We start from the raw sequence: 71956 nt of genomic DNA on the forward strand, positions 1-71956 counted from the left end.
CTGAGTTCTTTTGGTAGCTTGTTATGGGTTGAGAAACAGAAATACAAGAGATAGTTCCTCTTGTACTAGAAAGGCCTGAAAACCTGCATTTCTCCTCATCTCAAAGATCCTATGACACTTGCACATTCATACTAACCTGCCCATCACATACCTCTCGTAGGCTAACAACAAGCTGGTAGGGTCAGTGGGACCCTAGAATATTGCAGATAATGGAATGGGTCAAACCATACCCTGAAGGCTTTGTGTCTTCCACACAGACCACCTTTTTCAAATAAGTACTGATTCTGCCCCCAAACTCTCTATGCCCAGCACTACCACCTCTTTAGTAGCAAAAAGCTTCCTGATAGGGTGCCTGGGTGGCTAAGTGAGTTGAGTGGCCAACTCTTTGCTTCAGCTCAGGTCATGGTGTCAGGGTTGTGGGACTGAGCTCCCCATCAGGCTTCACGCTTAGTTCAGAGTTTGCTTCAGATTCCTCTCCCACCCCCTTTCCCTCAAGCTCACAGTCTCACTCTCAAATAAAAAATAAAATCTTTCTTTTTTTAAAAGATTTTATTTATTTATTTGACAGACAGAAATCACAAGTAGGCAGAGAAGCAGGCAGAGAGAGAGAGGGAGAAGCAGGGTCCCCGCTGAGCAGAGAGTCTGATGCAGGGCTCGATCTCAGAACCCTGGGATCATGATCTGAGCCAACGGCAGAGGCTTTAACCCACTGAGCTGCCCAAATGCCCCAAATAAAATCTTTTAAAAAATATTTCCTAGAGTAGCCTGAGAGTGTTTAAGAAAATGTAAATGTACTCTTTTTTACACAGTAGAACAGGGAATGTGCCAGCAAAGAATCTCAGATGGTAGATGATACACAAGAAATCCTTGTACCTGCTAAATATTGAAGGACTGTGACCTTGAGTCTTTCAATTTAATACCCATAATCAGCCTTATGATTTTGCAGTTTGCAACTCTAACCACCATCCTGTATTATTTTTGTCCACCTGTTCTTACCACTTTCTGCTCCATCTGTCCAGTTAAAACTCTGTTCTATACATTTCTCAGATCCCAGAATCTAACATGGGTGACCTGAATATATTGTCAAAGGCCCTCTGGACCCTTGCCAAAGTCATGTTCAGCCTTAGGCCTTAGAAGTCAGAATGTATGGGATGGGGCATGACTCTGAAATTTGGTGCTCTGACCCCTAAAACCTGGGATAAATCTGAAGGATCATTCTGGGAATGAGTGTCTCCATCATAACTGACTCCGTAGAAAAGACTCAGTCCTCTCATAAGCCCTAAGATAGACACATCAGATCTAAAAGAGACAACAATATCTGTTTCAAGTAAATCTACCTTTTTTTTTTTTTTTTTTTTTTTAAGATACAGCTTCCAGTTCCAGGTTTAGATGTTGATTCTGGTTCCTGCGTGATGATATATTTGGCTTCTTCTCTCTATCCTACTGAACTCAGCCTTCTGACTGAAAGTTGTGCTTCTCTCCACCCCCAGGGAAAATGTTCCTTTGGTCACAACCTAAGGCAGACTTTGTACATCATGCCAACCCTACGAAGTACTAGGTGTATTGGATATTTTGAATGCTCTTACTCAATAATCTCCACTCTTCTCTCTCTCTCTCTCTCTCTCTCATAATCTGGTCATCCATCCATCCAACCATCCATCCACTCATCTAATCCCCCATTCAAAATTTTTAAGAATTACTATGTGCCAAAGGCTGTTAGACTCTTGGAATAAGACAGGGTCTACATCATCAAGTCTACAATATAGCGGTAGAGAACAGCTTCTAAAAAAAGAAAACCGCCTAAGATGTGGTGTGTACTATAATAAGAAGTCAGAACAGCATGGTGTGGGAGCTTGCTGGTGACTAGCTGCCTTCCTTCCCACCTCCTTCAGTTCTGTGGATCCTCTGATCCGGCACATCATTCTCCCCCAACTGGTCTTCAGCACCTGAGCCAGCTGTTTGCCCCACCACCGACATGCCTCCCTTTTTTCACCCATCTCGTCTCTCTTTTCCTTGCGTATGAAGTGAGACCCCAGAAGAGATCTATTAAAATGTGTTAGTCATTCCATGGGAGGGACTTGAAACTGGATTTGGAGAGGCTGAATCTCAGGGTGGAAAATGTGTGTCAGGATAATGAGTTGTCTGTGTACGTTTAATATCTATTCTAGAAAAGCAGATGACGTGAAATGCCTGCTGAAACCGGTCTCTTTGGGGAATGATATGGGAGACAGGACTCTATTGACTCTATTGACTCTATAGACCCAGCACCACGAGTTTAAAAATGTTTGTGTGAAAGTACCAAAAAGGGATACATGCTACACTGCCACACACGTATAAGGAAGATTTGAACCAAAGTGCTGGAGACGGTAACCAAAAGCAAAGAAATTTGTCTGCATCCCCTGAGCCATAGAATATGAATGTTCAGGCCTGGGTCAGAGTCCCTGGCCAAACCAAGCAGGCTCAGAGTCTTTCACCTTGGAGTGTCCTGGCACTTGGTGGCTGCATGACCCTCCCTCACAGAGACTGAGGCAGGTTGTTGGGAAGAGCTCATCAGAAATTCTTTTATTTGTTTATTCATTTACTCATGAAGCAAATATTCATGAAGGGCCTCCTGTATGCCAGGCATGGTGCTGGGCTGGTGATGCGGGTGTGAACTGGAAGGGAGTGATATGCACCCTCTTGGAGCTTATATTCTAATAGCTACTAAGGATAGCCAGAAGCAGGCAAAACTCCAAGGAATAGGATGTAATCATAGCAGCTCTAACGTTTAACTTCTGTGTGCCAGTGCTAAGAGCCTTCCTTCTATTCTTTCATTAAATACTCATCACCACCCTATGGTTAAGGTTATTATCCTCATCTTTTTGATTTTTATTAAATGTATGATACTCATAACAAAGGAAACCGAAGTTCAAAGACATGGAACAACTTGCTCCAGATCATAGAGTTAGTAAGTGGCTGTCTTTGCCATGTCTGTGTGCTGAGCCCTTGTGCTCTATATAAAGTTCCATGGCAAGAAAGCTGCAACCCATGACCCAGAAAAAGCAAAGCACATCTCTGCCTCCCCTTCTAAGGCCAAGGAAGGAATAGGCGAGTAAGGAGTGGAAGGAATGGTGCATGGTCCAACTTCAGCCCCATGACTAGGCAGCCCATAAAAATGGGCATCACACCCCTGCTTCTTCCTCCCAGTGACTTTCCCTCATCCACCTCTTGTACCACATGTTCCACTTTCCACTCTGTTCCTCATCTTCCTTGCTTTAAACCTCAGGTCTCCTTTCCCCTCTATGCATTTGCCTTGGCCTCAGGCTTAATACTACTGCTGTATCTGTATGTAAGAATCCAACTCTCATCTGGACCTCTTCTGGTATTACTCTCCACAGCTCTAGGCAAATGCTCTATCTAAGGTAGTGCAACCCACAACTCTTCAAGTTCACCTGGCACTTGGGTAGGACAAGAACACAAAGCCTCCCATGGGTGTCCGTATATAACGGTCTTATAGATGGATGCACTATTGGATGTGTCTGAAGCTCCAAGGAAAACAAACATTTTGATCTTTGATTCTTCCCTTTCACTATAATCTAAATCAATAAGGCGATTGAAGATAATGTAGAGTGGTACCATGAAATACTTTTTCACTCTGTATTGAGTTTGGCTTACGGAGAAGTAACAGCAACTGTTGGTTTTTGTTGTTGTTGTTGTTTTGTTTTTTTCTTTTTCTGCCTTTGTTAGCAGCTAGAATCAGAAAGACTTATTTATTTCTCCTGGTTTCATTTAGAGATTCGAAAACTTCTGGTTCTCTGCAAAATTCATTGTATCTTTGGGGAGAAAGTCTCTGTCCTGCCTTACAACCTTCTCCTATTCATAGGAAGCTAACATGGAATAAAGTTCCAGGAGAAAAGCCATCACCTTTGTCACTTGACAAGAGCTAAAATGTGAGGCTTTGACAGATGACAAATGGATTGTGATTGAGGGAACTATTTATGCCATGAAGGCCAAATCTGAAGGGTAAGAATTTTTTTATTTACAGGTCTAAAGCTAAAATAAACCTACAAATTTCTCGACAGCCATATTTTCCATTGCTTCTCAGAACTCATCTCTTTTTCTCCCAACCCAGAGAAGTAATATTCTACAGAAATGACATTCTTACCATTTTTTAGTTAATGGAGTGCTATTCAAAAAGATCTGTGGAATGTTAGAACTGAGCCAGAAGGAAACTGAAGTCACTCCACGCAAAGAACTCATTGTCCCCTTGGAGAAACCGAGGTCCAGAGAGGGGACCTGCTGGGCAGAAATTAATGAAAGAGCCAAATGGCACCCTGTGCCCAGAGTCTCTCTCAGTCAATTATCTTCCCTTCTGTTGCCTTTCTGCTGGTTCCACATAATTCCTAGACATGTAGCAGTGGGCAGTTGCCTCCAACCAGCTGCACCCAGAGCTTTGTGTGAGTGTGTTGAAGGAGGAGGATTGCTCGTAAGAAACACTTAAAATAATTGAATTATTAGTGGTAAAGATGAGATCCAGCAGCTGCTGCTGCTCCTGACGGCTCATCATTCTCGCATCCTTAGTGACATCTCATTTATCAAACAGCATGATAGGATAATAACTTCACAGAATGAAAAATGCTGACTTTATTTTACAGGGTCTTAAAAAAGTGACTTTTTCTTTTGGGGAAAAAAAAAAAAGCCAAAATGAAATACATGTTTTCAAAAAGTAAAGTTTCACTTCTCCCTTTAAAATTATTTTCTCTTCTTTTCATATTACATAAAATATGGAAGAGTCTACTATACACTCACCATTGGGAACCTACATACCTGTTCTCATAGATCTCCATACATTTCTTGAGGACTTCCTGAAATAATTTTGGTTGGAAGGATATTAGAAGAGGAAGGAGAAACTATGCTTATTTTCCAACTAAAAATTAATTTAAAAGATAGTTGTAACCATGATTGCTTTTTAATTAGGCATATAAATTTTTAATAAAATTAATAAATAGCAACTGCAGAGCAACATTACCCAAAAGTGGTCCGTTGTCTAGTACTCCCATAAGGCAATCTGTTAAAAATTCTGTGGTCAAATGAAATTGAAAAATGCAAATAATATAGTCCCTTGAAAATTTACAATCCATATTAACTTTTTATGGCTCTGAGATGTCCTGCTGTCAAGACAAATGCATTCCTAAGCTATTTTAAGACAGAGTCTTTTTAATTTTTCATGGAACACATTTTGGAAAACAATGCCATAGATAATACACTTTAAAAGATCAATAATAAGTATTGAAAAATATAAATACATTTGAAACAATAGAGTAAAGGCAAGAAATAACTTTATTTGGTACTGATAGTGATAGGCTTCTACTTTGATCAGATACAAAAGTGAACATAATACCGGAAGTAACTGTTTTCAGACACTGGATAATAGGCAGCTCATAGTGTGACACTTATGAGAAGAAAAACTCTTTAAGTGAGCCCCAGGGCTGACTGTCCTTTAACCTGGGGCTGTTGCCAGATAGGGTGCAGAGAGGGGAACCCAAATGGAGCAACTTCACTGAGCTGAGGAGCAGAGATCAGACTTGGGGATGAGGCAGCTGGGACTGTGTGGGAGGGTACCAGAAAGAGGGGTCGCAAGGAGAAGGAACTCCAGCAATCTACCCAGAGGTCGGTCCTCTTGTTTTTGGCCAAATACAACATTTATGTAAAGGGGACCTCAGTGCCAACCTGGCAGAAAACAGCTACGGGGTGCCTGGGGTGGTGGTGAGCCTCTGGGAGGTCTAGGACTTCTCACAGTGCTGAGTGAGGAGACCCTGCTGCATGCGTGGGCTCTCCATTGAGCACCAGCGGGACTTACTCTCGACTAAGGGCTGCACTAAATCTCACCTAACAAAGCTTACAAACAAGCCTCTAAAGAATCCATCCAATCTGCCACTCAATCACTTCCATAACAAAATTCAGTAGTCCTTCCAGAAGGAAAAATATCCAGACTCTCAAAATTAAAGCATTTCCAATGGTGAACATATGATAATAAATAAATAAATAAATTCATATATCCATTGTCATATATTTATATAATATGATATTTATATGTATTTATATCTCTCTATATAAAATATATCTAAATATATAATTATATATCTTTTTCTTTAAAATATATCATATTGTATATCTATATGATATAATATCTAAAGATCTATATTTATATTTACACATACACATATATATATTTATATATATGTACATATATCTTTTTCTTTAAAAGATCAAAGGATGTAACACATAACAGGAGGTGGTGGGTGGTGGGGGAAACAATAGGAACAGACCCAGAGATGGTCAAGGTGCTGGAATTAGCAAATAAGAACTTAAACCAGCTATAAAAAATACATATGTTTATAGATTTAAAGAAACATAGACATAGTAAGTGAACAATGGAATTAAACTGAAAAATACAATCCCTGACATAAAACCAAGAAACCCAAGTAAGCATGCAAATATACATTATTCTTTTCAATGACTACTTTAAAAACAGCTAATTACTAATTACTTTCTATAAGAAAGTTTACAGTTTTATGCTTAGGTTTTGTACTTGGATTTTGCAGATTCTGAGGGTTTGAAATAAAACCTAGAGCAGTGAAAAAATCCTATAAGTCCTATAAATGTGACTGGAAAAGACATAGAAATTATATGTAGATATAAAAATTAGAACTTGGCTGTTAACGGCAAGTTATAAATGATTCATTAGCTTGTTCAACCACAGAAAGTCAGAAAGAATAGTTTCTTTAGTGAGAAGCAAAGAGAAAATATTTCAAAACTAAAATATGAAGCAAGAGCAAGTCATAAAGATGGTCACCCACATGAAAGGAGTTTTATATAATTTTGTCTTCAATCAAAGCAAATTCTTCACATTTCCAGGAGACATTTGCCTCCTTAGGTTTAATCTTTCCATATTATACTAAGTCAGCCTGGCAAAGCTTTGGGTTTCCTAGATCAGCTTCTATCTGAAATCTTGTAAGATCCACTAGGTCTTGGGTTAGAAGGGCAAACAGGTATTGCTAAATGGGGTGTGTGTGTGTGTGTGTGTGTGTGTGTGTGTCTGTCTGTAGCAGTTGTATCCTTAGCCTGTGGATTCTTCTTGCAGGAGGAAGTTCTATCTTTATTCTTGAACAGAGACAGACATAACAAGGGGGAAGCAGGGGAGAGCTGTGGTCCATCCTGAAAGGGGTAGTGTCTTACCACCAACATGGTTTACAAACATTAGCACATCGTAGTAGTAAAAATAGATTGACTTCTGGTTGGTTTGAATATTGTTCTACAATTCTTCCACTGGCCACATATACCACAGGCATACATCATTTGTCACTCCCTGAATATCTTGCTTGTTACTTTTAGAGGCCATCCTCAATTTAATCAGGCATCAAACAGTCAATTTGCAATAGTGCTGTTACACTCTTACGTCTAGAGCAGATACCATTAAGGGTCTGACCTCACCCCCAGGGCTTTAATCTATATTATGTAAACCTATTTTTAATCGTTCTCAACAGAGAAAATGTTCTCATGCATTTTCCTTTCATTTCACTTAAATCTCTTAGTCTTCTTGTACCCTTATAGACACAGATGGATATTTTAATTGTTACTTGACATATGATGAAACTAAGGTCCAGAAAGTGATTGTCTAAAGTCACAAAGTTTGTTGCTGACCATAACTCTACTTGGCTCTCCTATTGTCCAGCTCTGGTTTTGTTTGCTTTTGTTTTTGTTTCTAACCAAATCATGCTACACCATTTAATGTCTATTCAACCTAATTACTTTTTAATAAAGACTATCAAGAAAGGTATTTGCAAATCTAGATTTTTATATTTAATATTCCCATTTAGCCAATAAGAAAGCCAAAATTCAGGAATGTTAACCAGTTTGAGGGGATGATTGGTTCAATGAAGCCACAGGGACTAGAACACAGGGCCCATACTTTGTTCACTGCACCATAGCCAACCTGGGCTCTAATAGGATTGCTGATTTCCATAAGTCTTAGTGACAGAGAATTTTACACCCAGGAATAACAGTCATACAATAAGCATTATGTAAAATAATTCAATCTTCTGGTCTTTCCTCTGGTGCTTTAAATGTTTTAGATCAAACTGTGGTGAATTTCCCGAGGGCAGGAAGTAAAAATCTACACCAAAACAAAGGTTTACCAACTAATTCAGGAGTGTCTCTTGTATGGATGAAAATTTTGGCCCACCAAGAATGTCCAGACTTGTGGCAAGAGTGGGAAGGCAGGGGAATGTGACCTGAAGGAAAGTCTGCTCTTCCCAGGCCAGAAGGATGGTGGGGAAAGGAAGGTATCAGGGCACAGAGACAGTCAGCGGTAGTGAAGAGGTCAAAGCATTCTGACTTCTCATCTCTGGGCTTTATGCTATAGATAGGAGGTGCATTAAGATAAGTAGGCATTTACCCCAAAGATATAGACATAGTGAAAAAAAGGGTCACATGCACCCCAACGTTCATAGCACCAATGTCCACAATAGCCAAACTGTGGAAAGAGCCAAGATGCCCTTGAACAGACGAATGGATAAAGAAGTTGTGGTCCATAGATACAATGGAATGTTACTCAGCCATCAGAAATGATGAATATCCACCATTTGCATCAACATGGTTGGAACTGGAGGGAATTATGTTAAGTGAAGTAAGTCAAACAGAGAAAGACAAGTATCATACGGTTTTACTCACATGTGGAACATAAGCAATAGCAGAGAGGACCATAGGGAAAGGGAGGGAAATCCCGAGGGGGAGAAATCAGGGAAGGAATTGAACCATGAGACCTATGGTCCCTGAGAAACAATCTAGGGGTTTCAGAGGGCAGGAAGGTAAGAGGAGGGAGTAACAGGGTGATGGGTATTGAGGCGGGCACATGCTATGATGAGCACTGGGGGTTATACCTAAGTAATGAATCAATGAACACTGAATCAAGGACTAATTATGAACTATACAGTGGCTAACTGAACATAATAATAATAATAAAAAAAAAAAAGCTAAGCAAGGCAAGCATTGTCCTACTGTCATTTAAGACTCTGGAAAGAGATCTTTGGTGGGCTGAATTCACCATACAACCATATCAAAATAAATTTTGCAACATGATTGGGTAGGAAGAGGCCTTGATATTTGTTTTCCCTAAATAGCCCTAAATTTCCTAAATAGCTCTAGAACATACCACGTTTATTTTACCTAAATGCTAAGCACTTTTAGATGATCTAAAGAAGATTTTGAGGGCAAGTGCCCATACAGATACAGACCTGCATTACCTCTTAGAGAGATATCTCAGTAATGGCTGATTCTCAAGGCAGATGATGCATAGCAAGGGGAGGTAAAACTCCACAGTAGAGACTGCACGGCTTGTGGCAGAGGCCAGAGAGAAGCCACAGCAGAGATCCAGAACAGTCTGAAATGCTAATGAGAGCTAAAATAGGGTAGAAACAGCCAGGGAGCATCACTAGGCTGAAGCAAGCCCAGGGAGAGACCAGATGACAATAGGCATTAACTGCAACCAGTGACCAGAGACAGTGCCTCAGAGATCAGTGAAGATGGTCCAAGGAAGCCTTGTGGATATGGTTCCTCTCCCAATCAGGATGTTCCATAATCTGGTGCCCTCTATTCACATAAGTACTTCAAACTTAGAGAAGCACAAGGGAAAGGCAGACAGGGTATTTTGTCTATTTTTGACATTCTTAAATATCATGTGAAGGGACTATCTAAATCATTGCATCAGATTAGGAATTTTGTTCTTTAATTTTGAAATAATCTGAAATTTGTAGAGGCATTTCACGTATAGTACAAAAACTCCCCCTTCAAACTGTATGAGGAGTTGTTGACATGATACCTTTTAACCTTCAAATACTTGAACATGTCGTATTTCCAAGAAAAAAAGAAAATTCTCCCCCATGATCACAGCACCAACATTAAAATCAGGAGATTTACATCATCAATACGGGGCTTCTATTTCACCCTCCAGCTCCATTCAGATCCATCAACTGACACAATAATGTCCTTTGTAACAAGAAGATACCGTTCAGAATCACACAGGGCTCACGTCCTTAATTATTTCTATTTGGAATGCTACTGTGGCCTTGAAGACTCAAGAGTGTACTTAGTTATTTGGTAGAATATCCCTGGAGTTAGGTTTTCTGATGTTTCCTCACAATTAGATCTAGGTTACTCATCTCTGGCGGGAAGATCACAGAAGTCATGCTGTGCTCTTCTCATTGCTTCTGATCAGGTGGCATATTTTTCAATTTGCATCACTGATGATGCTCACTTTAATCACTCAATTAAAGTCTATAAAGTTACTCTCCCCCGGCCTTTTTTTAAATTAACCAGTATTTTGTGGGGGAGTTACTTTGAAACTACATAAATATCCTGTTCTTCCCCACACCTTCAATGTATTCATTGATTCATAAATTCCCATTTTTTTTTCCAGTGGGCTATAATCCTTTACTATCATTGCTTATTTTGATACTCTGTGCCCCTATTATCATTATTTTGACGCTCACTGTCTTTTTGATATGATTGTGCCTTGAGCACTGAGCTTTCTGGTACAACCAGACGCTCCAGGCTCTGCGACCTGTTTTGCTCAGGACCGAAACGTTCAAGACAGGAAGGGGGAGAGCTGACTAAGTTTCCAGCTGAAGCAGACAAGTTGACTTCTATCTTCCCTACCTCTATCCAGTGTGTGGGAGACAGGATCAATTGCTTCCCCTCTGCTGATATGAGTGGCGGTGTGAGGGAGTTAAAACCTCACCATATGTTTATTATCAAGGAGAGTTGGGTTTACACCTACCTGAGACTTTGTCAGTTCCTGGGTTAATTACTTATGTTACACCTTTTTTTCCTTCCTCTATAGTGCTTAGCAACAGATTTGTAAAACAAAGCAGTAACATGCATCTGTTTTAGGAACTTCTATAATGAAAGAACTGGTGACATTTTAACTCTTTCCTAATGTGTTAGGGAGATGGGCACACACAAAAAAGGTAGCCTAGAGAAGTCACCTGAAAGGTAAACAAACTTCCAATTTTGGAAATGGGGAAAATTGATGATGAGCAAACCAAATCTTGTCCAGGACTAAAAGGAGCTCTGGGTTTAAGAAGCTTCAGAAGCTTCTCTCAGATAACAGCACATCACAACTTCTCATTATGTCCTACAGATTATGGGGCAGGTGACAAAACATAGCACTTCAAGCTCCCAAAGGAGCTGCTTTTTTATGTGAAGATGCAACCTGGGTGTAAAAAATTTGTAACGATGTTTTGTTTTGTTTTGTTTTTTCCAGTGCAGAGTGGTACTTTGAAAGATAATCATTTTCTAGGTTTTTGCATTTCTGATATGTTGGATTTTACTAAATATGCATTATTTTATAATCAGAAAAAATCGCAGACATGTAAGAAATAACAATAGTAAAATAATGGATGAGTACACAGTTTCATTAAAACACTGATTTTTTTTTTTCTGAAGCATAATGTTACACTGAGTACAATTTATAAATCTTAAGTGTAGTACTTGGGTAAGGTTCTATACATCCCAGCAATCACCATTCAGATCAGGATAGAGAATATTTCTGTCACCTAAGATAGTTTCCTTGTCCCTCTCCCCAGCTAATCCCTCACAAAGGTAAGGACTTGTATCACATAGATTAGGATCAGGAAGCAAGCTCCTGTTCTGACTTGATCATTTATATACAGTGCCTAACTGTACAAATCTCTCTTCCTCTGCATGTCTTGGGAAATAGACTAAATGACCTTTATGGACGCTTTCAGTCCTCCTATTCCAGGAAAGAAATGATAAGTAAGGTATTTTCCTCAAGGGTCCTAATAAATGAGCAGTAAGAATTATCTCCCAACTTCCAAGCCTAACTCCAGCTACTAAGCCACAGGGTTTTTGTATAATTAGTTCCTAAAGTTGTAGCAAATAGAGTATATCCAAATGAGAAGGCAATAGTTAATTCTGAAGTATTAGATTAATGCTTCATTTATTCACTTTTTACTATTTACTACATGCTAAACATGCCTTTAGCAGGCAATAATAGTCACAGCAATGCCTGCTCCTTGGTCTAGTGGAAGAATAAAAACACCAGTCCAGTCTCACCATATGTGGAATCTAAAAAAAAAAAAAAAAACCCAAACCACAAATGTGAAGAATAGATTGATGGTTGCCAGAGGAAGGGGGTGGAGGATGGACAAAATGGATGAAGGTGGTCAAAATGTACAAACTTTCAGTTTTAAGTGTTGTGGATGTCATGTATGGCATGGCGAGTATAGTTAAGAATACTGTATTGCATATTTTTGAAAGTTGTTAGAAGAATACATCTTAATGGAACTAGAGGGTATTATGCTGAGTGAAGTAAGTTAATAAGAGTAAGACAATTATCATATGATCTCCCTGATATGAGGAAGTTGAGAGGCAACGTGGGGGGCTTGGGGGATAGGAAAGGAATAAATGTAACAAGATGGGATTGGGAGGGAGACAAACCATAAGAGCCTCTTAATCTCACAAAACAAACTGAGGGTTGCCGGGGGGAGCAGGGTGTGGAGGGGGTGGTTGGGTTATGGACATTGGGGAGGGTATGTGCTATAGTGATTGCTGCTGTGAAGTGTGTAAACCTGGCGATTCATAGACCTATACCTCTGGGGCTAATAATACATTATATGTTAATTTAAAAAAAAAAAAAAGAAAGAAAAAGAATACAGCTTAAAAGTTCTCATCAGAAGAAAGAGTTATAAATTTATGAGGTGATAGATGTTAACTAGAGTTACTGTGGCATCATTTCATACTACATATAAATATCTAATCATTATGTTATACACCTTAAGTTAATATGATGTTCGTGTCCATTATATCTCAATAAAACTGGAAGGAATAAAGGAAATGCAGGTCCAAGTATCTGTAATAGAAGGAAGGAATTCTCAAAGACACAAGAAAGAAACAGTTGTCTCTAAGAGGAGAGACAACTTCAGCTGGGAGATTACGGCAGGCAGGATTCATGGAAGGGTTGACCAGAGAGACAGACCTTGAATGACCAGTAATAATTGGATACACAGAAATGGACTTTATTCCAAAAGTGTGCTATTCATACATGAGAATGGCAGTCTCCATCCACAGAGTATGGTTGGAGTTTTCTTTCTCAGCATGATGAATCGTTGTACAGGTCCTCACAGATTCCACCTTATTCATATCTGCAGGTAAGCAGATCATCTTTGGGAAAACTATGTCTTTGTAACAAATTGATATGAAGAAACATTTCACAGTCATATTAAGAAATCAAGATATATATATGTGTTTGATATATATATATATATATATATATATATATATATATATATATCCATGGAACCACTGTCAATTAGTGATTCTGCTCACAACATTCTGGGCTGTGTTGTGTCCACCTGAAGGGCTCTCAAGTTTTCTGGTTGGTCTGGACGGTAGACGTCTTTCACCAGTGCCAAAGGAGTACCTCTTCTCCTGGAGGAACAGCACATCATAAGTATGGTTTCTTCCTTGTACAGCTGGTGTGAGAGCTTCCTTTTTGATATGACACTTGTATTAGTGACTCTGAAGGCAAGTGACCCAAAACCTCACTTTCTCACCAATGTCCATGTGGATAACCATCCTGAGATCATTTGGGGTGCTCTTCTGTGTGAAGAAAATCCCTTAATGAAGGCAAGGTACTGAAAACCACATTGCTGAGCTCTCAAGGGAAGATTGAGAAAGAACAAGTCACAGTTATTGACTTGACTACATCCACTTATTTATTTTAAATAATATATTTTTAAATAATTTAATCTAGATTACCCACAGTTTGAATTGCATTGTCTTAATCTCTTTATTACTACCAAAAAGAAATCATTTCCTTTTCATAAACATGTTCTAAGTTCCACTCATATGCTAGGAGTTGATACTATATGAAAATTAAAAAGGCAGAAGATCAGTTTGTCAATATCATGTGTCATAATTCTCAGAACAGTCATCAAGCGTGAACCAGATACAAACATTTTTCTAGGTGCTGGGGAAGAGGACTGGTAGGAGACCTGTGGGTTTATTTCTTATCATTCTTCTGCTTTTTGTATGAAGAAATTACAGTCAGAGGGGTTATGTGATTTAACCAAGGTCACCTGGTTAGTTAAACTGTAGAGTCCAGACAAAAACATCCTCTCCAGGATTAGGAGGTTTCCATTACAAATTTTTAAAAAGTTTCCTACCTTTTTTATAGGAATAAAAGAAAACTGACATACATTTTCTCAAAATAGACCTATATTTTGATAGGCTAGGATTTGTTGACTAAGGAAATTATATTATCTCTTCTTCTCAATAAAGCAAGGTAGATTATACTAGATACATCCAGAGTTTTCTTACTGATGTGTGTTCACAGAGCCAACTTGCCTAGGTTGGAGGGGGGAGTTTACTAAGCCTGTTCAGTTCTTTAAGAAAGAATACATACAGATGAGAGCAAGACATGATGCTGTGGGCTTTAATCTGCTAAAAATTTATAACAAGTGAAAACTAAAAGTAAAAACTAAAAAACTAAAAAAACTTATAACAAGTAAAAACTAAAAAGAATATAATTTCCTCCTAAAAGGAGCAATTGCTACCCATAGTGTAGTGATGATTGCTATAGGTCAGCTACATAACTGGGACAAGAAATAGTTTGGAGTTAATATGCATTTTTTGTTCTATTTTTTTTCTACTCCATCTCCACCAGTTGAAATATGACTGTTGCTATCATTTATGCTCTCTGTTTATTTTCTACTTTCTCCAGTTTGTGTCTGATTTGAAAAAGGAGACTAGCCCTCTTTCTTCATACAACAGCTTACAGATGCATAGAACCATATACTACTTTTCCAAACCTTGCTTTCAATGTTATTTATTTGTTGATTCATAAATTTATTTATCAAACCCTAGTTGAGCATCCACTATGTGGAAAGGCACTGGGTTTGCTACTGGGGTTATGACAGTCCTCAGAGAAAAGCAAGCAAGTTCTTTGTAACAAATGTCACCATAAACATAACCTCAGAGTGCTCAGGGAGAACTTAGGAAGACCCTCTAACCCACACCTGGAAGTGAGGGAAATGACTTCTCTGTCCTTCTGATTCTACAACAAAACTCTAAGACACCTTTGACCTTCCCTTATTGCATAGAAGAAGAAACTGGGTTTCATAGAATTCAAGAGACCTCTTTTTCAGTCATTCACATAGCAACAAAAATGTGATGGCCTGTTCAGTATCAGGCACTGTTCTTGGCATAGAAAATAGAGTCATGAGGAAGAAAGATAAAATTCCTGTGCTCAGTGATATTACATTTTATTGAGAGAGGAAAGGTTCAAACAAATGCATCTATAACATATAGGATGTTAATTGGCGCTAAAGAGGAAGCTAAAACAAGTGAAGATGTATATAGAATAATCTCAGTTACCGGCAGGGAGCAGCGGTGGCTATCTTATGAAGACTAGTCATGGAAGGTCTTTCTAATAAGATGACTGAGATTAATTAGAACTGAGAGGAAGTGAGGCAATTAGTCTTCTAGAGGAATAGGGTTTTCCAATTATGCTTAATGTGTTTGAAGAACGGCAATGTGATTGTTAGGACTAACATAAGGAAAGAAGTAAGAAATAGATCAGATTGGGCCCTACAGAGCATGGGTCAGATTTTGGATCTGACACTAAGTATAGCTGAAGCTTTAAGCAGAGCCCTGATTTCTTTTTTACTTAGGTTTTGAAAGGATCGTTCTGGCTGTGCTGATAAGACAGTGAGCAGCAAGGAAAAGGGTGTGTGTGTGGGGGGGGGGGGGTTTCATTCAGAAGGCTATTTAACAGATATGACTGTGAAGGTCATGGACTTGGACAGAGTAGAGGGATGGGGGAGGTAAGAAATGACCTGATTCCGGATTCAGTTTGATGGTGAAGTCAATAGGATTTGCTGATGGATTGAATATGAGATATGGAAGAAAGAGAGGGGTCAGATGTCTCTTAGAATGATGAGCAGAACAGACAGGGGCCTGACCTCAGGGAGCTTATCTACTGTTGGGATAGGCAGCCAATAAACTAGCAAACAAATACATGTGATTACAGTTTGTGATAAGTACTAAAAAGGAAACAACAGAATGCTATGCTATGAAATAAGCAGGGCTCTCTGCCTGTGAGGGATCGTCTCTCTGAGGAGGTGATATTTAAGCTAAAGACAAAATGAGAAGGGATCCTCCATACAAAGATGCAGGGATAGAATGTGCCAGGTGGAGGCTCCAGTAAACACAGTTCTCATGGCTGCAAAGCAGGAAAACCCGGAATTAAAGCAGTCTGCCCAACTCTTAAGCCTCTTGTTTTTTTGTTTTGTTTTGTTTTTCCCCCACTCTTACATGTTCTAGCACTATGGTTTCCAAAGTATGGTTTCCAGACCCCAGAATTCCCTGACATGCTTTCAGGGGGTTCCCCAGGCCAAAACTCTTTTCATAATAATGCTAATGTTCTTTTTTATACTAATTCTTTCACAAGTCTACAGTGTTTTCCACAGGACATATGATATGGCAACAGATTGAATCCAAAGCCGATATAAGAATCCAGCTGTCTTCTATTGAGCCAGATGTTAAAAACATTTAAAAATATGGAAACCAATGCCCCTTTTGCCATTAAATTATTTTGGTTTTTGTAAAACAGTTCTTTTTCATAATGTGTTTTTATATTTATACAAAAAGGAGCTATTAATATTATTTTCAAGAAATTAGTAGCTATTTTTAAAATTGCTCAGTATTGATTTTTAATGGTAAATATCAATAGATAAAACTCACAAAAACAAAAGTTACTTGGAACCTCCGTAATGGAGGTGCCATATGGATTCCTCCAATTCCATATGAATTCCATATGGAATCCTCCATAATTTTTTTAAGAGTGTGAAGGATTCCTCATTCTCTTAATGATGGTATTAAGGAGGGCATGCATTGCATGGAGCTCTGAGTATTATACTCAAATAATGAACCATGGAACACTACATCAAAAACTAATGATGTACTGTATGATGACTAACGTAACATAATTTAAAACAAAAACGAAAACGAAAAACAGTGTGAAGGATCCTGAGACCAGAAGCCTGAGAACTGCTCTTCCAGCATTAATGTTAAAACTCCCCAATTTGTACTTGGTCTCTAGACATAAAATCCCCTTCGTATCAAGAATTTTCCTTAAAACTTAACAGTAAGAATTGTGAACATTAACTGAATGTTTTCTATGTTCTGGGCAAGCCCTAAATGCTTTACAATATTTTTACTAGTTTAATCCTCTCAAATAAACCTATGAAATGGGTGCTTTATCATATCCATGTTATAGAGAAGAAGCCAAAGAACAAAGACATGGAAACCTGTCCTGGGTCATACAGCTATAAGTGGTAGTCGAACTGGGATTGGAACCCAAACAGTCTTGCTCTACAAACACCATTCCTGACCATCAGTGATAATTTAAATTGTGTGAACAAATGAATGAAGATTTAGCATCAAGACTACATAAACCCCACTTGCAGGGGGTCACAGGAGCTCTGACAGGCTGATGGATCCATGTCAGGCAGGATGGTGCCTGAGTATCACTGATAGGGAGAGTGGGAAGCAGGTGAAAGCCTTGGGCTAGAGATCTCTGAGCAGCAAGCCAAGGAAATTCAACCTCTGCCATCAAGTCCCACAGGAAGGCATGAATCAGGACAACAGTCCAGGCCACAAGATTCAGATTTGTGTGGGTACTACAGACAAAGCAAGGGAAGGAGTGAACTCAATCATCTGTCAGCACAGTGGCTCCCTGTGCCTCTGACTCTTCCCCCACACATCACCTCTGCAGGGAAGACTTGGTTGAGATTGGAAAATATTCCTTCTCTCCCCCGACCCCACCCAAACAAGAGTGAATGAGTGAGCAAGAGGATTCCAAACAAATAATAGGAGGAAGGCTGGAGGGCCCGTGACTCAACTTTATTTACTAAAGGAGTCAAGGTTCATCGGTGGACCACCCAGTTTAATGGCATCAGGTTAGGGAAAATACCCACATCAGGATAAATTTTACGATAACACACTTTAACTAGTAGATTAAACAATCATACATGGTTGGTAGACTTTAGCTTGAAGTGTCTAAATTAAGTCATACAAAAATTCATAAATGCACATTTATTAAAATCAAGTATGAAGACCAGAAGCAATAAAGTATAAAAATCAAATTATATTTTACTGAGCATAAATATAATTTATAATGAGATCTGAAAAATGGTATTTAAAGTTTTTTTCTTAGCAGAATGAGATATAATTCCCACTTTCCGGATAATGTAATTACAAGGTGAAAGGGAGCTTCTTATATATGAGAACCCATAGTCTCATCTGTCAAAGGCCACATAACCTCTTTCTCTCTCTTCTTGACTAAGATGAGTTCAGACTCACAGAGTCTATATTATGCAAATGAAATAATGGAGGAGAGGAGAGGAAACACAGAACATCCTTGGCTTATACTGGAAAGAGATAATGTAATATGAACACTCTCCTTAAGACGTATTTGGAACCTTCCGTATGCCCTACCACATCCCATTCCCATCCCTAACCTACAAAGGTGGGCACCATCTAAATAGTCTTGGTATGTATTCATTACTGAAAGTGTGTTGTTTAGCTTGGCATGTTCTAAACACCAGGCAATGGCATCACACTGTGGGTGCTCTTCTGCAATGTGCTTTGGACACTCCACGCTCAGTTTCTGAAACTCATCTGTGCAGCGGAGTTCATGGATCTTCCCTGAGTGAAGGATTCTAGCACAGGCCTCCTGCCTATTTTCTTCGTTCATTCTCCTTTTGACTGATATTTTGGTTGTTGCCAGCATTTTGCATTACATATGCTGCTTCTGTGAGCCACCTTGGACATGAATCTTGGGGAACACATATAAGAATAACTTCAGAATGTATATCTGGGACTAGAACCGCAGAGCTATGCAGCGTGCATGTTTTCAGCTGCACTCCATAATGTCATTTTCGTAATCAATTACTGAGAGAAATGAGCTAAAATCTCCCGCAGTGATGATGAATTTTAAAATTTCTCTTTGCAGTTCTAGCAATTTTGGCTTTATAGCTTTAAAATGAGAGATGATTCCCTTCACATTTATTGTGAATTTGTGAATAATGATATGTTTGAATTTATTTATACTGCCTTATGTTGTCTTATTTTACTTTTTCTGGGGACTCCCCCCCCCCTTTTCTAGATTTCTTTCTGATTTATTGGCATTATGGTGGATTTCACTGTTGCTGTTGTTAAAAATGGGATGCAATTATTTCTCTCCTTGTAAGCAAATCCCTTTGGCAATAAGACTGTATTTCCTTCTATCAAGAGGTGAAAGAGAAGCTAAGGCCAGTTCTAAGTCTAGATTGGGAGTCTGCAAACTACAGGGACTGGCCAAATCTGGCATCTTATTTTTGTAAGTAAAGATTTATTGTAACAAAGTCACATTCATCCATTTACAAATTGTCTACGGATGCCTCTTGGCAAAATAGCAGAGTCCAGCAATCACAACTCTTGAGTGGTGTGGCCTGCAAAGCCCAAAATATTTACTGTGTGGGTCTTTTCAGAAAAAGTTTGCCTACCTCTGGCCTAGGGCTTTCGTTCATCTAATCAGAACTTGTCCAGTTGTCCCGTGAACAAGAACAAGTAGTCCACTGGAGGATGAGAGTCCACGTGGAGCCGTGATGAGTTTTCCTGCATAAATCCAGTTCAAATTAGCCAGCTCCCAGAGGCCAAGCACCCGATGACATTGCATAGATGATTCCACTAGCCCAGATTAGCAGAACTGCCTAATGAGCAGTACATGGGCTCATGAGTAACCATACATGATTATTGTTTTAAGGTGCTAAGTTTTAGGATAATTTGTTACACATTTAATACAAAGTCTTTGGGATCTGCTTTTTTATTTTCTTTCATTTCATTTCTCCTTTTAGATACAATTTTATTCTGTTAGTCCTCGCTCTAAAAACTTTAATGTGCAAAGGTTCAAGTAAATCATCATTTTTTCCTTCTTCATAAACAATGCAAAGCCTTCAGATGACTAACTCTGATAAGCTGTTCTCAGTTTACATGCTCTTACTGTACAGAATTTTGGTTCCACCTTATTTATTTAATTTTATAAATTAGACATTATTGCTATTATTTTATACTATTAGTTTTTGCCTAGATTTACTCATATATTTGTCTACGTCTTGTTACTCCTTCTTGTACTTCAAAGTTTCAATCTTTATGAATGTCTTCTGTAAGAGTTGGTTATTGGCACATTCTCTCAGTTTTTTTCCTAAAAGTATTTAATTCTACCCTTATTATTAGAAGATACTCTTATGAAGTATGTAATTCTGGATTCATAGTTATTTTCTCTCAATACCTTGACGATATTATTTCATCTTTTATATATAGCTGCTCTCTCACTTTAATAATAATTCCTCTAGAAAATCTGTCTTTCCTCTCCATATGGATAATCTGCCTTCCCTCTTTTTGTCTTTGTCTTCTGTGATACGACATCTATTTGTAGATTTCTTTTTTACCTTATTTATACTCTTCAGCATTTTCCATTTTCTGGAAATAAAGACTTTTTTTTTAATACATTTGCAATGTTTTTGGACACTAACTCATCACATATGGACTCTCTCCTGCTGCTGTTCTGTGTTTCTTTTACAACATCAGATAGACATATGTCAAGTTATTCATTCTCTTCCATTTCATTCATTCTCATTCTTAGACCTTCTAGTAGTTTTTCTGTCTGAGAAGCACTTTGAATATTTTTTCTATCTTCTTGTTTATGGATTATTTCTCCATTTATTAAATCTGTAATTTCAATGCTCCATAACATCCAGTACCATGCAATGTCTATAGAAATACTTTAAAATTGTGAAAAGAATATGTTAATAAACTCATGAATCAATTTGTAGACATAAATTTGATGTTGGATGATAGAGGCTCTGAGCTGATGAGTTGAGGATTTCTGAGGGTTTTGGAATTCTAATAAGAATTAGCACACTAACCAAGCATAGCCGTAGACACAGGTTGCTTTTACTTGAAATATATGTGAGTGATGGTGTGATGATTTCAAGGGAAATTTTTATGAAGGTATGTATTGCTGAATTAATGAAAATTTGTGGCCCTTTTCCCAGCCATCAAATAATAAAAATGCAAATATCATATTTGTGTAATATTTTATATTGAAAAAAGGTTCTACTCAAAAGATTGAAAACACTAACATCATGCTATGATCATGCTGTGATCATTATTACAAGTGAATTTTAGTAGTGTATGCATTTATTAAAGAGACTTAAAGCTAAATCTCCTTTCTGGTCATCTACACTCAAAATTAAAAGAATGACTGGCCTACATCATTCCCTAGAGGGAGTGATCGCTCCTAATAATGCAACAATGGCCAGGCAGATTGCTCTCTTAAGCTGCCTTTACAACTCATGTTTATTTCACAAGGCAAGGCTTCTTTCTCTCATACTGTGTCACACACCACTAAGGCTCCACTGAAACCACCAAAGCATACTGGGCCAAAAAAAACTGTTCCCATCTTGTAATTTCATATATTTCTTCACAAAAACCAAGATTTATTCAATCACTGGAATGAACTATTAGTCAATCAAGTAAGGGAGTGTTTAACTTTCAGAATGTTCATAAAAATTAGTCAAATGTGATAAAAGGTATGAAAGCACCATAAAAAGAGAAAAGCACTGTAAAAACAAAAGGAATTATTTTCATTATTAAGTTATTAATATTGAAATTGGTAACATTTAATAGCCCTGTGAGCACTTGGCATTTGCTTTCTTCCTTTGGGCAATTATAAAAGCTAAGAAAGTAATATTGTGAAGATTTTTTTCCATAATCATTGCAGCATTTCTAATTAACACCCTTTCTTTATACATGGAAAACCAATATATCACAGTAACATTCAGAGAAGTAAGGCCTTATTTGGTTTTTAACCCTTGGATAATAGCAAGCTCATACACCAGGGAAAGGGCAGGGATGGAGCTACAGCATATATTCATGATTCAGAATTTGTATTATTAAAGAAGAAAAAAAGATGTTCTCTAGGCCAAAGAATTCACATTTGAAAAACCACCTGTTTTGTTAGTGTGTAAGTTGAAGTCAGTACTCCCTGAATAGGGGACAATCCCCATTGTACCCCCCCCCTTTTTTTAATAGAAAATAGGATTTATTTTTACATTTATCTCGGCTCCTCCGGGCCGGAGACCAGGAGGCCGCCATTTGTATTCCCGTCCTCTGGAACTCTATGGAAAGCGCTCAGGGAACAAAAGCTCCTGAAAGCAAACCCGAGCCGATTATTTTTACATTTAAAATGAACACAAATAATGTCCCAAAAGTATATTATATACATAATCAGTAGATTTATTAAATGTAGAAAAATCAAAGTTATCCAGAAAATACATGTTGACTTTCTTCCAGAGCACCTGGCACATACAGGACATTTTCATTCTCACCAATTCACTGACAAGGTACAGCTCACAATGGGATTGTTCCCAGGTTCAGCTGCTTCTAACCCCATGGACTCTCCTCAAAAACCACAGCAGCAAACCAACAGGATTTACAGTGGCTGGAATAAAATCCCTATTGTCCACATTAGCCTCTGCAGAAGTTTTGTTGAAAGCTCTCCCCAAGGAGTATTTCTGCATTCTGTCTTTGGGTTCATACTCTGTGGTGGTAAATGGATTAACACAGCAGTCTCTGATAGTATGATAGATGAAGTCAGAAAAGCGATTTTCTAAACACCTTTTCCTTACTTGATGGATGCTTCCATTTCCATCTCTTCCCTCGGGGCTCTTTGTGTGCAAAATCTCTCTTCTGAAAGGAGTTTTCCAATGCTATTAGTACCTAGTGGATTTATGATATTCTCTCATGCAAACAGTCTTTCTGCTATTATGTAGGTAGAGTCTGCTCTGGGGTTCTATGCAAAATGATATCCTACTTCTCTGATTAACAGCTTCCACTGGATTGATATTTTAAAGTTTGAGACACTGCTGCTATGAACACTGGGGTGCATATGGCCCTTCTTTTCATTACATCTGTATCTTTGGGGTAAATACCCAGTACTTCAATTGTTGGGTCATAGGGTAGCTCTATTTTTAATTATTTGAGGAACCTCCACACTGTTTTCCAAGGTGGCTACACCAATTTGTATTCTCACCAACAATGTAAGAGGGTCCCTCTTTCTCCACAATTTCCCCCAATTTGTTGTTTCTTGCCTTGTCCTGGCAAGAAAACTGATATAAGGTGGTATCTCAATGTGGTTTTGATCTGAATTTCAAAATGTTGAAAGAGCCAAGATGCCCTTCAACAGACTAATGGATAAAGATGTGGTCCATGTATACAATCGAATATTACTCAACCATCTGAAAGGATGAATACCCAGATTTTGCATCAACATGGATAAGACTGGAGAAGGGAAAAATGAAGGGGAAAAAACCGGAAAGGGAGAGGATCTGTGAGAGACCATGGGCTCTGGGAAACAAATGGAGAGTTTTAGAAGGGAGGGTGTGAGCCTGGTGATGAGCATCAAGGAGGGTAGATTGTATGGAGCACTGGGTGTTATATGCAAACAATGAATCATGGAACACTATATCAAAAACTAATGATGTACTACTGTATGGTGACTAACAACACAATAAAAAAAAATCAACAACAACAACAACAAAAGTCTGAGACATAATTTGGCTCCAGAAAACACCACTTATTTTCTCCTAATTAAGCCCAAGGGCAGCTAAGACTCATCATCTGCCGGGAAGCATTTACCCTCTTAGACATTTAGCTGTATCCTGTGGTACTCCATTGTTATCACCAGCACCTCAACCAATAATCTTACTTGGTTCCATCATAAACCTCAGCAGGGGCCAGAGTATGCATTCTGATTATACTAATTAGCATGCATTTCTCCTCTTTGACCCCTCTCCTTTGTACCTGGAAGCATCAGCATGCCTATGATGAATGAGAAAGAAGCTGTCAAGAACAATGAACAAAGACATCAAATTTGGGAGGGTGGAGTTTTTGGCAAACAGTCCAGAATTTAGGTGTAAGGTGGAGAATTTTAAGGTAGTTATCATCCAGCTAAACTATTTTCTGTTTCCTCTCACTTGTCCTCACCTTCTTTATTAATAAACAAACAAACAAACAAACAAACAAAACAAAAAAAAAACAAAAAACAAAACAAAACATAAAACAAAAAACAAAAACATAACTATGGTAGCAGAGAGTTGAGAAGAGTGTTTAGGTGCTTAAAAAGAATTTTAAATAGTGGGCAAGTAACAGAGGAACAAACTCTCTTGAAATTTGGGGAATACCAGAAACATCTTCTAGTTGAAGGTTTTTGAGAACAATTTCCTTTCTGGCAACAGTCCCCTCACCACCTGGCCATTGGAGGGTGTAGTTAGATGACAGAAATGAATACAGAGAGCAGATACTGAGGACAGCTCCTTATATTTTCCTGTAATCTCACAAACGATGAGAAAGAAATCCAAAATTTCATATCCATACATGGAATACGGAAATTTATTGAAGGTGAGAGCCATTACCTGACAAAAATTTCCTTAAAAAAGTGAAGGGGGCACCTGGGTGGCTTAGTGGGTTAAGAATCTGCCTTCAGCTCAGGACATGATCCCAAGGTCCTAGGATGGAGCCGGACATTGGGCTTCCCTGCTCAGCAGAGAGTCTGCTTCTTCCTGTCCTGCTCCTCCTACTTGTGCTCTCTCCCTCTCTGTCAAATAAATAAATAAAATATTAATAAAAAAAAAGTTAAAAGAAAGAAAGGAAGAAAGAAAGGGAAAAGAAAAGAAAAGAAAGAAATGAAGATACTTACACTGGAAAGAGTGTGGTGCATCAGCCTCTGGCTGGGAATTGAGGAGCTGAAAGCTTTTAAGTATGGACACAGCACAGAGTGGAGGAAGGAAACCACATCCTCCCCTTGCCAGAGCGGTCATCATGGAGGATCCAAGGGAAGAGGACTCATCATGTGTTACATTAGTAGCAGACACCATGGGGATGCTGTCAGGGACCACAAGCTCACCTTCATCAATCCCTGCCATAAACTTGTCCTGCAATCCCAATGCCATCTCTGAAGGAGGAAGGCAGAGTAGAAACTTGAACTGACACTTTTTAACCTACATTGAACCTAGAATTAGTTGAGTGGACTGGATGGCTTGCGGGCTTCAAGACAGGCTATACAATGTAAAGTGTGATCAAATTGAGTTGTAGGAGGAAAGGTCACCAGAGTCCTCTGGACTGTAATAACTGAAATTTAAAATGCTAAAATTTATGTTTCTTTGGCTTCTAAAGAAGATAATAGGTTACCAGGATGAAATCAAATAGTTGGTCCTTTTAGGGAAAATGTATTCAATGTGGGGGATTAGAAGAATTAGCAAGAGAATTTTAAGAAAGCTTATTCATTTCTAAAGAAATGGTAGATTCCAAAGAGGTAAAAACTGTACAAAAGCCAAAGGAAACAGGGCCTGGGACTGTTTATCACTGAAAAAGTAATACACTAGAAGACTTTTAAGAGCTGATCCCAGGAGAGCAAATTCCCATGAATTTTTGGGCAATTTTGATACAAACTAAGCCTGGATCTCAATGGAAGGAAAAGTACTAGCTTCGAAATGGAGAAGAAATAACGATGAATTAGTAATGGATTGTGAAATCTTAAAATGCCCAAGTCTACAATTTGCCCAATTTTTACCTTGTATAAGTAACACAATTCTGTCATAATACAATTTGTGTGCTTCAGCTGACTTCCTGGGAACTCATGGAAAATGGCAGAATGATGTTCCATCAAGCCAGACAAAGGATATTTGCTAGGAGGAAATTATATTGATGCCAGAGAGAAAATTTTCAATGGCAAAACCAGTATCTTCTCTTTCAATACTTCTCAGGATCACATTTTACTGAATATTATCATTTCACCTTTGGCTACCAGGGAAATATTAGGTTTCCAGCATCTTTTCAGTGAACTGTGGATAGTGGAAGAATAATTATTTGAAAATCATTTTAGCTCTATTTTTTAACATGTTATATTAGAAAAGCAATGAGAATTTACCAGCTAGTCTTTTTAAGATCCTAATTCCAAAATTGAATGCAGCTGCTTGTTTTTTATTGTCTTGAATATTCTGGGGTGTTTTTTTTTTCTATGTATTTTAATATTTTTTGTTTTCTGAAAACAAAGGAATGGACTAAAGTGAAATTGAAAGACCCGCGGATCCCCTAACCCAAGAATCCAACACTGCCACTGGATGCAATCAGCAAGAGGTTCTTTATTGTTACGCAGGCGCCTGCGGGTGATCAGCGCGCGCCTGCGGGTGGTCAGCAGCTCCTGCTAGCTGAGCACCCCTGGCTGGGGTGGTGCAGGATTTTTATAGACAGGTACAAACAAGTTTTGGGTGGGGTGCAACTGATTGGTTGACAGTTTGAACTTTTGAAAAAGGCATACTTGGTGTTAGCGGATTGGCTTTGGAAGACCCCCTCGCGCGAAGAGTAAGGCGGGAAGGGGAAACAAAGAGGGGAAGTTTGACCTTATTACTCAGCAGAAAGGCATCCTGCCTACCTGACTATGCAGCCCCCTGTCTACGTGACCTACATGACCATGCAGCCCCCTTGCCTACGTGACCATGCCCCGGCTATTAGGGGAGGGTATCTTGTTCAAACAGGAGTTAAGTGTCATGCCTTAGTAGCCAAGCTGTTACAGAAAAGCAAACAAGCGGTTAGTTATCCTATCTATCTTCCCGGGTATCTAAAAGCCAGCGGTTTACAGAAAAGCAAACAAGCGGTTAGTTATCCTATCTATCTTCCCGGGGAGGGGTCTTTCAAAATAAATCCAAGATTGTTACCTCAAATGAACTTCAGTTCAGACATTTCTGGCAAGTTAATGCCATTTGGTACTGAAATGTGAAATTTACAAAACATGGTAAGAAAATTTCAGTCTGCATTGCTCTCTCTCTCTCATTAGAAGGTAAGAGCCAGTTTTTCAGGTATAATTTTTTAATCCCAAGATTGCTTTTCTGCTTTGGCCTGTGAAAAAGTACAAGCTAAAAAGTTACTATGGAATATTATTCAGCCATCAGAAATGATGGATACCCACTACTTGCATTGACATGGATGAAACTGAAGGGAATTATGTTAAGTGAAGTAAGTCAAGCAGAGAAAGACAACTATCGTATGGTTTCACTCATATGTGGAACAAAAGCAATAGCACAGAGGACCACAGGGGAAGGGAGGAAATCCAAAGGGGAGAAATCAGGGAGGGAAATGAACCATGAGAGACTATGGACCCCAAGAAACATTCTGGGGGTTTCAGAGGAGAGGAGGGGGGATGGTGGGGTAACAGGTGATGGGTATTAAGGAGGGCACATGCTGTGATGAACACTGGGTATTATACTTAAGTAATGAATGATTGAACACTGTATCAGGGACTAATTATGTACTATGCAGTGGCTAATTGAACATAATAAATAAAATTAAATTAAATTAAACTAAATAAAAAACAAACAGAAAAAAAAAAAAAAGCCTTTGGCTTGGGCACACTTGAACATGTTTTCCAGTCCTTACATGGAAACTATTTCAAAATACTGAATCTTTCCCACCATAGTACCTACTCTGAATGGCACCCTCCCGGCCAAACTAGGCTCAGCATCCAAAAGAGCATAACGGAAAAACAAAATACTAAATTAACTTAATCACCAACCCTTTCAGATATAGTTCATGAGTGTTTGAAAAATTAAAATCACAAAGAATTTTTCAAAGAGGAAGCATCTTTGTCATTTATGTTTGTTTTCAAGGCCTTAAAATGTGGTGAGAGCGCTAAATCACTGCTTTGTACCGGCACTCAGTGATAACAAGGGAAGATGAAGGTCAAGGAGAACTCAAAACAGGATGAGTCATTGGTAAATGACAAGGTTTCCAGAGGGCATCTGACCTCTTGGCAAATGGAGCAGCTTCAGTTGTCTGGGACTCAGGCTCCTTGTCCCTTCTCCTTCCTTCTGTCCTTGTCTCTACTTTCACCTTCTCTCACTGGAACGAAAGCAGCTGCTTGCAACTGGGCTTCCTGTCCCCAAGCTTTCTTCCTTCGAATCCATTGTATAGCTTGTTTTCCCAAAAAGCTATTAATTTAGATTTAGAATCTTCATGGCACTGTCTCAAGCCAAACCTCCCTACAAACTGAGGCCCACAAAGGTGAAATTAAAGGTCCATACTCACAGACAGCTAGTCCATTCATTGAGAAGTTGCAATGGCCTCTGTTCTATGTTAGATCTAGTGCTACATTCTCTCCTCATTCAAGTCTCTCTGCTTGCTCTCACCCACTCCTTTATCTCCAGTTTCACTTTCCTGTGATCTCAACTCCTTATCCCCGACATTCCTGCTTTTCTATACTGTAACCCCCATCCAAACTTCCCCAGACACAGCTGATAATAAATAATTGGTAAAAATATTCTGTTTATTAACATTACAGGATGACTTGAACTCAGCTTCAGAATAATCCATGCTCTAAATTTCAAGTGACAACAAATCACATCTAAAAATCTTTATGTTTTCCTTATTTTCAATGGAAACAAGATATCCTTACTATAATATTATAATTAAACCCCTCCCATACTCTTTAGAATCCAGGCAAATAATTTCTCACCAAAATTGAGAATATTAATTAGAAGTATGTTGTATCTGTTATCCTTTCTGTTCTGTAACAGAGGAACCATGTATCTGAAAACTCCAGAGAACTAATCTGATTAATGTAATAAAGTTTATTTCAATTCAATAAAGGTTCAGTGCTTACTACATGAAAATAATTGTCCTAGCCAAATTAGAGAATACAAAGATGGCTAAGATACAGCTTCTATTCTTTGAGAATATAAAAGCAGATGGAAGAAAGAAATACACACAAAAATATTAGTTAATACATAAGCTGGAGGAGAAGAGAGATGAAAGAGAGATTTATTTTAGCTGAGCAGAGCACTTAAGGATTCTTGAAGGAAGGATTTGAGTTGGCCTTAAAGGATTTGCAGGATTTTTAAAGGTAAGGCAGTCCAGCAGAGGCAAATTTGAGCGTGTTTCCCAGTGTCACATCATATGGTTGACTCTTTTGTTAAGTGTCTTTCTCCTCTACCTGAATATTAGCACCTCTAGAATTGGGATCATGGCTTACCCATTTTGCAATATTACAGCAACATATTTTGTTAGTTTTTTAACAAAGGCCTGATACATTGCAAATTGGCAGTAAAAATTCTTTGAATTAATCAATTGATAGTTATTAGGGTCTTGCAAAATTTTAATGCCATAAGTCTCTAACATGACTTGCCTCATCAAGAGTCATTAATGGTGTACCAAAAGCCTTGTTCAAATATTAAATATTCAAATAGAAATCCTATCTGTTATCTCTGTGAAGGCTAAGTGACTCCACATTGTTTTTGGTATTTAATGGGAGTAGAGTCACAGTTCTTAGAAAAAAGGGATTGTCCCAGTATACTTACTTATAAGACTAAGGAAAACCAGTGCCTTATAAATTGGACAATCCCTTTTTTTAGGCCAGACTCATCTAGAATTTACTGCTCAATGAAGAGTCTTATTCATCCTGTATGAGGGGCTGTGTGAGGCAACAAAAAGTGCCATGTGACCTGGTACCTCCTAGGAATCATGTGAGGTTAGGGAGGTATTTGTGATGCTTATTCCAGCCCCAAGTAAAGAACTGTGCAAATGCCCAAAGAGAAAAGTATATATAAAGAACATTTTTAGATCAAAAACAGAATATTGCTTTCCTAACAGGTATGTGAGAGCTCAATGACTTGCAGTTCAAGGCCCTCTCCTAAGTTGTGCTGGAGGACATGGTCTTGACTTGAGATAATAATGGAGCTATCACATCAGGGAAATTCAAATCAAAACCACATTGAGATACTACCTTCACTAGTTAGAATGGCCAAAATTAACAAGACAGGAAACAACATGTGTTGGAGAGGATGTGGAGAAAGGGAAACCTCCTTACACTGTTGGTGGGAATGCAAGTTGGTGCAGCCACTTTGGAAAACAGTGTGGAGATTCATCAAAAAATTAAAAACAGAACTACCCTATGATTCTGCAATTGCACTACTGGGAATTTACCCAAAAGGTACAGATGTAGTGAAAAGAAGGGCCATCTGTACCCTAACATGCATAGCAGCAATGGCCATATTGCCAAACTGTGGAAAGAGCCAAGACGCCCTTCAACAGATGAAAGGATGAAGAAAATATGATCCATATATATGATGGAATATTACACAGCCATCAGAAAGGATGAATACCCAACTTTTGTATCAACATGAATGGGACTGGAGGAGATTATGCTGAGTGAAATAAGTCAAGAAGAGAAAGTCAATTACCATATGGTTTCACTTACTTGAGGAACATAAGGAATAACATGGAGGACTTTAGGAGAAGGAAAGGAAAAGTGAATTGGGGTAAATTGGAAGTAGAGACAAACCATGAGAGACTGTGGACTCTGTGTAACAAACAGGGTTTTGGAGGGGAGAAGAAGGATGTGGGGAGATGGGTGAGCTTGGTGGTCGGTATTAAAGAGGGCATGTATTGCTTGGAGCACTGGGTGTGCCTGAACAATGAATCTTGGAACCCTGAAAAAAATAAGTTAAATTAAAAAAAAAAAAAAAAAAAAAAAGAATGGACTTCCAATTCTTTACCTTTGTTCTAAATTGTAAGATCAAGTTATATTTTTTTGGGGGGGGAGATCTGTAAGGTAAGTTCTGTCTTACATACTATTCAGGCAAAGATTTCTAGGGGATGAAAAAAGGAGAGAAACCTGTTAGCTCTCTGCCAAAGATGCCAGCCCCTTTAAATCCACCAAAGAAAAATAGAGTGTAACAACCAAGTTTCTGATCTTTAAGGAATATTGATAAATGTAACCTTATGAAGTGTTCTAGATTCTGACCAATGTATCAACTCTTTCTCCATCAAAAGAGGGAAGTTAACAAGAGTATAGTTGTGGTAGGAGGAGACCAAGGTGCCTATTACTCCTACAGTACACATCAGTTTCATGTGCTTGAAAACATGTTCAATTATGTTTGTCTTCTATAATGCACATTTTCATTCATTTATTCATTCATCCAGGAAATATTTATCAAGTATGTTTATGTGCTAAGCATTGTAGTGGACACTGAAGACACAATAGTGAATAAGAATCAAGTTCCCTGTCTTAATGGCATTTGTTGTCTACTGAGGAATGAGGAGAAGTGAACAGTTGGTTATAGTACAACTTAAAAGGACTGTGATAAAGTACAGATGGTAGTGGAAAAAAGAACAGGAGTCTAGAATTGATGGCATGGGCATGGCTGAGAAAACTGCACAGGAAAAGTTTTAGTCTAGCTAATACTTGAAGGACAAGCAGGAGTTAGGTGGAGGGGATATCAGTTGTCAATTTGTCAGATCAGCATCCATTCCTCCATCTTCAGGTACAGCACACTGATTTCCTTTGGGGTAAGTATCCCTCCGCCACTTTTGATCCATGTGACTTGGACAAGGTTGACATCAACTCCACACTCCAGGTGTCAGAGCATGGTTCAGATCCCATCCATCAGAGCAGTTCATCCTTCACACATCCTTGCATGTGACCTAAGCGAGGCCAGTGAGACTGATTGCAAGGGCACAAGCCCAAAACCATTTGCAGAGAGGCCCCACCTTGATGCACCAGAGCTGCCAAACTAGCAGGATGTAAGGCTGGAGCTTTGCAAACGTAGGTACAACATCACTGTGTATTTAAAGCACAGGAGAAGGGGTGGGGATGTACATGTACCATCTCCACCTGTCTTTTTTAATCACAAAAGCAAAAGTTTTCTCAGAAGCCCCATTGCAGATTTCTCTTTTGGTCTCGTTGGCTAGAACCTGGTCATGTGGTCAACCCTACTTGCAAGGGATGCTGGGAAAACAAAGAACAGGATTTTCAGAATTGGCTTAGAACAAGCATGGTCCAAGTGCTGGGCAGTTGCTATCCTCTCCAAAAAACAGTGTGTGAAGATATTTTTTAAATGTATGATCTGTGTATTAATTCTCAGGGGCTGCCATAAGAAATCCCATAAACTGGGTGGCTTCAACAACAGACATTCTGGGGGCTGGAAATTGGAGATTAAGGTGTCAGCATGTTTGGTTTCTTCTGAGGTTTCCTTGCTTTGCAGACAGTCACCTTCTCACTGTGTCCTCACATGTTCTTCCCTCTGTGCGCACATATCCCTGGTGTCTTTCTGTGTCTCCAAATTTCCTCTTCTCATAAAGACACCAGTCAGATCAGATTAGGGCCAACCTAACTGCCTCTTAAATTAATCATCTCTTTAAAGACTCACGTCCAACAGTCACATTTTGAGGTACTGGGGCTAGGCACATATGAAATTTGGGGGACAAAATTCAGCCCATAACAATCTATAACATTAATTTGGTCCTGGAAATTTATAGAATGTATTTATATTAAGCAATGGGAGGGAAAACCTTCCTTTATCACTACATCTTTAAAACATTAAGAATTACTATATTTTTAAAATCACTTTAAATTTATCAAAAGAAGAGATTCAGTGTTGTGATTTGCATCCCTTTGATTAGCAGTGAAGGCAAACACTTTTATTATACCAGGTGCCTCTCAGCTTCACTCTGCTTTTAGACATGGCAGTTGCAGGCAGGTGACTGTCATGTGGCACTCAATGCCCACCATCACCCTGCCCCCAGAACTCCTCTTACTGTAGAATGGAGTACTGGTGGAACTCCTCTTTGCAAACAGGCCTGTCCACTCAGAAATGTGGGGGATTTAGCAACCCAGGAGCAAATTTCAAACAATGGACTATGGAAGATAGTGAATAGATGCTTTACCCCAACATTCTTGAGCAGATGAATCTGCATTCTCTGTACTCTGAAGCATATCTCAGTGAGATTGAGCCTCAGTTACCCAAGGTGGTGGCCAACTCAACTGTATACTATTGTATTGGCTTTTCTTCCTTCCCCATTCATTCTGCTCAGCTCTTCACTTCTGTTTTCTGGGTTCACCCCCTCTCCTCCATATAAATCACTATTGCTTGCACAAAAATCCTATTCCAGCCTCTGCTTTCCAGAGGCTAAGACAACTGTAAACTGTTCTTTGGTTGTACCTTTTTTTGATTTTATCATCTTTTTCATTGTTTTCCATGAATGTTTTCTATATCAAGGATATTAGCCTTTTGGGATGTTGTCGACAGAGTTGATAAGGGAAGATATTATATCCCTTGAACTCTATGCTGCCCAAGCTAGAGTTCAAGAGAAAATATTCTTGTTTTTGTCTCTATACTTTAGAAATGTAATATTTAGCAGTATCCATTTCATATTATTGTTTCCATCACAGTTTTTAATTTAGATACCATATTTATACTCCTGTACTTTCAGCCTACCTGATATCAGGTGGTTCCCTTTTTAGTGCTGTGTATTGTAGTTTTAGACATAGAGCACCCTACTGTGTTGTGTTATAGGTTGAAATAGGTTGTAAATGTGTCTGCTTCTTGCATGAACGAAATAGGTTGTAAATGTGTCTGCTTCTTGCAGTTCATCTGTTTCAGGTAAGAGCAATACTCATTCTCCTGTGTGCTCCATTTCCTTTGAAATGCAGCTTTAATTTTGCACTGCTTCAATGCTTTCACTTACTGTTCCTCACAAATGAAGGTCTACTATTGCCAGAATTAGCTTATATCCCAGGAAGAATAGAGGTGCATTCTGTCAAAATTGCTGGGTTCTTGCCCAAACCTTTAGAGGCATATAGGCTCAAATAATTCTGAGACTCCTAGAGGCATCATTAGATGGGACCATCAGTCAGTCTTGAGGTGGGAAGTCCTAAACCATTTTACATTGAATTTGAACATAACAGGCCAAGAAGGAGGAGAGAGGAAAGGGAACAGCTTATGCGGGGGGGGGGGGGGGGGGAGCAGAAAGGAGATAAGAAAGTGAAGCTTGCAGAATTCCTGAGCCAACCAGGATCCAGCTACAGAGACACTGGATATAATTCCTGTGGCCAAAGGAAGGACTTAATAACTGGAGATAGGACTAGACAGAGGCAATGAGGAATGTTTCAGAGGGATTAATTATCCCTACTTATAAAAGTCAAGGGAGGAATCAACATTATCTTACCCTCTCAGATTATCTTTGCTTAAAACTCAGTCTAGTCAATTTCATTTGAAAATAATTAGCAAACATCTGGTGTTCTATGGCTATTTCCCTCCCCATGATATAGATTCTTCCCACTTGGGTGAGCATTAATGGCGTTTCCCTGCAGTGACTGCTCTTTTTCCGAGCAGGATTTCTGTAAGTGGAAACCACAGCTGAATTGGGTGTTGTTTCTTATATAGTAGGGTGATCTATCTTGTTCATCTAGAGTTCCAGTCATAAAGTTGTGGGTTCTTTATGCCATTTTAACTGCCACTGATATGATCATCACAAGTGTGACTCGGCAAATATGTTAAATCATTTTAAAGATGTAACAGGCAGATAATCAATCTTCAACTCATTTTGTTATTTCTCTTTTATAACTTTAACTCTTCTCCTTAATTAACAACTAGATATTAGTGTTTTGAGCTGAAGTAGGAGGTACTGAATCATAGATCCCAAAATTATATGACAAAGACCATCTTTGCAATACCAAAAGCCATACAGAAAGTCTCACTGAACAACTGATTTGAAGAATCTGAGTGAAGAGGCTGCATTGACAAGACAAGTGGCACTTGTCAAGACAAGTGGAACTCATAGTTGGGACTGCACCTGAAGAGGTTCCCTGAGGCCCACAGAGCAGTCTCAGATCCTGGCCTAAAACATGAGAAGGGATAGGAATATCAAGAGCTCCAATCCCCACAGACTTTCCCCCTTTCTTCATGGTCCCTTCCCTGCCTCTTTCCAAAAACAGTTTACAGTGTGAAAAATGATGCAGTTCATAGGGGAGAAGAAGAGAGCAGAATTAATAGACATTACTATTACCTGGTAGGAGCTAATAACTACAACTGAGCAAAGAGTTTGGTTTAATTCACTGGTAGCCAAAATCAAAAGTACAATATAACCATTGTTATGAGGGGGCAGAAGGGAACCACAAAAGACCTATAAACTTGTCTGAGGTGACTTCCCCTTGGGATTATATTTGCTTGTGGGAATATTATGTACCACATTGAGCAACACAATGGAAAATATTATTTTTCCTTGTGAATCTGAAACGTTTCCTTCAATTCCTAAAACCTCTCAGGCTTCTGTCTCACTGAATATCATCTGCTGGTAATGGAGATCCTGAGTGTCCAGGTTGAGATTTTGCATTTGTTTCCACAGGGTCCACAGGGTATTCAGACAAATTTTTAATCTAATTTTTTTATTTGAGTGCCCAGATTACAGAGGTTGCACAAATCTGAACTAGGTAAGGTCTAGGTCACTGGTTACTAAAGCTTAGGGCAGACTTATTTCCACTCAGAGCCAGACCTAAGACAGATGTTCTAGTCATTGAGTTATGTTAGCGGGTAGATGCCTCCAGGCCACTCTTCAACTATGGAAACAATAGTGTTGGTCTGCAGTTGAAGCAATAGAATCAAGAAGGGAGCAAAGGTAATTATAGAGTTCCCTGCATTCACAGCAGTAAAATTCCCCCACTTTCAACAACAGAAATGGGATGTGTCAGCAGAGACTTTGTGCTCAGATGTACAACTGAGCAGAGACTGGGAGCAGCAGACAAAAAACAGACCCCTAAAAACTACTTTGCTGTACCTTTCAACTACTTGTTTCAATTCGTCACTTAACTCACCTGACTTACCTGCTTCTGATGATATTGCCTTCTGAAGTGGAATAATTTCAGGTTTTTTTTTTCTTGAATGATTTATTATACTTGGTTTTCCTTCTCACCTTCCTTCTGATGCTTGTTTCTGCTTCGCTCATTCTGAGTTTTGGATTCTTTTCTTGACTGCAATTTGCATTAACCAATTTAGGTAAACATTCAATCAGTCCAACACAATCCTACAGACCCTACACATAGGCATAGGCCCTTAGGTCCATTATTCCTGTTAACTCACCTACAGAATCAGGGAAAGAACAAATCCAAGTTGAGAATGGTAGGGTCCACCACTGGACAACTCTGGGACCTTGAGAGAAAGGCAGGTCTGCAGAGTGAAAACTTGATCTTGTAAGAAGCCTGGTCCTGTGGATGGGATCCGAACAGATAGATCACAGAGAAGAAAAAAAAAAATTAAAATTGAGGTACAGAAGGATGCTCCTGCGTCCTTCCTGGGAACAGCATATTCTGCTATAAAAGAGACAATGCAGAGCAAGAGCCCACTAATCCTGTTTGGGATCCTACATCCTGGGGTAGAGGAACCTGACAATTCTAAGTTTCATCAACTGCAAGCTGTACCCAGCAGTTCCACTTCAGCATATATGCCCCCCCAAATTAAAAGCAGTGACTGAAATAGATAGTTCTATACCTATGTTCATAGCAGTAATTTTCCTAAGTGCCAAAAGGTGGAAGTAACCTAGAATCCATAAAAAAATAAATGGATAAACAGGAGATGGCATAGACATATAATGGAATATTATTCAATCTTAAATAGGAAGGAGATTTTGATACATTCTACAACATAGATAAACTTTGAAGATATTATTTTAAGTAAGCTAAATCTGTCATAAGAAGACAAATCCTGTATGACTTCACGTACATAAAGTAGAATAGTCAAAATCAGAGGGATAGAAAGTAGAAGCATGGTTGCCAGGGGATGTGAGGAGGGAGGAATAGAAAGTTATTTAATGGGTACAGAATTTCGTGGGAAAAGATTAAAAAGTCCTGGAGATACATAGTGGTGAGGGTTGTACTGAAAGCTACGCACATAAAAATGGGTAGAATGGTAAATTATGCAAATTGTAGCACAATTTTAAACAAAGAAAAAAAAAAAAACAAGAGAAAGGGGGAAAAAAAGGTGAGTTGGGCCTGGTGGGACGTAGGAGGAGTGAGTGCCAGAGTTGTTGACATCCAGCCGGTATCCTAAGGGAAAGTATCATCCCTGAGAGTATAGATGGAGGCTGTTGTTGACGCTAGCTGTGGGGGGCAAAAGGAGACAGATGAAAGTTAGCAGTGTTCAGTTCCTTATAAATATTGGCTCAAAGAGCCAGCCATGGGTGAAAGGGTTCCACAAATAATCCAAAGTTGTTGAACTGATTAGAGCATTCTATCTAATTTGTTCAAATGTCTGCTGATGCGCTTACAAAACACACACACACACACACGTGTGTGCTGCTCTTACATGCCTGTGCAATCCAGAACCTATTTAGTCCTGGGAATTTGCACCCTGTATGCCTTTGGCTCATTTAGCCTTGTCCTTGTCCTTGTCCTTGAGGATGCCCTATTGAACACCCGCAGGTATTATGTGAGGGAGCGCACAGGTCAATGGGAGAAGCAGCACTAGAACCGATTTAATCAGGAGTGTCCCGTGCAATCGAAGCTCATATCCCTAGGGCCTCCCAAAGATTGTGTTCAAGCATCTTCATATAGGCAAGCAGCAATATGAGACTTTGGCTTCCAAATTTAACTAATATCTGTTCTTCACTTTGACTTCAACCTCAGCCTTCAGAGAGCCAAATAGCTGAATGCCTAACTGTTGTGTCATTCCTGGTTTCTCTGTAGTGATGTGTGGTCAGTGACCGCGAGACTGCACCAATTACCCGTGGGTCTAATCAATGAATCAACATCAGTAGATGTCTTGTTATTGTCAGAATATTCACTTTCAAATATGGGTAAGCATTTTAGATGTAAGTATGATTAAAACTACCTTGTGTGTTTTCATTTCTGAGACTCTTTGAGATTCCTTTGAAGTATAAATATATATTTATGAACGCAGAGTAAGCTGCTGCAATAATTAATGGTGATTGTGAACAACACATTCATTTTCACATAAAAATAAGTATTTTTCAAATAGTTAAGTAGAGAAATATTAGTTCATGGGATTGCCTGCTGAAATTTCACCATCATCATTGACTAAATCATCAAACACAGGAGCTGAGGAGGAATGAAGGCATCACTTCAGTGATCACTTTGAGAAAATAAATCAAGTTTGGGCACCTGGTTAGCTCAGCTGGTTAAGTGAATAATTCTTGATTTTAGCTCATGTCATGATCTCAGGGTCTTGAGATCGAGCCCCACGTTGGGTTCCACAATCAGTGGGGAGTCTGCTTGAGATTCTTATTCTCCCTCTTCCTTTTCTCCTCACCCTCCTCATGCTCTCTCACTCTCTCTCAAATAAATAAATAAATAAAAATTTTTAAAGAGAAATAGACCAATTTAACATCCTGATTGCCATGTCACCTGAAATCGTTGCCTTAACGGGCAGAGTTAGCCACAAAGAACTTTACTCCTCCACTCACTTCAGTTGAGAATAAACATTTGTCCACAACCAAAATGTGCAGTTCAGTGACCACACTTTGCAATCTAGAAGCTGGCAGTGCTGAGAAATTACTTTTCCCACACTAAGTCCCACAATCTTACATTTCAAGTCCTGAAAATTTGAACCATTAAACATTTTGTAATATATTATTAAAACACATTATTTGTGCTGGTTTATCTGCAAAGGAGAATATTCCTGGATGTGGGATTTCATGCTGCCATCAGGAAAGTCCAGGGCTCAATGGAATGAATTGTTCACCCTAATGATGGTGATGCAGCTTCAGCCTTGGATTTGATTTCATATTGCCTTCAAAATTTAGCCTAAAATCTGTATTTGATATACTTCTGCCACTAAAATCTTGCAGTGTTTGGTAGAAAAAGCATCTAGTGCAATGCTGACCTCCTCTCCAGCATAGAAGAACCTAGGAGCCCAGAATGACCAGTTCTGGAGGGAAAGCGGAGGGCTGTTTAGTGACCCAATAGAGTTGATATAGTGTACCCAACTCCTAGTACCTCATGGGCTGACCCAAAATCCTGGGCCCCAGGGACGAGCCCTGGTATCCATGTACTTCTTAGGTTCAGTACTCTTTACTGTCTTTATGGTTTCTATTATTGATTTCCCTATAGGATAAGGAAAGCGCTTATGTTTTTACTTCTCCATTGCCTGGTACTCCAGTTTTCAGTTACTAGGGTCCCATTCCTGCTTTGAGTCCTTTACATAAATTGGGAGGGGGTTGTTTTGTTTTATTTTTAAAGATTTTCATTAATTTATCTGAGAGAGAGAGAGAGAGCATGGGCAAAGGTGGGGAGGGATAGAAGAAGAGGGAGAAAAGACTCCCCACTAAGCAGGGACCCCCCCCCAACTTGGATGACATCCAGGACCCTGGATGACTTGAGCATAAGGCAGATGTTTCGATGACTTAGCCACCCCCAGGCACCCCTATATAGATGTTTTTGTTAGTTGAAGACAAGCCAATGCATTGTTTTGGAGTCTTTAAACATTGTCTACATTAATGAGCCAGGACCATTACTCTGCTTTTTTAATAAACTAGAACATAAGGCAACAAATCAGTAGGTCTGTTCTTGTGCCTGAAACAGCTTCTTATTTATATAAAAGTTATTTGGTTGAAATTCAATCTTCAATATAGTGAGAAAAAAAAGCTCGTCAAATGTTCAATAAGAAGATTAGTCTAGGGGCCCCTGGGTGGTTCAGTGGGTTAAAGCTTCTGCCTTCGGCTCAGGTCATGATCCCAGTGTCCTGAGATCGAGCCCCACATTGGGCTCTCTGCTCTGCAGGGAGCCTGCTTCCCCTCCTCCCCGCCTGCCTCTCTGCCTACTTGTGATCTCTGTCTGTCAAATAAATAAATAAAATCTTTTAGTCTATGTTTTGGGGATTTAAAAAAAATTCTCTTTCTAAAAAGAAGGAAGGAGGGGGAGGAGATGATGATAAATAACCAACAATTATTAAAATAATGGTCTTAATGCCTGTATTCATCCATTCAATCCTCACAGTGGCTTTGTCAGTTAACTCCTGTTCTTGTTAGACTCTAAGATTAACTAGCACTGGTACTGATTAGGGGACGTGAGACCACAGTCACAAAGCTAGGGATTGATAAAGAAGCCATGATTCAAACCCAGGTACTTTACTACATTCTTCTTCTATTTTTCATGATGGATAGAATATGGTCTTTAATATTTTAATAGTACAATTTTATAACTATATTGTGTAAGAATATTTTTGTCATTGTAACTTTCATTTAAACTTTATTTTTGTTCATTAATTAAAAACTGATTTTACCCACCCAAGTCATTCCAAATGAAAGTTAAAAGATTATGAAATAATCTTGAAAAGTTGTATGCGATTCAACAACCAGCCATTTATGACCTGAATCAATGTCAGTGTTCTTTTAGTAGTAAGAAGAAGTATAGAAGCATATAACCCAGCCTACACAGAAGGGTGGGTTGGGGTCAGAAAATGGGCAAAATGGTATGGAAGTGGAAACCAAAGAATCTTGAGGTTATCTGTTTAGGATATTGTTTCATCTAAAAAGAAGAAGAAGAAGAAAATCATAATTGTATTTAAAATGGCTATTCACCCATACTATAATAATGACTAGAAACTTTCCATCTGAAATGAAGGCACAGATCTGTCTTGTAAGTAGCCAACCTCAAAATCAACTACCTGTCACTCTACACTCAAAGATACTTAGCACGATACAAAAGGCACAATCATCTCTCGGGTTTTGAATTTTCTCATTTTTTTTTTTTTAAAGATTTTATTTATTTATTTGTCAGAGAGAGAGTGAGCGAGAGCGAGCACAGGCAGACAGAATGGCAGGCAGAGTCAGAGGGAGAAGCAGGCTCCCTGCAGAGGGCAAGGAGCCCGATGTGGGACTCGATCCCAGGACCCTGGGATCATGACCTGAGCCGAAGGCAGCTGCTTAACCAACTGAGCCACTCAGGCGTCCCTGAATTTTCTCATTTTTAATCAGGCTGTTTCACTGCTTGTCTATATTCTTTTCTGTCCAAAACAGTGAAGAGATGCAAGTACACAAGGGCTATTTTCCAAGCTTGTTGGGGGATATCTAGCCCATACGATATTAACCTATACAATGCTATTACTGGTCATAAATAGATCAAGATGACTTATCACCATGAAAATTAATCGTAATATCTCTGACTGTATTAGAATCTGCTTAAGATGTGCAAAGCACACTCATGACTTCAGTCAAGTCTCGTAACAACCCTGACCATTAGGAGTTATTATCCCCAGCTTATAAGTAAAGAAAGAGAGAAATAGAAATGCTAAGAATCTCTTCCAGAATCACACAGTACTTTGATTGCAAATCTAGCACACATTGCATTATACATAGACGAATAATTAGAAATGAACAGTCAAAAGAAGAAGAGACTCCTTTGTATCTGGAATTTTTGAGGGCATCAATTGAGATAACCAATACTGTAGCATATATCTTATTTCAAAAATAACAAAATGAGATTGAAGGAATTCCTCCTGCTAATACTCTTTATTCATCATGAAGACATTAATGAAAACCTTTTGGAAATCTGTATCAAGCCTCTCTGTATTCATTCTCTCTCTCATACAAACACACACACACACACAAACATATGTGTGTGTGTATCTTACATAAATTATATGTATATTCACATATTATATACACATTATTTTAACATAGGCAGAATATCTGCATGCAGAATTTTACATAAATGAATGATACCCAAGTTCAAATCTACTGATAATTGAGATGTCTTGTGCATGGAGTGTGCTTTACAGAAATATTAATACTAGTGGACTTGATTCAATGAGAGCCATGCACTGTCCAAGAGCTATGCCCATATTACTTATTAAAGAAAAAAATTCCTTTCACTAAAAATGTATAAAACAGCTCTATCCATTTTTCATTATGCCTAGAAAACTATTACCAAGGATGTCTCATTATGTCGACTGCCTTCCTGCACATAAAATGCACATTAAAATGGAAAATTCATAAAACAAATAAATATCTGTTGTCATGTCTACATTTGGGAGGTGAAGGTCTACAGTTTGGTTGACAAAGGAAGATGGATGTGGATACAGCGTCACTAATAGAAATGGGAATTTCCTGCCGTAATTCAGTTTTCTCTTTGTATTCCATTACCAGGCTGGAATGGCTGGTCAGTAGTGACTGAATTTGGAGCTCTGGACAGTTTTATATGCACCCTTGTGTTAAAAAGATACTTTAGCCCCAACAGAAAATTATCAGAAGGCAAATAAAAAGTAATAAAGAAACAAATTCAGCTTTTTTTGTTGTATTTTTCTTTATATATACTTCTTAGGGGTTTTTTCCTTGTTATTTTAATGCGGTTTACTAAAATTTCTTTAGTATATTTGAATATTTGAACCAGAAATTCAGTTAGTAAGAAAAATATTAAGTGGTATCAACATTAGCCATCACATACCGTGTCTACTCTCACTAGGAACCTAAGAAATTCCAAATAAGTTACGGCGTGGGAAAAAGAGCCCATGACCTATATGTATGGGTAAGGTTGTTTAGTTGGACATGAAGTTGTGAACTTTTCAATATTTCATGTGGTGAATACTAACTCACTAAATTGTAAAATCAAGTTTCTCATTTTTGTATGTGTCAGAAATTACTGTAACTGAGGGAACTTTTTTTCCCCTTGATTATTCATTGTTATGATAAGCCTGGTGGAGAAACTAGAACTTTTCAAGTACATAAAAATCAACTGCAGTCACAAGCCCATGATATCTACATTTTAACTTTGAAACTGGTGCTCATAGCTCTTTGTCATTTCACCAAAAACTTTTTTTCAGGAGAAGAGAAACATTCATGAGTCATGCCTCAGTCATATCCTTTGGAAAAGAGGTTATAAAGATGGCATGTCAAGGAAAAATTCAGCATAATTCATCTTAATACTGGATTCCATATTCTCAGCTTTGGTGGTCCACACACACACACTGGAGATGATTCATCTCAGTACTGCCCTCAAAACCTTGCATAATGCTTTGCACACAGCAGGTGCTTAATAAATGTCTTATTATGCATTGAATCCTTAAACTAAAGCTATTTAGTTTGTCCCATACTGCTCTCCGGACAGATTTGGTTAAGGATAACATCTGCTTGTTGGAGACATTTATTCATACAGCTGCTTTTATAGTGTTACCTTTGAAAATACAGGGAGTTGGAGTTTGTTGTCATATTTAGGATAATCTATAAAGACAGAATGAGAATTACAAGTAGCCTGCAGCCCAGGAAACATGAGTGGCCATCTTCACAAAGAAGATGATAAATATTGACTTAACTCAATAGACATTAAAATTTTCAGGGAAAATTAATTAAATTAATTTTTAAAAAATTAATTTAATGAACTACTTCTTCAGGGATCCCCAGAGAAACAGATCCAAAAGGATATACGGAGAGAGAGAGGAAGGAAGGGATTTATTATAAGGAACTGACTTGCATGATTATGGAGGATCTGCAGTCAGCAAGCTGGAGACCCAGAATATTGATCCAAGATAAGCTGATGTTTCCACCCAAGTCCAAGGGCAAGAAAAGATCAATGTCCCAGCTCAACAATCAGACAGGAAGATTTCTTCTTTCTTTATGGAGAAATTAGCCTTCTAATTTTGACTGATTGGTTGAGGCCAACCCACACGGAAGAGTACAACCTGCTTTGCTCAGTCTACCATTTCAAGTATTAATCTCATCCAGAAAAACCCTCACCGGCACCCCCAGAATAATAGTGGCCAAATGTCTGGGAACCCTGTGGCCTGGTCAAGTTGACATGTAAAATTAACCAATCACAGATATGAAGGATTCCATTATTCCTTTCATCCATCATTCTATTTCACTGATAGTTCTTCAGCTTCACAAGCTTATGTCTAGCTTTTAACGTAAGTTTTACCCATTTATTTTCCCAGTTTATATATAATATATATAATATCTATCATATATTATTAGTATAATACATAGTTATAAACATAAAGTTACTAATGTATAGTTAATTAATAGTATACATGTGCCTCCCTCATACATATATGCACACACACATATATAATCATTAGTTTCCTGAATACCTCCCCACACACTGATTCTCACTCTTCAAAAAGAACCATTTTTTAATTCCTAAAATGTTGATTTCCTATAAGATTAGAATTTTATTCTTTGTCTTCTCCTCTCTTTCTCCCCCCCCTCTCTCCCCCCGATGTGGCTAATAATAGGACCTGTCTTTTGGTTCAAACAAAGTTTCAGTCTGTGTTTCCCAGAAAACAGCACTTAAGGCAAAGTTTATAGGCTAATACTTTATTGGAGGTGCAATACTAAGTTGCAGGAGGAGGGAGATAGAGTCCAAAAACAAACAAAAAACATAAGGGATGCTGCATGAATGAGCAGCTAGAGCCTTGCAAGAAAACTAGCCAATGGCTTGCGGTCATATGCAAAGCCTCCAGAATGGGAGACTAGATCCGATCCACTTCATCTCACAACTGTCTGTTCTAGAGAAAGATGGGTAAGGAATTTGTTAGCCCCTTCCCATCTCCTGTTTCTCATGAGTCATCAAAGCTTCTGCAGCGGGGCCTTCACTTCTCCATGTTGCCAGGCTGTGCTACTACTCAAGCCCTCTGTGAGGGATGTGATGGAGTGGCACTGGGGCCCAGACCTCCCTCTCCCCCTGGGGCAGGCTGAGATGAGGTGACAACCTGGTGGTCTATGGCCAGTGCTCTCCACTGAGCCAATAGCCAAGGTATGGGGGTGAGAAGAAATGAGGAACAAATCTGGAGCCATATAAACTTGGTCATATATAATCAATACTCAGTATTTATATTTTTGAGATTAAATAAATAATACTCATAGTGGAGTCCAATATTATTCTAGATTATATTTTCTTATAGAATTTAAATTTTTCCCTTCTTTTGAAAATTTACTTACTTTTGTTTGCTTGTTTATATTTAGTTATTATTAACTTATTCCCAAACCCCCCCAAAAATGTAAATATCTGTTTAAGCCTATCATGTATTCTACTTGGTATTTTTCCCCTTAGACACATTACTTTGGAGTCATTTGACCTCTTTCTCTCATCTCCAGCGTGCTGCACTCTCGACCTGGTATTCAGAATGTCCCTTCGCCATCATTTTGAAATTTTTTGATTGTCTGATATATGGGCCCCTGTTTCCTGAATCCAAGTGTTTTCCCCTTTCAAAGTTTATGTTCCAATTTTGTTGGAACAAATCTTTCAGTAGCATTGCGAAAAAGGTAGTATTTTTGAGGTCTTATATGTCTGAAGATATAGATGGGGTTCAGGGAAGACCTCCCCAAAATGTGACCCTTTGGCATATTATTTTGAGTTAAGGTTACATTCGAAACAACTGATACGGGAAGAACACTCTGATTGTCCTTATCTCCCTGGAAGTAAGAAATAAATTCCCCAGGTGAACAGTACCCTTCCTGCACCTCGAGGGTAAAAGGCATCCTCATCACCAGACATAGGGACTGCAGGGCCAGGAAGGTAATAGAAACAAACGTGGTTACTTCTTCATTAATTTGCTACCCCAAGCCCAAACTTCTTTATGTTGCCAATTCTTCATAAATGTATTGTTTCTTTGTCTAAAAGATACAGAAGCTGACTACTTTGGTCACTTCTTTGAGCCTCATATTTTTATGAGCTCTTATATATACAAAATCGAGTTGTTTTTTCCTCCTATTGATCTGTCTAATGTCAATTTACTTATTAGACAGAACCTAGAAGAACCTAGAAGGGAAGAAAGGAAGAATTTTCTTGCCCTACAATGTCTTTATGCTTTTTCCCACACTTGATGGGGGTTTAGTTGTGTGCACACTGCAGGTTCCCTGGGAATTTTCAAGGCACTTCTCCCCAGTTTTGTTTTCTGAGATAGCTACTGCCATTTGATCCCTGATACTATGGTGAGATCTTCCCTCAACCAGATATGCATATTCATCGTGATGGGAACCTCTTGGATCCCTTAGGTCTGCACACCTGTGCCCTTCCCTTCTGGGACATTCCATCGTGTCATCTCTTTATTTGCCTTCTCTCCAGTTTATGTTCTCTATGCTGAAACTTCTATCATTTGAACAATGGTGCCATGATCTGATTTTCTACGTTCCTGATCTTTTCACTCCCCTTTTCCTACTTCTTTCTTTTTGTTTTCTTCTCTGACAGACTTTGACTTTATCTCCCACGTCTCTACTGAATTTTTTATGTCTGTTATCAATTTTTAATTTTCAAAAGCTCTTTTTGATAGAATTTCTATGCTCTGTGTGTTTTTTCTTTAGAGCTTCCTTTTCTTTTTCTAGATGCAATTTCTCCTTCTCCGTCTCTTTTGCTGCTCCTGTCAACCTCTAAACATTTTAATTATTAAAAACTATTTAACTATTTACTTAAATATTGTTGTCTATTTGCTTCATTTAAATGTTTCAGCTAGCTATTTAAAACAGGACTTAGCTCCCCCATACCTCTTCCCTTCACTAGCTACTTTCTCACCTTCTGCAGTCTTATTTACACCATTGCTTTAAACTCCAATTAAATGCTGGTGGCTTCACCCTTTCATGATACGTGATATAAAACAGCCCTCTTTGCCCATCACTCACTGCTCCACTGCTCTTTAACTTTCCTTTCCTGTATTTTCAGGTGAAAAATTTATTAGTAGACACACATGCACATACATGCACACACATGTTTATATTAATTTTAACTTCTCAGAAGCAACAGATTTCTACATGACAGTATAGATAGTGAGGCAAAGGAATCAGGGTCTCTATAGGGAGTTTAATCATCAGCTTGATTCTAAATGGCTTTCATGGGATTGAACGAAGAGTGGCAAACTCTGAATGATTCTTTTGGGGATTGTTCAAGTGCATAGTGTCTGCTATTCTAGGCAGTTTCTTTCTGGAATTTCTATTGAGTTTTTTTTATATTTGTACTATTTATTGCAAGACAGCTGCAATTCAAAACAAAGGGCTATCTGGTTAGCAGATATTTAAGTATTTGTTATCTTGTCAATTTTGTCTGCTTGCTTGCTTTTTTTTATTTTTTATTTATTTATTTTTAGCAAGCATGGATTATTCTGACTGATTGAGCTAAATAGAAATGACCCCAAAACAAAAATAAAGTTTATTGGGTTGTAAGCTTGACTTACCTAATTTTAGAAGTATGCTGATTACCCAGAAAATGTCCTTAAATGGGATTTTAAGAATGGTATAAGAATAATTTTGAATCTTAGAGACTATTTTAAAGAGCTGAAAAAATTAAACAGGTAATGATATTTAAAACACAAGGCTGTGTCAGAGTTGAAGAAGATGGACTCATTTGAAAAATATGCAGGTAGTATTAACAAAATGTATCACATCTTTGGCTAGCCAGCATCTTAACATCTATAAGTCCATGACTGGGGAAATTTCTTACTTAGTGAATTTTGAAAGGAAGTAGAGCCAGCCTTCCACTATCTAAGCCAGTAAGATCATATAATAATTTTCCCAGCCTCCTTTGCAGCTTGTTTACGAACATGTAATGCAGGCTGGCCAATCATGTTCTCCCACATGGGAATTCAAATCAGGAGCCAGTGATGCAAAAAGGAAGACTTGTGGAGGACACATGTCACAAGCACCATCCAGGATCCAGTGACCACCGCGAAGAAGAGATCTAGTGTCATCTGTGGCCACCATGGCAACAGGATTCTCACCAGACTAGTTCTTCCTTTTGTTCTGGGTCTGCTTCTCCAGCCTTCCTGTTAATTCCTCCCATTTTTCTTCTTTTAAGAATTACTCTTGTGCTGAAATCAGACTTCAGTTTCTCTTGCTTAACACTGAAAACACTGACTAGTAGCAAAACACTGCCTACACTCCAACAACCATAAATACATTACTATTGGAGAAGCTTGGAGTTTATCAAAAAGAGTTGCAGTGAGCTGTATTAGAAGCTGAGCTTTGGGAGCATTGGATGTATCACTTGTTCGTGCCCTTCCCTGTGTCCTTCAGTGGAACACCCTCCAAATGATGCTGCTGTCCAATTCCCTTTGTCTTAGAATATATTATAGCCCTCTTTGAGCGGGGATAGTTAGAAGTGCCTTAACATTTTGTAATCCTAGGGTTGACTGAACATTCATGAAATAATGTTATCTTTGGCTCCAGTGTAAGGAAAGCAAGCAGATTCATCTAAAGGGTTTTTTGTATTTTTGTTTTTTTGTTTGTTTGTGGATGTGATGCCATATATCCACCGAAAGACACAGAGATCAAAGTGAGGCCCCCAAAGATAACCATCTTCAGACCGGCCATCCATTACAGTTGCATCTGCAGACTTGTTATTTCTGCTTTGTCTGTGCCCTCATCAGATGTGGCATGTTGTGGTAGAGTAGAATGGGTTGGAAAGGAATATAAAGATGTTTCGATGTGGACAACAGCTTGTGTAAATCTTTGTGAAAGATCTCTCCTTAGAGCTGTGCTTGAAACATTGAACCACCTGCTCCCATGATGCCCAATGAGCACTGTGACGTCAATAAAATTTCCTAAGATTATATAAGCTAGCCAGATACTGGTGCCCAGGGAGTTGTCAGCTTCTAAGTGAAGGTCCTTAAAGCTCAGGATAGGAGAGGAGCTTAGCAATTTTGGCCAATGGTGTCAAAACCCAGTAAAGCAATATATAAACCTAAAACACTTGGCAAGGTCTACTATATATGGTTGACATATCTAAAAAAGACTTGGAATGAAATTATTAAAAATAGTTCACCATAATCAACTTACTGTCCAACAACTCGGTGTACGAATTTTCAGCATACTGACTAAGGGTAGGGGCTTTGGAGCCAGGCTCCTGGTTCAATCCTGGCTTATTGCCCACTCACTATTTAATACTGAATAAGTCACTGAATCCCTCTGAGCCACCATTTTCTCATTTACAAAAATGTCCTAAAGAATAACCAGTTCAGGGGTTCCTGGGTGGCTCAGTGGGTTAAGCCTCTGCCTTTGGCTTTGGTCATGATCTCGGGGTCCTGGGATCAAGCCCTGTGTCCGGCTCTCTGTTCATCAGGGAGCCTGCTTCCCGTCCCCCCCACCCCCCCTCCACCCGCCTGCCTCTCTGCCTCCTTGTGCTCTGTCAAATAAATAAATAAAATCTTAAAAAAAAAAAAAGAATAACTAGTTCATAGTATTTTGACAATTAGTAAAAAAATACTTAAAAGTTGCTATATAGATACATGACCCATAGTAAGTGTACACTTAATTATAACAATCACTCATGATGAATGAGCTCAAGTCCTGTCTGTTCCACAGCACCTTCTACTGGGCTGGTCTCTGGCTGGCTCTCTTCATGAGTCAGCGGCAGAGATACGTTTTTCCCTTTGTTATGTGTCTTGGCAGTGACTTCCCTTTACTATTTGGCTCTGTCCTCTGCCATTGGTACACATTTTCCCTTCATTCTTAAAAAGGTCCCTCCTGATAGCAAGTTCCCATCCCTGTATCAACTTGAATTTAAATGTGATGATACTCTGTTTTACTGAAAACAACAAACTAATGTGCATCATCCCTCTCATTCTGCTTTGGTGGTGCCATTGACCTGTTTAGTTTGTTTCAAATAATGCCCAGCATATTGCAGCAAAGCCATAGAACCAGTAGACATCCAACCTAGAAGGGTTTCAGGTACTTCTCCACCAGCATGAACAGACTATAAATTTCCCTTTTTGCTTCTCGCCTATTAAATCAATTACTAACACAGACATCACAAAACTTCTAGTTTCCAAGGTACACTGCAAATATCAGCTGTTATGCAGAGCAGTGTCTTATTTATGCTCAACTGCTTTTATTTTTATGTCACCTTCACCCAACCCGAAGTTTGGCATCTTTGGCTCCTTTGGATTTGTTCTCTGTAATGTTTAGTTCTCAGATTTCTAATGTTGACCTATCTTGGCTCACTCTCTTGGTCCTAGGCACTTCTACTAGGTTAAAAAAAAAAAAAATCCCTTGTGCTAACTCCTGCCCTAAGTCATTCTTGAGGTTGTATGTGGTAGTAAGGAACATCATTCTAGAGTGAGCTTATCTGGCTTCAAATCCGAATTTTTACACTTTTTAGCTATGTGACCTTGATCAAGTGGTTTTACCCAGTTGAGTTTCCATATTTCCTCAGAAAATTGGTGTTGACATTGTCGAAACTATAATATGAGGATCAAATGTGACACATAAAACGCAAAAAAAAAAAAGAGTATTTTATAAACTATAGTGTTGTTAGCCATTCAAAACTGGAAAGATGGCTAATAAAGTCAGCAAGTAGTAAAAGGAGCTATCATCTCTCTTGTCCAAAACAAAGTTCTATTAAGATATATTTCTTGAATTCGACCCAGATGCCGGACCCTTAAAGCAAAAGGAAGCAAAATCTCTAGGCCCAGAAAAATCAGAATTTTTCCATTTTTGTTCTTAGTATTATTTATTATGAACTCTTTGCTTCTAGGACTTAAGGAAATATTTGTTAACATGACAACTGTCAACTGTCTTTTTGAAAATTAGGCTACTGAAGATGTAGCACTTGGGTTGTATTTCTGCATACAAAACATTTTATTTTAATAAGAAACATGTTTATGTGTAAGTCTTTCTTTGGTCATGCCCCTAATGCCACAAAGTAGAGAGCTCAGGTAATGGGCAAATGCTGCTTCCCATGGAATGTGAGACTGTTTGACCTTGGTGAAATAGTAGAGTGGGTCACTCCACACCCTGCAAACTCACACCCAGACCAAATAAAATAAATATTTCTCACCTTGCAAGTGGGGCACTTGAGAGGTTGGGGTCAACTTCTGTTGATTTAGGACTGCTCTCTGGATTGTCAAGGACAGACCTGTGATCTCATCCACAAAATCACACTACACCCTTTCTTCAGGACCTAAAAGGGGAGATATTTCAATAACAACATCTAGAATTTCTGTAAGACACACTTCTTTTCAAACCCTAAGGAAAGAATTGATTCAACTGTGAATCAAAAAGTCTTCTAATTATCCTATTTGATAGGAAAACATAGAGCAATTAAGGGATTGATCCTGTTACTCCGTGTACACACTCCCACTAGTTACGTAGATAACTTGACATTTGCTGCTTAGTCCCAGAGCCTTTGTTCTCTCCAAAACCTTTTACTCATCTCTTCAGGCAATTTGATTTATTATAAATTGTGCTGTTGCCAACATTTCCCTGAACATCGCTTTTCTTTTCCACGATGAAATTAACTCTGACATAATAAACGAATGTTTGAGCCTGTGCTGCTCTGTGTATGCGTGTGCTAAGAGGGAATTCTGTCACTGCAGGGTGTCATCTCTATACACTTGGACTGTATTCTGGGTGTCCTCATTCTGGACAACAGAGAAGAGTTGGGACAGTTTGGCCAAAGATCTTAGAGGCTTCAGAGGGGTGGCCAATCAGCTCTGTCTCCCATGCCCATTCCAACAGTTGATGGTAGCTTTGGAAAGTTATGGTGGAGATTTTTGAGATTGGGCCCAGATTCAGTAGGAAAAAGTATTGTGGCTCATTAGCAACGCTAGCTGCATGTACAAGAAGGAGAAAAGCTGTGTCTGTGCCATTTGTATACCTCTCTGGTGAGCATTCAGGGCCGTTGAATGTTTCAACCTTATCAACCAAGAGAGGCAACACAATAATTTCTCATGACAGAAGGTTCAGGGGTGAAGAAGGACAGGATCTAAAATGTGGGACATTTATATAACACTTTGCCCTTTACAAAGCACTTGCTTCACATAGGATCTTATTTAATCCTTCCAACCACTCCATGAGGCAGATGTCAATTTTATCTCCCTTTTGCAGCAGAAGGATTAAAGGCTAAGAGAATGTAAAATGGTTAGTCCAAGGTCCCGAGTATATCATAAATGACAGACTCACTACCCAAGCCCAGAATCTTGGATTCCAAGCCCTGCACCAGAAGGTTATGAGTCGATCAAACCCTCAGTTTTCCCCAGAGTCAAAGGGTGGACCTGAAGGTTTGGTTGGGTTTTCTCTCTCTGGGGAGCTTTTGGATCTCAGCAGAGAAGTACAATGTGCATACACAGATCAAGCATAGACACACTCCTCTTTCTTTTCTTCTTTTCAGACAGTCTTCTTTGTGAAAGCATTTGAACAGCCTTTACATAGCGCTAGGAGAGGCAAGGAGGTGTTGCTAAATAAAATATAATGTGCTTTGTTTGAAGGGGCTTATGCTGCTTCATTTGTAAATTGATGTTAATCCAACTGCTCAGTCTAATTTCTGTAAGCAACATTAAGGCTTTTGCCCCCTATCTTCTGCAGCAGGAAAATGCTGTGCCTGTTTTGGAAAGAATTATCTTCTTCCTTGAGGGCAAAGCCTAAATTCCTTTCCTCGGATTCTTGCTAAAGGTCCTAATTAGGACATGCAAATATACTTATGCAAATGAAGCCATGGATCCCAGATTTTTGATGCTTTGGGGAGAGTTTGGATAAAATAAACTCCCTCTTCAACTTCTCATCGATGCCTCCTAAAACTCTTGCTTTTTTTAAATTAAAAAAAAAAAAAAGAAAATAGTAGGAAATCATTCTCCTAGTTTAGGATCCCACATTGGAGAATGATAAAAACTTACATGACTGACCGCAGTGTGCACAGTGCTTTTGTCAACTTTATATCTAGGTCTTAGAATAACCTAGGAGGTAAACACCACTTTCCTCCTTTTATAGATGAAAAAACCAGTGGACAGAGAGGCACAAGAGTGACTTGGCTTTACCTAAGACAACTGAAAATTAGTAAAGGCTAAATGAAAATCTAGTATTCTTTGATAACTTACCTTCTGTTCTTTCCCCTCTAGTACCCTCTCAATGGAAGGAAATACCACCTTATATGTACATAGCATTTCATGGTTTATAAATTACCCTCATTAAAATATTTGAACTCAAACATTGAGTTCACTACTTCAATTCAAATATTTATTGCCATCAACTATGTGCTTGCCATACATTATTCCCAGTGCAAGTGATACTTGGTCTCTACTCTATTAGTGTTGATATTATTGGTTGGAGGGAAAAACTAATGAATAGGTAAGCAAACAAGTCAATAAAATAAATTCAAATAATGGTCATTGCTATCAAGAAAATTGAATAGAATAATGTGATAAGCAATGACCAGTTGGTGGTAGGAATGGGGTATACAGGTATTTGACAAGGAAGATAGATTTTGTTTTTGTTTTTGTTTTTAAACATGTCATAATAGCTGAGACCTGGATAGCAAGGAACAAGTCAGGAATGTCAAGAAGATTATTCCAGTCCTGATGTGATGAGATATTGATTGATATTTGAACAAGAGACAGGAAGTCCATATAACAGGAACTGAACGACTGAGGGAAGAGATATAGATGATAATCGAAGAGACAGGCAGGGGCTAGATCAAAAGAGGTCTTTTACGCTACTGTGCTAGGATTATAATCTAATTGCTATGGGATGACTTCGGACGATTTTAAGAAATTTTATTCCCCACAGTAACCTGTAAGGTGGATGTTATCTTTGTTCTACAAATCAGCAAACTCAGAGATGTTTAGAGATTTACCTAAGGATACACAGCTGATAAACAGCAAGATTCCAGTATTCAGGGTCCTAATCTGGGCTTATCTCTCTATCTACTGTAGGTGGGCCTGGAAATAAACACACAAAGCAGGAAAATGGTACAGCCTTAGGTGACTATTATATGTACAAAAATATAGTAGATGAGTTCCCTCAGGCACATCCAGGAGCTCCCTTCATTAGGGAAGTCCTACAACTATATGGATCTATCTAGAAGGATACTGCTGAATCTCTGAGGGCCTTTGGCTTAGCCTTAAGACAAATATTCTATTGAAGTTACTATTGAATATTCAGCATTAATGCATTTCTCTTAAAGCCCAATATGCTTGACAGATTGTTTTAGGAAAATAGGGAACACCAAAGACTAGGGGCTGCGGAAGTGTCACAATCAAGCCACAAGCTGTGCTCCACTTATCTTTCCAACTTAGCCTCCCCACTCCACACACACAGCACATTGATGGATGGCAATCCACCCATGTGTCTAAGAAGGAAAAAGTGCCTTCAGCATATTCTAAAATCTAGTTCATTCATATATCACTCATAATACAATTACAATCAAACTTTCCCTTTTTCTCATTCTCCCTAAGGCAAATTTCATGGGATTAGCTTTGCATTCATTCATTCATTAATGGAGTGTCTACTGAGCTATGGGTTGAGCCCTATGTGGGGTGTAGGCATGGCAATATCACATAGCCTAGCATTTTCAGTCTCTCAGAGACCAGAGGTCTTAGATCTCTTGGGTCTGCCCCTTGTGGGATTCCTCTTGTTCCTATTGCTCCCTTTCACTTGGTTCCAAAAAGTTTTGCAGGTTGGGGTGATTCAGTTGGTTAAGGGTCTGATTCAGTTGGTTAAGGGTCTGACTCTTGATTTCAGCTCAGCTCATGATCTCAGGGTTCTGTAAGATCAAGTCCCACTGCCCCCACTAACTCATGTGAGTGCACATACTCTCTCTCTCTAACAAAGGAATTGTTGCCGGTAATGCAGGACAGTATGATTTTTGTCTTGCCTCATCCCCTTAAGAATATTATTCTTTGCCATTCAGACTTGATGATCCTCAGAGGCATCAGGGAGAGAATATAGCCATGGTCCCTTAATTGTCTCTTAATTTGTATATGTTAGAGAATGGCCTGTCCTTATGATCTTTTATTATTTTCAGCTACCTATCCCCACACCTTCACTTTCAAAAATCTTTCATCTGAAATTGGTTTCCCTCCTCTTTCTTGCCTAACCTTCTTCCTAGCACTCCAGTGGCTCTTGTCCAGAAGGGGGAGAGATCACCTTTGCTACTTAGAATTCCTTTTTTTTTTTTTTTGCAATTAATTGTGATTCATTGGTCTTTTGATCATTTAGCTTTCTTTGATACCACTTCAACAAAATTTATATATACTATGGGTATTTTTTTATTATATTATGTGATTTTAAAAGGGACTGGCAAGAAGCTGTAAGAATGGTTAATAAGAAATTACAACTGAATGGGAGAGAACTGTGAACAGCTAGGTCTGAAAATGACTAACATTTTCCATGCATTTTGTTAACATTCAGACTCAGAGACTGCTATATTTGAAAAAGCCTTAGAGATTATCTGAACATGTCATCATTTTATGCTGAAGGAAACTGAGACATAGTGCAGAAATAACCACTAGAACTACCATAACTTTAAACTGTGGAGAAAACTATTCCATATATTTTAAATAAGGGGAGCTTATAAGAAGATTACTCTGATTTGCCTTGCCATCCCAAGTCCTACTAGGCATCTTCTCTGAACCATCCTACACCCAGAGAGATAACTCTTTCTTCCTCTTGCTGGGTTTGCCCTATCCACGTGATAATGGGCTGCTCTGCCCCATTTGCATTCCACTTCCATGCCAGGAATGGCACCATTCCTCAAACCCAGTTTATTTGCTGGAGCCCTGAGAATCTATAATCGACACCAGGATCCTGCTTCAAAACAGTCCTATTGCTTAGAATCATAAATCAGAACTCTCCTCCCTAACTGGATGAGCACAGTTTATCATCTACAGATTGGTTAATAAAGCAAGTCCAGGTGAAACACAAGTTGTCATATTCCAGAAGTTATATTCAAATTTTTCGCCAGGCCCTCTCCTCCACAAGGACAGCCCTAAGGCTATGTTTACCCCACCATTCAGTTCCAACTCATTCTCACCTCCTTTGGCCTCATAACTGAGGACCCCACCCCCCAACCCAAGCTAGAAGGGCAAAGGCCGTATCAGTTAAAATGTTTAAGAAAATATGTGTAAGGCCTAGGTGGAGACTGGATTCAGCTTCTGCCAAATTTGTTCTTTGTGATGTTTCCCATTCTGTTTTCCTTCACCCACTTCGTAGCCCTCAATCAGAAGACACCTCAATTGCTTATAATTTAGCATAACTGGCAGGAGTTTTTTCTTCAAGAGAGATGACATTGTGAGCCTTATTTTTTTCTGTTAGTAAGGGGTTCACAACTCTCAGTGTGCATTAGAATTACCTGGACATCTTTCCTACTGAGGCACAGGCCCCACTGTGTTTCATTCAATCTCAATCTCAGGGTATGGAGTTGGGTATTAGCATTGTTTGAAACCTCTCTAGGAGATACAGAATTTCAGCCAGGACTGAGAACCACTATCTGGTTAAAAGCTGTTTTGAGCTTGAAGCATTGTGAATACTGAGTGAGTAATATTTCTTTGGACAGTCTCTTCTGGAACCCATAAAACTATACTACATGAACTGTTACTTCACAATCTGTTATATTCTAAATAAATTTTGCTAAAAGACTATAAGATTTAGCATGAGAGAATTTCCAAATTTCTTGCTCAGGAGTATCTGAAAGGAGAATTAAATTCACAGTTGATTTTTAAGAGGGAGCTTAAGTATTCCACCAATTGACCATGGCCAAAGGCAAGGAAGAATTGGTAGGTGCTTAGAACAAATAGAAGTAGCAAAAGAAATCTCAAAGGAAGGTCCAGATATCATGTCCAAAGAGAATTGGTTCATGAATCCTGTTCAGTTCAAAGTCACAAGGCAAGAACTAAGAAGAGGTTAGCCTACAGGAAGAGGATGGGGGTATAAGACATTCAAGAATATGGGGTTAAATTAGTTCACTCAAAGACTCCATCTAAGGATAATAGGGCATGATGGGAATTGGGATTCAGGAAGAAGGTGACAGTGGAGGTGCACAGCAACTGGTCTGGGTAAAGGATAGACCTTTATTTTAGTCCCCAGTGCTTTGGAGGGAATGGAAAAAAAAAAAAAAAACCAGGTTCCCAAGAAACTAGAACAGAAGGAGGCATGGGAATTTTTCAGCAGTGGGGAGATTTCTACTTTGGAGAACTACTGAACTTAACATGTTGAGGTTAATCCCAAATCCACCCATTCACTGGGGAAGTCTATTGGCACACTGATCTGCTGACCCCCCAGCTGGTTCAGGGGAGGAATCAGAATAGCCAGTAGAGAAGCTGAGGTTCATTATCCAGAACTGAGATAGTATTAGGCTAAGGCAGAGCCTAACTTTAAAGATATGGGTGGTCAAGGACCATACTGAGCTTGCCACAGTATGCCAGATGGGAACTATAGCCATTGTATTTGGATATTATGTGAAGAACTGGCAATGAAGGCTAGAAAACTTGAGGACACATGGGGACAAATGCCTGGGCAATAGATAATTTAAAATGCCTTGGTATATGGATAAATGAAAAACGTGTTAATGTTTAGATGGAATAACCAGAACATCGCTGTGACAGAATGAGCCAGTTCTCTGTCCCTGGAGATGTTTTCTTAAATCTGAAAGTGTGACTACATGCTCTCCTTTTCAAGACAGCACTAAGTAACTGCAGGATGTCCTACCATCAAACAAGGGTAAAGGCTGAGAAAGAAGGATAAAGAAGACTTAAGAATCAGGAGACAAACAGAAGGAAGTCCCAGGATGATGGCTGTGTAGCAAGCCTAGTCCACCAGCAGTCCATGCTGCAGGAGGATGGAGAGCTCTGAAAGATGGTCTGCAAGAAGAAAGAAGTGGAGTGGGGCTCAGGAGAATGGGATACGGTCAGATCAGGTGTCATATTTGAAAAGTCTGTTAGTGTATGGAGCCAAAATTTAAATAGTCACAATGATTACTTTTTTAACCATAATCTGTGATGAAACTACATTATGAAGATGGAGTTGGGAGGAGGTAGAGGGTGTAGAAGGGCATTAAACTCATCTACAATAACAGAAATTCAGGAGTTATTGTTTCAGATGGAGAAATTAAGAAATGCACAGGATCACCATATTTAGAAAAATAAAAGTGACTATCAGAAAAAAAACACTAAGAAGAGTAAAATGATTCCTTTTGGGAGTACGCAGCTGTGGGTCAGAGAACATCTATTCTTCATCAAGATTATGTCAGTATTATTTCATTTTTATTTTAACTGGATGCCTGGATTTCTTTGGTAAAAACAAAATTTAATCATAGTAATTCCAAGATACGAAAACAAAAGAGATGCATCTTGAGAAAATTCTGACTGTCAGCTACCCCACGTTCCTAGGTCCTCTCTCCTTTTTCTTAAGTGCCTGGGTTGGAGAGGTTGAGGGGTAGAGGTGGTAACACAAATTGCTAGGAGCACAGATATCAGGAGTAGGACATAATCTCGCTCTAGTTCACCTCAGTGCTCATGCTGAAATCCAAGTCTGGCTGTCTGGGCAGTGTGAAAGACTGATCCTAACACTCTGTGTGTGGCTAGAAGGAGTTACCAAGAAATGCCCATGGGTGTTTGGGTCATTTGGCTATGACCCAGCTCTAGCATCATGAGGTTGGATTTAATGGCCTATTGATAACTTAAGAGAGCAGCCTTTGTTCTCAAAGTGGTGCCTTTGTGGGTTTGGTATCTTTGCTTCCATGGAGACTTGAATCCAATAACCTTAGCTGTGTACAAGTCAGTGGTCACCCCATGGCATTTCCAGGACCTTAAGTACCCAGGCTTTGGATCAGACAGACCTGCATTCAAGTCCTGGCTCTGTCCCTAACTAGCTCTGTGGTCTTGGGCATTTTATCTATTCTCTGTGAACCTTCCTTTCCTCAACCATCAGATGATGATGGCAACCATATCTATCTCACCAAGATTTGGGGAAGAAAAAAATAATTCATGTCAAGAGCTCAGTGCAGTGCTCCATAAATCTTAGCCATAGGTACTAGCTTTCTTTTGATTCCAATCCCTTGTTCTTCTTGGTGTCTTTCTGGTTAAATGGCCTGACCAGGCAGGGCACTCTTCTAGCTTCCTAGAATGATACAGAGCACACTGCCTCTATTCAGCACATGCTAATTATCTGATGACCAGCAAGATGACATGGCCAATAGTCTCTTCTCTGGCAGTGAGGCACTGTCATGGAAAAATCTGTCTCCCTCTCCATAAGTGTGGTGCTGAGTAGCATAACATTTCCAGAAACCATCCCTGACCCCTGACACTTGCACAGGGAACAGGAATGCTGATTTCTCTGAATTTGTTAGCCATGAAAATATGCTAGCCTGATGAAGCTGATATGCTTGTTACACAAGAAACAAAAACCCATGTTGGCTTTGAGAGTGCCAATGATATTATGCCCCATGTTCTTCACAAAAAGAAAGAGAACAAAGAGAGGAATAAGCTGCTTTCTGAGTTGCAGAATACCTGAAACAACCTCCTAGGAAAGGGAAAGGAATGCTCATTATAGTCATTCAGTACACAGCCTCACCTCTCCAGTATGTCACTAATACATACATTAACTCTGTATACATACCTTTCATTCAAAAAGAAAGTGATTGGCCTTGAAATCCTGGAGATCCTGACTTTTCATCTGTTTCTGTAACTCCTCATTTCTCCTGTCCAGTTTCTTCAAGCCTCCCCCTGATCACTACAGGTTTTCCCTAACTGTTCTGAGCTTCTGTGGACATGCCATTCTGGAATCGCTCAGCAACGTTCTTAGTCACAGTGAGGCAGGCTGTCCTGCTTCTCCCCTTCTCCCTACTCAGGCAGGCTTCTTTGGAGCAAAAGTGTCACCAAACTCCTCCCACCTGCCAGCCCTTCTCAGAAGGACAACTTATGTCCTTTTTTTTTTCTAGACTCCTACAGCCTCAGAACATTCCAGTCTCAGGTTACATGCACGTGCGTGTGTGTGTAGGACATTACTCTTTGAGAGGTTTTATATCATTTTATCCCTTTTGTAAATTAAGTGTCTGCTCTGAACATCTTCAAGTTCTCCAGATTTCTGGTGTCTCACATTCTTTTTTTTTTTTTTAAGATTTTATTTATTTATTTGACAGACAGAGATCATAAGTAGGCAGAGAGGCAGGCAGAGAGAGAGAGCAAAGGAAGCAGGCTCCCTACTGAGCAGAGAGCCCAATGCAGGGCTTGATCTCAGGCCCCCGGGATCACGACCTGAGCTGAAGGCAGAGACTTAACCCACTGAGCCACCCAGGCGCCCCACACATTCTTTTTATATTAAACTAGTAATGTCTCAATCCCCATTCTATTTACGCAGAAAGCCCAGGACATCACATCAATATTCTTCTTGTTAGGAGGGTGTTCTTGGGAAGCTTTCTCTTTTTTATGTCTTTGGATTTCTTCTGCTGAATTCTCAATTCTTAATCTAATGTCACTCCTGCATTTGTTCCCCCCCCTTTTTTCTTCTTTTTTATTAATTATTTTTATTGAACATATATTATTTGCTCCAGGGGTACAGATGTGTGAATCATCAGGCTTACACACTTCACAGTACTCACCATAGCACATACCCTCCCCAATGTTCATAACCTAACCACCCTCTCTCTAACCCCTTGCCCCCCATCAGCCCTCAGTTTGTTTTGTGAGGTTAAGAGTCTCTTATGGTTTGTCTCCCTTCCGATCCCATCTTGTTTCATTTTTTCCTTCCTTACCCTTCAAACCCCCCACTCTGTCTCTCAAATTCCTCATATCAGAGAGATCATATGATAATTGTCTTTCTCTGATTCACCCGTTTCGTTCGGCATACATGTTGTTACAAACGGCAAGATTCCATTTCTTTTGATGGCTGCATAGTATTCCATAGTGTGTGTGTGTGTGTGTGTGTGTGTGTGTGTGTGTGTGTATCACACCTTCTTTATCCATTCATCTGTTGATGGACATCTAGGTTCTTTCCATAGTTTGACTATATTGGAAATTGCTGTTATAAATATTTGGGTGCACATGCCCCTTTGGATCCCTACATTTGTATCTTTAGGGTAAATACCCAGTAGTGCGATTGCTGGGTCATAGGGTAGCTCTATTTTCAACTTTTTGAGGAATTCCGTGCTGTGTGGCTGCACCAGCTTGCATTCCCATCAACAGTGTAGGAGGGCTCCCCTTTCTCTGCATCCTTGCCAACATCTGTCATTTCCTAACTTGTTAATTTTAGCCATTCTGATTGGTGTGAGGTGGTATGTCATTGCGGTTCTGATTTATATTTTCCTGATGCTGAGTGATGTTGGCACTTTTTCTGTGTCTGTTGGCCATCTGGATGTCTTCTTTTCAGAAATGTCTGTTCATGTCCTCTGCTCATTTCTTGATTGGATTATTTGTTCTTTGGGTGTTGAGTTTGATAAATTCTTTATAGATTTTGGATACTAGCCCTTTACTTGATATGTCATTTGTGAATATCTTCTCCCATTCTGTCATTTGTCTTTTGGTTTTATTGACTGTTCCCTTTGCTGTGCAAAAGCTTTTGATCTTGATGAAGTCCCAATACTTCATTTTTGCCCTTGCATCCCTTGCCTTTAGCGATGTTTCTAGGAAGAAGTCGCAGTGGCTGACATCGAAGAGGTTGTTGCCTGTGTTCTCCTCAAGGATTTTGATGGATTCCTTTCTCACCTTGAGGTCTGTCACCCATTTTGAGTCTATTTTAGGGTGTGGTGTAAGGAAATGGTCCAGTTTCATTCTTTTGCATGTGACTGTCCAATTTTTCCAACACCATTTGTTGAAGAGACTGTCTTTTTTCCACTGGGCATTCTTTCCTGCTTTGTTGAAGATTAGTTGACCATAGAATTGAGGGTCTATTTCTGGGCTCTCTATTCTGTTCCATTGATCTATGTGTCTGTTTTTGTGCAAGTACCATACTGTCTTGATGACTATAGCTTTGTAATAGAGCTTTAAGTCTGGAATTGCAATGCCACCAACTTTGGCTTTCTTTTTCAACATTCCTCTGGCTATTTGGGTTTTATTTTTTTTCTGGCTCCATATAAATTTTTGAATTATTTGTTCCATTTATTTTTTTAAAAATTGTTGTTATTTTGATAGGGATTGCATTAAACGTGTAGATTGCTTTAGGCAGCATAGACATTTTCACAATATTTGTTCTTCCAAACATGAGCATGAAACATTTTTCCATTTCTTTGTGTCTTCCTCAATTTCTTTCATGAGTACTTTATAGTTTTCTGAATACAGATTATTTGCCTCTTTGGTTAGATTTATTCCTAGATATTTTATGGTTTGGGGTGCAAGTTCCAGCAGTTTTGGAGTGGAGTCTTTTGGGTTTTTCACATAAAGTATCTTATCATCTGAAAAGTGAGAGTTTTACTGCTTCTTTGCCAATTTGGACGCCTTTAATTTCTTTTTGTTGTCTGATTGCTGAGGCTAGGACTTCTAGTATTATGTTGAATAGCAATGGTGATAGTGGACATCCCTGCCATGTTCCTGACCTTAGGGGAAAAGCTCTCAGTTTCTCCCCATTGGGAATGATATTCGCTGTGGGTTTTTCATAGATGGCTTTTACGATATTGAGTTATGTATGCTCTATCCCTACACTTTGAAGAGTTTTGATCAAGAAAGGATGCTATACTTTGTCAAGTGCTTTTTCAGCATCTATTGAGAGTATCATAGGGTTCCTGTTCTTTCTTTTATTAATGTATTGTATCACACTATTAATTTGTGAGTATTGAACCAAACTTGCAGCCCAGAAATAAATCCCACTTGGTCGTGATGAATAATCCTTTTAATGTACTGTTGGATCCTATTGATGAGTATTTTGGTGAGAATTTTTGCATCCATGTTCATCAGGAATATTGGTCTGTAATTCTCCTTTTTGATGGGGTCTTTGTCTGGTCTTGGGATCAAGGTAATTTTGGCCTCATAAAATGAGCTTGGAAGTTTTCTTTCCATTTCTAATTCTTGGAACAGTTTCAGGAGGATAGGTATTAATTCTTCTTTAAATATTTGGTAGATTTCCCCTGGAAAGCCGTCTTGTCCTGGGTTCTTGTTTGTTGGGAGATTTTTGATGACTGCTTCAATCTCCTTACTGGTTATGGGTCTGTTTAGGTTTTCTATTGCTTCCTGGTTCAGTTGTGGTAGTTTATTTGTCTCTAGGAATGCATCTATTTCTTCCAGATGGTCAAATTTGCTGGTGTATAGTTGCTCATAATATATTCTTATAATTGTTTGTATTTCTTTGGTGTTGGTTGTGATCTTTCTGCTTTCATTTATGATTTTATTTATTTGGGTCCTTTCTCTTTTCTTTTTGGTAAGCGTGGCCAGGGGTTTATTAATCATATTAATTCTTTCAAAGAATCAGTTTCTAGTTTTGTTGATTTGTTCTACTGTTCTTTTGGTTTCTATTTCACTGATTTCTGCACTGATCTTTATTATTTCTCTTCTCCTTCTGGGTTTAGGGCTTTCTTTGCTGTTCTTTCTCAAGCTCCTTTAGGTGTAGGGTTAGGTTGTGTACTTGAGACCTTTCTTGTTTCTTGAGAAAGTCTTGTATCACTAGATACTTTCTCTCAAAACCGCCTTTGCTGTTTCCCATAGATTTTGAACAGTTGTGTTTTCATTATCATTTGTTTCCATGAATTTTTTCAATTCTTCCTTAATTTTCTGGTTGACCCATTCATTCTTTAGAAGGATGCTCTTTAGCCTCCACATAATTGAGTTCTTTCCAACTTTTCTCTTATGATTGAGTTCTAGCTTCAGAGCATTGTGGTCTGAAAATATGCAAAGAATAATCCCAATCTTTTGGTACCATTTGAGGCCTGATTTGTGACCCAGGATGTGATCTATTCTGGAGACTGTTCCATGTGCACTAGAGAAGAATGTGTATTCTGTTGCTTTGGGAGGGAATGTTATGAATATATCTGTGATGTCCACCTGGTCCAGTGTGTCATTTAAGGCCTTTATTTCCTTGTTGATCTTTTGCTTGGGTAATCTGTCTATTTCAGTAAAGGGGGTGTTAAAGTACTTCACTTATTGTCAATGTGTTTCTTTGATTTTGTTATTAATTGGTTTATATAGTTGGCTGCTCCTATGTTAGGGGCATATATATTTAAAGTTGCTAGATCTTCTTGTTAGACAGACCCTTTGAGTATGATATAGTGTCCTTCCTCATCTCATATTATAGTCTTTGGCTTAAAATCTAATTGATATGGTATAAGGATTGCCTCCCTAGCTTTCTTCTGATGTCCATTAACATGGTAAATTGTTTTCCACCCCCTCACTTTAAATCTGGAGGTGTCCTTGGGTCTAAAATGAGTTTCTTGTAGACAGCATATTGATGGTTTTTTTTTTTATATCCATTCTGATACCCTGTATCTTTTGATTGAGGCATTTAGTCCATTAACATTCAGGGTAACTATTGAGAGATATGAGTTTAGTACCACTGTATTGACTGTAAGGTGACTGTTACTGTATATTGTCTCAGTTCCTTTCTGTTCTGCTACTTTTAGGCTCTCTCTTTGCTTATAGGACCCCTTTCAATATTTCCTGTAGGGCTGGTTTGGTGTTTGCAAATTCTTTTAATTTTTGTTTGTCCTGAAAGCTTTTTATCTCTCCTTCTATTTTCAATGATAGCCTAGCTGGATTTAGTATTCTTTGCTGCATATTTTTTCTCATTTAGTGCTCTGAATATAACATGCCAGTCCCTTCCGGCCTGCCAGGTCTCTGTGGATAGGTCTGCTGTCAATCTAATAATTCTACCATTGTATGTCATAGACCTCTTGTCCTGAGCTGCTTTCAGGATTTTCTCTTTGTCACTAAGACTAGTAAGTTTTACTCTTAGATTATGGGGTGTTGACCTATTTTTTATTGATTTTGATGGGGGGGTTCTCTGTGCCTCCTGGATTTTGATGCTCATTCCCTTTCCCATATTGGGAAAATTCTCTATTATAATTTGCTCCAATATACTTTCTTCCCCTCCCCCCTTTCTTCTTCTTCTGGAATCCCAATTATTCTAATTGTTCATCTTATGATATCACTTATCTCTCTAATTCTCCCCTTGTGGTCCCATAGTTGTTTGTCTCTCTTTTGCTCAGTTGCTTTATTCCCTGTCATTTGGTCTTCTATATTACTAATTCTCTCTTCTGCTTTATTTATCAGCAGTAAGATCCTCCATTCTTGATTGCACCTCATTAACTCCCTTTTTTATTTCAGCTTGGTTAGATATTAGTTCTTTTATTTCTCCAGAAAGGGATTTTATTTCTCCAGACAGTGTTTCTCTAATATCTTCCATGCCTTTTTTGAGCCCAGCTAGCACCTTGAGAATTGTCATTCTGAACTCTAGGTCTGACATATTACCAATGTCTGTATTGATTACATCCCTATCTGTCGGTACTGCCTCTTGTTCATTTTTTGTGGTGAGTTTTTCCACCTTGTCATTTTATTCAGATAAGAATATATGAATGAGAGAATAAAATACTAAAAGGGTGGCAAAGACCCCAGAAAAATGTACTCTAACAAAATCAGAAGAGATCCCAAACTCGGGGCAAAGTAAAAAGAAATTAAACATATGTATAGGCACACACACACACACACACACACACATACATATGACTGGTGAATAGAACATAGCCACCCACTTGATTTGGGGTGTATTTTGGTCTCTTAGAAGAAACTACCTCCCAAAATTTTAAAGAAAGAAAAACTTATAGATACACAAAAATAAGGGTATACATGATGAAGGGATGGAATATGACTATAAAGATGAAAATTTTTAAAAAATCTAAAAAAGGAATTGATAAGTTGGTTGGAAAAAGAAAGAAAAAAGAAAGAGAGAATGTACTTAGGCTGGAGACTAGAACAAAGCCCTGTATTAGATTTAGGGTATATTTTGATGTATTAGAAGAAATTGTATCCCAAAATTTTTTAGAGGGGGGGAAAAAAGCCCTGTATGTGTACAAGGAATAAGGTTACATACAATGAAGGATAAAATAGGACTATAATAATGAAGGTTTAAAAAGAATTTTTTAGAACAGTATTGTTAAGATAAACTGTTTAAAAAATGTTAAAAGAGGAAAGAGAAATTTTAAAAAATTAGAATAAGAAAAGAAATAAAATTTTAAAAATTTTAATTTAACTTTGTAAGACTAAAGGATCATGGGGAGAAAGCCATGAATTCCATGCATTGTTTTTCCCTGGTTCTGGAGTTCCACAGCTCTCCTGGATTGGTAAGCTTGGTCTTGGTTGGATTTTCTTGCTGATCTTCTGGGGGAGGGGCCTGTTGTAGTGATTCTCAAATGTCTTTGGCTGAGGCAGAATTGCACTGCCCTTGCCAGGGGCCAGGCTAAGAAATCTGTTCACCTTCGCTCTCAGGAGCTTTTGTTCCCCAAATGATTTCCATTGAGCTCTGGAAGACGGGAATGAAAATGGTGGCCTCCCAATCTCCAGCCCAGCAGAGCCAAGAGCTTGGGGCTCCACTCCTCAGTGTGCCCTCAGTGAAAAGGGGTCAATCACTCCCATCTCCCTGGTCTCCGGCCACACTCTGGGCTCACCCAGCCTGGGACCAAGTGTTTCTGTCTCTAGCACACAGCCCCATTTGGAGTCTCCAAATGCAGCAGATTCCTGCCATGCTGCTTCTCCAGAGGAGGATGGTGAGTCTCTCTGGATCTGCCACTTGTGGGGTCCCTGCTCAAAGAGCAGTGGTTCAACTTGCTGCAGATCATAGTTTAAGGTAACCCAGAGCTGAGAGCTCACTCCTCGGTTCTGGCTCTAGTTGGCTCCCCCAATCTGATACCTGGGAGTTCTGCCACACTCAGATACCCCCAATCTTTCAGTGACCCTGTGGGACCTGAGACCACACTATCCCCATGAGGGCTCCATCCCCTCTTAGCCTCTGGAGTGATGTCCCTCAGTGGAGCAGACTTCTAAAAGTTCAGATATTGTACTTCATTGCTCCACTGCTTTCCAGGAGCTGGCCCCTCCCCCCACAGTCTATCTTCCCATGGCTTTGGATTCACTTCTCATGTCTTACCTTTCAGAAAGTGGTTGATTTTCTGTTTCTAGAATTGCTGCTCTTCTTCTTTTTGATCTCCTGTTGAGTTTGTAGGTGTTTGGAATGTTTTGATAACTATCTAGCTGAATTCCTGTGACCTGATATCATTTCAGTCCACTACTCCTCCACCATCTTGCCTCTCCTTCTTGTTGTCCCCTTTCACACTACTGTTCCTTGTAAGGCAACACCTTTCTTCCTTCATTCTCTAAATGATCACAAATTCTTTGTGTGTATCAAATTCTAACAAAGGTTGGAAGCAACCTAAGATTTTTATGATGACCACTTGGAAAAGGATCAACTGCATTAAAATAATTTTTTACCTTTTTAGGGACCCTTACTCTCTCTAGGCAAAATATTCTAAAATGACAGTTCATGGCCCAAATACAGTCCATGGACATATTTTGTTTGGACAGCACAGAAATAACATAAAATTTTAATTCATTTTCAACTTGAGGGTATTGGAGCCCCACCTAAGCATGGCAATAACTTGCTGGAACTGAGTACCAGGCAGGCCTGAGGGTATTGGAGCCCCACCTAAGCATGGCAATAACTTGCTGGAACTGAGTACCAGACAGGCCCAGGACTTGCCTCCTACTCAAGCATCATTTCACCTAGCTCTGTACCAGAATGGGCCCTGGGGTGGGGGGAGTGCTTCTAAATTTCTCTCTCCACTTTTCTTCTTTTTCTGAAGGCCCAATTTCTTTCTCTGGCAAATAACTCTAACATTCCTATCTTCTGTCTTAGAGAGCATTTAATTCTCTTTGAGGCTACCCTGATCACCTAACCTAGCGCAAGTCACCCCATCCTTTCACAACCAAATAGGAATAATGAGATCTTCAAGATGTTTTCCTCAATAGAATTTAGCCACTTTGATATGAATTGTGCCTTTACCATAGAGGGCAGAAGTACGTGTGGTCATCTGGTTTAGTAATTGCTCCCAAATCATATGGCTAATTAGTGGGAAAGCCAAGGTTCAAATTCAGCCCTTTTGATTCCCAGCCCAATACCCTCTTTTATACCCATTAATGCATCTTGATGCAGTCCATAATCTGGGAGAGCTTAATTGTGGGAGGCAGATTTAGAAAAGGAGTAGAAAAGGATTTTCCCTTCATTAAGGAAGTAAGCAAACTGCTGCTCTTCCTTTCTACACAGTTTTGGCTTTCTCTGGTGATTTTTTTTTTTTAATCAGAACATTCAAGCTACCAAAGAACCCTAGATACCACCTACCCAACAGCCCAATTTTATAAATGAGGAAATTGAGGTCACTCACGCTTTTGAGCTGCTTAAATGGCCTTCTTAAATAAAACATGTTCATTTTGCCTGTACACAAATTACTGAACAAGGGACAATGCATATTTTGTCATAAATCTTTAAAGATCTATTTCTTTATTCTTGGAGAATTTCCAAGATGGATTTGAATAATGATGGAAAATACAGCAAAACAGCTTGGGTGATAATAACAATAAGATACACTAGAAACAATTTTATTGTTTAGTGAACTGTGGAGAAAGCACTTTTGCATCTCTTAAAAGTGCTACCAGGCATTAACTTATTAATCCTCAAAGAAGTACAAAAATCTTAGTCAGAAACCCCTACTTTCCTAAAACCACTGAATGCCAAGAAAAAGAAAGAAATAGTATCACTGTGAACATCAAGATTTGAAAAATAGCTACGGAGATTAGCAAAAGACAGCATAGATGGTTTTACCACACATGGTGGTGGAACAAATGAGTGAAACAGAAGAAGAAACCAAGGATCTAGTCTCAGCACCATGAGGTAGAGCCATTCTGGGCCCAAATCTCTGGAGGACACCAAGCAGAGCTTCTCACAGTAGCTGTGATGGAGGACAAATGTCAAACATCCCTACCTAGGCTTTCCAGATTTAGCAAATAAAAATATAGGACAACTGGAGTATCTGGGTGCTTAGTCAGTTAAGCATCAGACTCTCGATTTTGACCTCAGGGGTGTGAGATCAAGTCCCATGTTAGGTCCTCCTCTGAGCATAGAGTTCATTTAAGATTCTCTTTTTTCCACTCCCTCTGTCCCTCCCCTTCCTCGTATTCTCTCTTTCAAATAAATAAATCTTTAAGAAAAATACAGGACACCCAATTGAATATGAATTCTAATAGATAAACCTGAGATAATTTTTAGTAGAAATATGTTCCCAAAACTTCTTGGGACATAATTATATTAAAAGGGAGGTGGGAGGTTGGGGGAACCAGGTAGTGGGTATTAGAGAGGGCTTGGATTGCATGGAGCACTGGGTGTGGTACAAAACTAATGAATACTGTTATGCTGAAAATAAAAAATAATATATATTATTCATTGTAGTCTGCAATGCAAATTTAACTGGGCATCCTGAATTTTATGTAATAACTCCATTCCTATCCCCGGTCCATCATGCAGCAATACCCAAAGAGATGAAATGACTATACATGTCCAGAAATAGCTTGCACCTCTGTGATTCCACACTGAGTAGGACAACTGGTCTATACCCTCTTCACTGAGAGGCACCCACTGGTCATATGTTTGGGTGTCAGAGCAAAATCAAATTGCCATAAACGTTTCTAAGCACTTACTCTTGATTCCTATACTACACACCCAGAACCAGGAACAAAAACTTTGCCTACTGTCATTTGTGGAGCAAGTTTTGAGTAATCCTGGGTAGGAAAAGTGAAAGCTTCATCTGCTTCTAGCTCTACCTCTTGCTAGGTGAGCAAGTCTGCTTAGGGCATGAATCTTGCATAGTCACTGATGGTCTTTAAAATGACCATGGCAGTAATTGTGCCTACTACTGGCTTTGTGCCATGTACAGACTCAAGTGCCCATGTAATTGAGATAACATCAAGGGAAAATGCCTCCATATCCTACAAAATACCAAAGAGAGAGAGAGATGAAAATTTAAATGTTTGATTTGATCAAGAAACATCAAAGTTGTAATTGCAAGACAATTCAGAACTTGTTAGACTCTCTTATACCTACCATACTATTTAGAAATGCTTTCACGTTAAAGGCTACATGAGGATGGGGGATGGATGAGTACCTTAATCTTTGAAAGAGTAATGATTCTAAAGATTATAAACTATCCCTGATTATGGGGTTTTTTGCTTACTTTATGTGATTGCTGTAAGATTCAAAAAATTATGTGAAATGCTAAATGACTCATCAGTGTCTATTTTCTGTAAGCAAAATGTTAGTGTACTTAAAATTTGTCTTTTAAAAGAAAAGAGAAATGTCAATTTTTGCCACTTGACCTGGCAAATTTTGTATATGTATATGTGAGTATACACATATACAATTTCCAGAGCTGAAAAGAATGTGAATACATACACACTTATGCAACATTCTTTCTTTCTTTTTTTAAGATTTTATTCATTTATTTGAGAGAGAGAGAACACAAGCAGCAGCAGGAGAAAGAAAAGCAGGGAGCCAGATGTTGGGCTTCATTCTAGGACACTGGGATCATGACCTGAGCTGAAGGTAGATGCTTAACCAGCTGAGGCACCCAGGTGCCCTCACTCACACAACTCTCTTAAACCCAGATCTCACTTCCCTCTGTATGAGAATCAAAATCTGCCCCCTGGAAAGGAACTACTAAATTTTTTTGTTCAGGTGTCCAGATTCTATTAGGTGAACTTGGAGGGAATATTTGGATGTTTGTTCTAAGATTGGGACAACAAAGATTGATCTTACTTGTGTTGTCTAAAGATGGATAACAGAAGGGAGAAATCAAAATTGTAACCCAGAGGGCAACACAGTAAGTCAAACAAGGTAAAATCTTAATGGAAGTAGAAAAATGAACCAACTCTTAAGAAAAACATCATAAGGGTCAGTTCAAGAAGTTTGGGAGTTGTGAAAGACTATGTCTGAGGCAGAGCCCCTGATCTGTGGCAACAGCTTCAGGGAACATATTCTGCTGGATAGTAGGTATGAATGATTGAGACTATATTGAGATAACTTCTTGAAATGAATCCACGTGCCTTTTCTTTTGTATCTCCTCATACAAAACCTTCCCTTTATTCACCAGAGACATCAATTATTTGGGGGGAAGATTGATATAATTGTAACAGAAATACAAAAAGAGTTGGTGCTCAGATTTTGTGTTCCAAGTGGGGTTCTTGATGCCTACTTCACAGGCAATAATTATGAAAGCCAAAACTTGATGCTTTATATATTAAAGGGAAAAAGAAAGTTTGTAAATCAAAAGGCAAAGCCTTAATGGAGCTGAGCACAAGATATAGCCACCAACAAAAGACTGAAGAAAGAATAGAGATGACATCAGTTTCCTATCACAAGAAGGACTGTCTCCTGCTAAAATCATATAAAAATGTTATATAATTTTTTAAAAAAATTAATATCTAGCTGAACTTGATGAAAAAGGAAGTATACTTTTCAACATTCATAAACCAAGATGGTACTTAAAATAAGAGAGGCATCAAAAGCCTCTCTTAAGAGAGTGCCTGGATACCTCAGTCGGTTAAGCGTCTGCCTTCAGATCAGATCATGATCCCAGGGTCCTGAGGTCAAGCCCCACATTGGGCTCCTCACTCAGTGGGAGTCTGTTTCTCCCTTTGCCTCTGCCCCTCCCCCAGCTTGAGCTCTCTCAAATAAGTAAATAACGTCTTAAAAAGTGTACCAAACAACTAAGAAGAGAATTTTATTCAGGCTACTGTGATAAGGATAAGTTTCATTCATAGGAAACAATTTTTTTAAAAAAAGGGAAAGACATCCAGAGATTTATAGAGGCCTATAAACAGAATTATTCCTAAGTCTTATGGGGGTCATGGGAAGGGTGGATGCTGCTCTAATCTGAGTCACTGAGGAAAGATGGAGGTGGGTTTAATCTTGAAATATGCCAGCACCTACTGCTAGTCTTTTGTGGCTGGCTGGTTAGAGTTAACCTTTCTCTCAGAACATAAAAGGGTTGGGAGGATTTCTTAACTGTAATTATTTTCTGGGAGTGCAGGGCTGAGGGAAAGTTCAACCTTGTCAGCACTCCCTTCCAGACAACTCAGAGGCAATCAGAAACCTTCTGATTGCATGAAGAAGGTCTAACAAATAGTCTGTGGCTGTCGGCATTGTTCCTGCACGTCAGTTGAAATAGAGGTGGTGGCAAAGGTCAGTTGTTTTAGAGTCTGCTGATCAAGCATCTTAAAAAAGGGATGTCCACAATGAAAAGGGGAAATATTATCATACGAGGTTGTTTCAAAGTGAAAGCTAGGCATTCAGCCCTGAGCGTAAC

General features: G+C 38.9%; 1 long non-coding RNA gene across 1 annotated transcript; it reads right to left on the bottom strand.

Moving 5' to 3' along the window:
• Positions 1 to 36081: 36081 nt before the first annotated feature.
• Positions 36082 to 59460, bottom strand: LOC131825856 (uncharacterized). Its single transcript, XR_009351337.1, has 3 exons — positions 59251 to 59460; positions 50702 to 50824; positions 36082 to 36196 (listed from the first exon to the last, which is right to left on the bottom strand). It is a non-coding gene; the product is annotated as an uncharacterized LOC131825856 (long non-coding RNA).
• Between the last annotated feature and the right edge of the window lie 12496 nt (positions 59461 to 71956).

The sequence above is a fragment of the Mustela lutreola genome, chromosome 2 (genome assembly GCF_030435805.1).
Source record: "Mustela lutreola isolate mMusLut2 chromosome 2, mMusLut2.pri, whole genome shotgun sequence".
Taxonomy (NCBI): domain Eukaryota; kingdom Metazoa; phylum Chordata; class Mammalia; order Carnivora; family Mustelidae; genus Mustela; species Mustela lutreola.